Source organism: Pteronotus mesoamericanus, unplaced genomic scaffold, assembly GCF_021234165.1.
Source record: "Pteronotus mesoamericanus isolate MK-2021 breed Mesoamerican mustached bat unplaced genomic scaffold, CSHL_Meso_final scaffold_128, whole genome shotgun sequence".
Taxonomy (NCBI): domain Eukaryota; kingdom Metazoa; phylum Chordata; class Mammalia; order Chiroptera; family Mormoopidae; genus Pteronotus; species Pteronotus mesoamericanus.
In genome coordinates, this window is record NW_026555305.1 from 2,239,866 (window position 1) to 2,303,360 (window position 63,495).

General features: G+C 56.3%; 3 protein-coding genes and 1 pseudogene across 3 annotated transcripts in view; all 4 read left to right on the forward strand.

Moving 5' to 3' along the window:
- Window positions 1-4,722: 4,722 nt before the first annotated feature.
- On the forward strand, window positions 4,723-8,736 carry LOC129082450 (patr class I histocompatibility antigen, A-126 alpha chain-like; annotated as a pseudogene).
- Window positions 8,737-16,135: 7,399 nt separating this feature from the next.
- On the forward strand, window positions 16,136-18,837 carry LOC129082593 (patr class I histocompatibility antigen, A-126 alpha chain-like). The gene is made up of 7 exons (XM_054588305.1): window positions 16,136-16,199; window positions 16,413-16,712; window positions 16,987-17,262; window positions 17,787-18,062; window positions 18,158-18,265; window positions 18,694-18,726; window positions 18,836-18,837. Coding segments are annotated over exons 1-7 (1,059 nt in total).
- Window positions 18,838-26,350: 7,513 nt separating this feature from the next.
- On the forward strand, window positions 26,351-29,940 carry LOC129082597 (class I histocompatibility antigen, Gogo-C*0202 alpha chain-like). The gene is made up of 8 exons (XM_054588307.1): window positions 26,351-26,429; window positions 26,681-26,965; window positions 27,208-27,471; window positions 28,026-28,301; window positions 28,400-28,507; window positions 28,937-28,969; window positions 29,078-29,125; window positions 29,286-29,940. The coding sequence occupies exons 1-8, from the start codon at window positions 26,366-26,368 to the stop codon at window positions 29,288-29,290; spliced, it is 1,083 nt and encodes a 360-aa protein (XP_054444282.1). The 5' UTR covers window positions 26,351-26,365; the 3' UTR covers window positions 29,291-29,940.
- Window positions 29,941-62,600: 32,660 nt separating this feature from the next.
- LOC129082596 (patr class I histocompatibility antigen, A-126 alpha chain-like) overlaps window positions 62,601-63,495 on the forward strand; it is a 2,085-nt gene continuing 1,190 nt past the window's right edge. The window contains exons 1-3 of the mRNA XM_054588306.1: window positions 62,601-62,682; window positions 62,871-63,155; window positions 63,312-63,495. The exon at window positions 63,312-63,495 is cut by the window's right edge and continues 92 nt beyond it. Coding sequence (XP_054444281.1) covers window positions 62,619-62,682; window positions 62,871-63,155; window positions 63,312-63,495 — 533 coding nt within the window. The 5' untranslated portion in view covers window positions 62,601-62,618. The remainder of the gene's footprint in view (window positions 62,683-62,870; window positions 63,156-63,311) is intronic.

Here is a 63,495-nt window from a genome sequence, read left to right on the forward strand (position 1 = left end):
ATGTTTTTGCTGGTGGAAAGCCTTATGTTCAATTCATTTTTTTACATTTATTTATTCACTTTTTTTTAGAGAGGGGAAGGGAGGGAAAAACAGAGGGAAGAAACATCTATGTGAGAGAAAAGCAACAACCAGTTGTCTCTTACATGCACCCAACCGGGGACCTGGCCCGCAACCCAGGCCTGTGCCCTGACCGGGAATCGAACAGGTGACTCTTGGTTTGCTGGGCACGGACCAACCCACTGAGCCACGCCCATCAGGGGGCCTTCAGTTAAGAAGAAACACAATATCATCCTGTCTGGGTGGCTCTGTTGGAGCGTCCTCTCATACATTAAAAGGTTGCGAGTTCAGTTCCCGGTCCAGGCACAAACCTACGTTGAGGGATGAAAACCTGTTCAGGGCACATCCAGGAGGCAACTATCGGTGTTTTGCTGTGACATCAATGTTACTCTCTCTCGTCCTTCCTCTCTCTAAAGCAAGGAAAGCACGTCCTAGGGGGAGGGTTAAAAAATAGGCTTGGCAGAACTTAACTGTAGATGAGACGAAGCAGATGATCAAATCAGCAATGTGGGAGATGCAAAAGCAGAAAACACACAGTCGGAACACCAAAAAAGGAAGGAAGGAAGGAAGGGAGGGAGAAAAGGAAAGAAGAATGAAAGGAAGGAAGGAAAGAAGGAAGGAAGAGAGGGAGGGAGGGAGGGAAGGAGGAAGGAAGGAAGGAAGGAAGGAAGAAATGAAGGAAAGAAAGAAGGGAGAGAAGAGAAGAGAAGAAAAAAGAAAAGAGAAAAGAAAGAACCCGAGACAACGAGGGTCGTGTAAGCAGCCTCTGGACAAGGTCACGCTCGCCCGCAGTGGCCGAAGAGGGGACAGAGCAAGGAAGGGAAGCCCCATTTGAAGAAATGATGACTTAAAACTTTCCTAATGTAGCAAAGGAAACAGACGTACAAGTCCAGAGTCCCAAGCAAGAGGAACCCCAAGAAGCCCACACCAAGGCAGAACATAATTAAAATGACAAAAGTGAAAGACAGAGACAAAAACTGAAAGCACCAAGATGAAACCAGTTTGTCCCCTGTTGTCACGGCTTCCCGTGTTTCAGGAGGAGCTACTCCGCCCACCTGGTCAATACACCCACCCACACGCCCTTCTGTTAGCCCTCGCGAGCTGCCGTCTCTGCCCCCGCGGCAGGGTCTGTGAAAGAGCCGCGGGTCCTTCAAAGGCAACCTTACCATCTAATCGGCTGGCAGACACCCAGTCGTGCTGAGTGACAGCTCTGCCCGAGGCCTGGGACGCGGCCGCGGAGGCCGAGCCCCGTGCGGAGCCCCCCACCCCCCGCCCCGCGGCGCCCGTGCTCTAGGCTCCCGCCGGCAGCGGGCGGCCGCCCCTCTCGCCCGGGGAAGGAGCCGCCGGCCTTCCGGACGCCGCTGTCCCGCCGGCGCCAAGCAGGCGCTGAGGCCGCCACCTTTCGCTTTGGCGCCCTGTGGCCTCGTCGGGGAGCTCGGCGCCCCTTGGCGCAGGGAACTCCCTTCTAAAACCACGGGCGCGTGCACGGCGGGCCTGGACTGTCCCTGCGACGGCCCTGGGGGGTCTCGTTGGGAAGCAGCGAGGCTGCGTCGCTGCGAGCCTCCGCCCGGGGGGACGGTCGCCCTGCAGACAGAGTCGCGCCCTGCGGGTCCGTGTGCGGCCGCCGCCGCCGGGCCCCGCCGCTGTCCCGCGCGCAGAGGAAACCCCGCCCGCGCCCTCGGGCCGCGCTTCTCCTGCGGGGGGCCCGCTGCGTCCCCGGGAAGCAGCCGCCTCCGCCAATGCCCCCACGCCCGGCGGGCGCTCCCACGGGAAGGGACGGGCGTGTCTGGCCGTGCTGGCCGGCAGCTCCGGGAGGTGTGTGCGGGCCTGTCGGCCGCGGCCGGAGGCCCGGGGCTCACGCCTCCTGTCCCGCGGCTCCCGCGGGCTCCCAGCCTCTGGCTGCTCTGCTGCCGGCAACCGACGCCCTCCTCCAGGGTCGGAGCCCACCAGCCCCCTGACCCTTGAGAGCCGCTCGAAGGCTCGCGCTGAGGCAAACGCTGGCGCAGGGCGGCCTCCACCTTTCTTCCCCACACTCGGGGTTTCATGTAAGTTTTGTCGTCTTGTGCTCGTGTCCTGATGTCACGTCCATTGTCCCCGTGGTCTGGTCCAGCGTCTCCACGGCGCGTCCCCTGCACAGGCACCACCTGAGGCTGCGGCATCCTTCACACCCCGCAGCCGCCACAAATGTCCCCCGGAGACCAGAGCCGCCCCCACCGTCCTGATGCTGGCGGTCCCCTGTGTCACCTGCTACCTGCTGAATTGCATTTTTGCATTTTAAGTCACTGCGTGAGAGGGCCCCCTTCTGTGGAGGACGCAGAGAGCCGCGCGTTCCCCTGCTCCCTGCCCCTCACTGCGGAGGCCTGGGGACCCTGGGGCTCCAGGGGTCATGGGCTGTTGGAAGTGGCTGTTGACAATCGAATATGTGGATGTGACTGTTTATAATATTCCTCATTATACTGTTGACTCAGTGGCTGCACTGAGTGCCGATGTTGTGCATAAAATCTACACTGAATTTTATTTTTATATTAAAATAGAACTGACACACAGCCTTGTGGAAGTTGAAGGTGTCCAGCGTGTTTACTTGGTGCGTTTACAGTCACCCATGTGCCGCCTGACCACGGTGACCCCTCTGGGAAACGTCGGGTGTGGGTTCTGTCGCTGTGCGAACAGCACAGAGGCGCTCACGCCTGGGCGGTCCCGCTGCCGCTCCCTTGGGCCGCGGGGCGCAGCCTGGGCTTCTCCGCTACCAGCCTGCAGGGGGCGCTGTTGGACAGACAACACGGGATTAAATCAGCACAGGAGAAAATGACGCCATCCAGACACCTGCACTACAGGAGGGGTGTGAGGACTTATCAAAGCAAAGTTTTTTTCAGTCCTGGCCTGAGACTGGGTTTATTGCTTAAACCAGACGGGGCCTGGCGTGGCGAGGGGGGGTGGGGTGGGGAGAGGTCAAAAAGCTGCATTCCACAGGCGCCCTGACCCGCGCTCAAACCCACGGCCTCTGTGAACCCGGCGGCGCTCCCACCGTCCGCCCGCTGAGCCACGGCCGGGGCGGCCGCCAAGTCTTTCGTGAGGGGCCTGTTCGATTTTTTATCAATTTTTATAAGTTATTTGTTTTCTTACTGTAGAGTTTGAGGAACCTTAAGCATTGTCTAAAACAAGGGATTTGCAAACGTTTTCTCCCAGTCTGTGGCCTGAACTCTTGAACTGGAATGCAAAAAAAAAAAAAAAAAAAAAAAAAAAAGGAAAGGAAAAGGAAAAAAGAAAGCAATTCGAAAAATAAGGATAGTCTACGGAGCCTCTGGGACAACCTGGTGCATACCAATATTTGTATAATGGGCGTGCCCAAAGGAGAAGGGAGAACAAAAGAAACGGAAACTCTATTTTAAAAAACATTGAAGGAAAATTCCCCTCCCCTGCTGAAGGGAGTAGGCTTACAAGTCCAGAGTCCCATACAAGTGAATGGAAAGAGGCCACACCAGGACACATCATAATGAAAATGCCAAAGGTTAAAGGCAAAGAGAATTAGCAAAGCACCAAGTCATACACAGGGAGGTCCCATAAGACTGTCAGCTGATGTCTCGAAATAACATGAGCTTCTCCCTCAGGAAAAGGGAGCTGGCAGCGGACAGCCGACAGCCCTTGTTGTCTGGATAGAGCGGGAGCTCTCAGCAGAAAACCAGGATCTTGGAAAACTTGGGTCTCACCACGGAAGGCCGACAGCTTCCCAGAGCTGACAGACGTTTCCCGTGGGGCCTGCAGGGACAGTGACAAATGTGATTCTTTGATGGTGTGTAATTAATGCATCAACGCTCGGTGAGCTCTCACTTAGCGCAGCAAGACACTGCTTTCAAACAATCCTGCATCGGTGCAAGCGCCACTGAAGCAACGTAACGGAGGAGGAAATACTCCGTGGCATTGTTTCAGGTCTCACTTCGCAAAGAACTTGTCAGGAACTACCACTTGTGTAGCTGTAGTGTCTGATCAAAGATGCATAGAGACACTTATCTGTAAGGTTTTAAAAATGCCCCTCCAACATATTTGTGTGAGCCTGTATTTTTTTTTAATAAACAACAACCAAAAAGTAAAAAATAGGTTACACAGAGAAGCAAATACGAAAACCCAGCGGTCTTCCAACGATGCGGACAAGAACTGAGATAACATTTTGGAAAAATGTAAAATGTAAGCAGGTCCACTCTTCACGCTACCTTTATTTGGGCAATAGATGTTTTTCATAAAAACATTATTTCTGTTAACATGTCGTAGGTTATTAATATTGTTCTGAAGGAATTGATACGTTTTCTGTTTGTATTCCCTGTGTGGTAAATATTGATACCTGTAACTCACACACACAAAATCGGGGAGTCTTCCCTGTTCTGTGAGACCGTGTAGATGTTCTCAAACCAAAATGTTTTCAGAGTCGCTGCAAAAAGCAGACCACGGGCGGGGACCCAAGTGAGTCCGCGGGACACGAGCATCCGCGCAGGTACGAGACTCGGGGCAGAGTCCCGCGTCCCGAGGTCAGTGAACCCGGGACGCCGCCGCCGTTCTCCCTCCCGTGGGGTGTCAGACTCCGGAGCAGCCAATCAGCGTCGCCGCGCTCTCGGCTATAAACTCCTCCGCGGCCCCAGGACGTATTCTTCGCGGGCGCTCAGGGTCTGGGTCATGGGCCCCCGAGCCCTGCTCCTGCTGCTCTCGGGGGCCCTGGCCCTGACCGCGGCCTGGGCCGGTGAGTGCGCGGTCGGGAGGGAACGGCCCCCGCGGGGCAGGCGCCAGGGGACGGGGCGGGGGCGCAGGACCCGCGGACCGCGCGTTCCCACACCGCACAGCCCCGGCTCGCGCCTCGGCCCCGCCCCCTTCCCCGCCCCTTCCTCTCAACCCCGCCCCCTCCCCTTCCCCGGGCCCCCGGCCCCTGCCGGCCCCACCGCGGACCCAGGACGCGCGTCCTCCCCTCCCCAGGACCCCACACCCTGAGATATTCCAGCGTCGCCATGTGTGGGCCGGGCCCCTTGACGTACCGGTACATCCGCGTCGGCTACGTGGACGACACGGAGATCGAGCGGTTCGACAGCGGCTCTGCAGGTCTGAGGCTGAAGAGGATGGTACCGGAGTTGGAGAAGCGGTTCCTGAGCTGGCAGATGGTGGAGCAGGAGCATGGACCGCATTCGGACGACTACCTGCGGGAAATCAAGCAACACGAACAGACGAGCAGAGAGAACCTGAACAGGCTGCGCGCCCACTACACCCACGGCGAGGACGGTGAGGCGCGCGCGCCGGTCCGGGCGCTACAGCCATCCCCACGGACGGGCCGGGGTGGCCTGGGGCCTCCAGGCCCCACCGTCCCCTAGAGGCTGCTGGGCCTGCGCGACCCTCATTGTGAGAGAACCCCCGCGAACACAGGGACCCGCTTCATTTTCCTGTTTGGTTTAATCACCTCCAGTCAGGTCCGAATGGGTGGGTCGGGGCCACAGCTGTTCTCTACTCTGCGCTAAGTGACTGGAGCCAACCCGGGGTCGGGGTCAGGGTCTCACACCTTCCAGGAAATGACGGGCTGCGTCCTGGGGTCCGACGGGCGGTTCCTCCGCGGGTTCAGTCAGTTCGCCTACGACGGCACCGACTACGTCACCCTGAACGAGGACCTGCGCTCCTGGACCGCGGCAGACGCGGCGGCCCAGGTCACCTGGTGCGAGTTGGTTGGGGTCCCTGATGCTGACGAGATGGAGGGTCTTCCTGGAGGACACGTGTGTGCAGCGGCTCCTCCTGCTCCTGGAAAACAGGAAGGAGACGCTGCTCCGAGCCGGTACCGGGCGCGGGCGTCCCCGGGGAGGGGTCTGCGGGCTGGGGCGGCTCCTACAGGGAGAGGAGGGAGGTGGTCGGTGTCGGAATCCGCCTCCGGCTCCGGGGAGGGAAGGGCCCCCAGGTTTCCTCTTTCTGTGACTCCCCCGTGGGCCCAGCTTTCTCTAACGACAATAAGGGACCCGGCCTCTTCCTGGAACAGCCACAGCGGCTCCCTCACCCCCTGCAGCCACCTGGTGCCCAGGGCGCGCTCCCTGGTTCCCGGGCTGAGCCCGTCTCTGGAGGCCTGACTGCGGCTTTTCAGAGTCATCGGCCTCCGCCTGAGTCTGTGTCTCCCCGTAGAGACCTGGACACTCGTACCCTTGATTCTCACCCTGATTCTAGAACCTTCAAAGAAGTAGAAGATTATCCCAGTGCCTCTGTCCAGGCTGGTGTCTGGCTGGTGATCCCTTCCCCACCCCCGCTGTCCCCTCCATTCTGAGGGTGGTCACATGAGCGCTGATGGTGTCCCAGTGATGGATACAATGTTCCCAAATTTTCTCACATTTCCCTCAGATCCCCCAAAGACACAAGTGACCCGCCACCCCACCTCTGACCATGAGGTGACCCTGAGGTGCTGGGCCCGGGGCTTCTACCCCGCGGACATCACCCTGACCTGGCAGCGCGATGGGGAGGACCTGCCCCAGGACATGACGTTTGTGGAGACCAGGCCTGCGGGGGACGGGACCTTCCAGACGTGGGCGGCCGTGGCCGTGCCCCCTGGACAGGAGCAGAGCTACATGTGCTGCGTGGGGCACGCGGGGCTGCCGGAGCCCCTGACCCTGCGATGGGGTGAGGGGGGGGCGTGGGCACAGAGCCTCTCCTCAGGGCGTCCCTGAGCGGGGTCAGGACTCGGGCCTGAGGGTGGCCTCTCACCTCCCCTCGCAGACCCCCCTCCTGGGACCACCGTCCCCATCGTGGGCATCGCTGCTGCTGCCCTGGGTCTCCTTGTTGCTGCGGTCGCTGTGGCTGTGACGTGGAGGAGGAAGCGCTCAGGTGGGCAGGGGTGGGGCCGAGGTCCCTGTCCCCCTGGGGGTCAGGCCCAGGTGGCCGTGTGCTCCGCCTCGTGAGTGGGCATCGTTCCCACACGGGTGCTGCCCATCGGGGGCCTGTATGCCAACACTGACTCTTTAGTGGAAAATGAAGGACAAATTCATCACCTGAAGATTCTAGTGATGGGGACGGATTCTCAGCTGTCACTGGTCAGAAGGGAAAGTCCCCGCTGCGGACAGACATCCTGTCGGGCGGTTGGTCCAGTCCTTGCACATGTACTTTCCCTATATTTCCTGAACTTAACCTGGCTGTTCAGTCACAGTTCTAGAACCTTCCATGTGCTTCAGGAGAATGGGGCTCCTTTAGGGTCGCCACATTAAAGAGCCAACACTGACCCTTCAGTGAGGCCCGTGGGAAAGTGAAGAACAAATTTCTCAGCAGATGACTCTAGCGATGGGGACGGATTCCCAGCTGGGATTCCCAGAGGTCAGAGGGGAAGGTCCCTGCGGAGGACAGACGTCCAGATGCGTGGTAGACTTGTCCAGTCCCTGCACATGTGCTTTTCTCGTATTTCCTGATCTTACCCTGAGTGTTCAGTCACAGTTCTGGAAACTTCCCTGCGATTCAGGACTATGGGGCTCCTTTAGGGTCACGGGACCCAGCCCCCCCCCCGACCCCTCACAGAGCGTTTGCTTCCCACAGGCAGAGGCAGGGAGAGCCGCGCTCAGGCTGCCTGTCAGTCTGGGTGTTGGGAGGGGACGTCTGGGACCCTGGGGAGCGTGTGGGCTGGAGTCTAGGAGGGGGCTCCCCACCCCGTGACTCCGCTGCTGTGTCCTTCCCCAGGCGGCGACAGTGCCCAGGGCTCTGAGGTCCCTCTCACAGCTGCTGACGGTGAGACCCTGAGGGCAGGACGCGGGGGCACTGGGCCCGAGGGGCACCGCTGGGTTTGGGGATCCTCAGAGTGGGACGTGCTGAGCGTGCGGTGTCTGTGGGGAATGTGACACTTCTGAGATGGACCTGAACTGTTCATGACAACGTTCTTTCGCAGCGTGACCCAGGTGCTTTCCTACAGGACTTGGTGCTGAAATAGTTGTTCAAACCCCCTTTGGCACTTCAAGGAACCTGCAACTGCACTTTCTGCACTACCATCAGAACTTTCTGCATTATTTTATAAATTACGTGTGTGTGTGTGTGTGTGTGTTTGTATTTATGTGTGTAATATATGTGAATAAATAGAAGTATTTAACCTGGATTATAAAGTCAGCAACGTGTCTGTCCTTCCAGTAGGTGTTACTTCGATCTACATCTTATGTCACCCCATCTATTAGGCTGTTCTATTCAAAGAAACTTCAAGTTCACAAAATAAAATCAGGTGTGGAGAAACCCTGGTGGGACACAGCGCGTGTCATGGACAAGGGCACCTCACGGCTCCCCAGTGACGTCCCCTGGGACCGCCTGGGCTGCGAGCACAATTCAGGGTTTCTTCACGCACATCCGAATGTCACCTTTTGGAGCCTCTGGCTGTGGCTGTGTTTCTCCCCCGATTCTAACCAGGTGCCTCTTTGTGCCCCAGGAGTCCCCCGGGCATCCAAGTCGCCCTCCTGCAGCCCTCAGGGGTGTCCCTGTGGGGCTCAGAGCGCCGACCCCTCTGAGGGTGGGGACACCTGCCTACAGCAGGAGCTGCTCCGGCGCCCACTGTCCTCAACCCCCCGCAGACCCTGTCCTCAGTCTGCGGGTGCCGAGCCCTGGAAGGTCCTGGCCAAGGCGCCGATGTCCTTAGCGGCTTCCCCTGAGGGGTCCTCCCCAGGAGAGAGCCCTCGGGCCACAGGGCCAGCCTGGCTGCTGGGCTGAGCCCAGAATCGGGAGGACAAGGGACCAGCAAGGCGGGAGGGAAGGAGCGGGAAGCCTCCCTGCGTTCCCGGCTGCAGCCGCTGGGGGCGCTGCCGGGCTCTGGGCGGTGGGAACAGCGGGAAGGGACTGGGTGCTGAACGCGTGCGGAGGATGCGTTTCACAGCGTTTCCTAACGATTAAACCTGGGGTGTGGGAAGGAGTCAAGGAGGGCACCCCACATGGTACTGTGGCAGCAGAAAGACGGGGGTTCTCTCAGCAGAGATGCGGGAGACGCTGTCAGGAGCCTGTGCGGGGGAGGGGTGGCCATTGCAAGCGTCCACTGAAGAGAAGGTCACGGTGGGATGTGTGTCAGAAACAGCAATGACGTGTCAGGTTGGCGATTCGACAAATGCGTCTGGGGACCTTTAACAGCAATGCCTGGGCTGGAGACACAGATTGGGAGGTGATGCTACGAAAGTGACATTTAAAGCCATGAGTGCGGATGCGGCCACCAAGGGAGCCAGGGCTGTGGAAGAGGAAAGAACTAGGGCTGGACACTACACCACCTCTCCTGACAGTGGGGACGCTCATGTCGGTGACTCACCAGGTTGGTGACAGCCAGGTCTCCCCATTATATGTTAACGGTTTGGTCTTTGTCATTCATTAGTAATTTAAGAGGCGACGTTCTGAGGTTGCCCTACTGTGCGCTTCACCACGTCTGCACTAACCCTCCTCAGCCCCTCTGACACCTTCCTCCCAAGACAATGAAAATATGGTGTTAGTCCTATACCCCCTCAGCTCTTATTAGTGGGATGTGAAGTGCAGCCCAAGGAGTCTAGTCAATAAGATGGTGACTATGTGTGGTGTCAGATGGGCCCTAGAATTATCGGGGACATTACTTAATAGCTATATCCATGTTTAATCACTGCGCTTGACAGCTGAGACTAACATAATATTTTATTTATCAACTATAAATAAACTATAGTATATGTAATTGAACGATAGGAAAATATTCTGCCATGGCTGATGTGGCTCAGTGGATTGAGTGCCGCCCTGTGAGGCAAGGGGTGACCGGTTCGAATCCCACAGGGCACAGGCCTGGGTTGCAGGCCAGGGGCCCAGTAGGGGGCACACGAGAGGCACCCACACATTGATTTCCATCTCTTTCTCCCTTCCTCGCCCTCTCTCTAAAAACAAATAAATAAAATATTTTTTGAAAAGAAGGATAATAGAAAAATATTTAAAGTTCAAGAAAAGCAGTATTTCGAACTCCATGTCCAACGTTCTGACAGCACTTTTATGGAGAACTTTGAATATTTGGTGACAAGCCCGCAAGTCATTCTGGTCTCAAGTCAATATGATTCCACACAATTCAGTGATGAGACATGGCCCAGCTTGGGCAACAGACTTAAATCTACACTTAATTGTTTTTCTCCCTCGGGGAAGGAAAGGCAGTTCCTAATTCGCCACAGGAGGGTGGAAAGTCCGTGCCGTTTTCTCCACCGTGGAGCACAGTCAGCGGAAGGTTCAGAGGTGGCTCTCAGGGCAACGGAATGAAAGTCTCCGAACGCTCGCTCTCTGCAACTACCCGCCGTGAGTGATTTCTGGAGCAAAGAATGGAGCCCAAATTTTCTCATTTAAACATTAAACGTTTTATATGTGGGATATTGGGGGCTCGTTTTATTTCAGCAAAAGCCACAGAACAGACCTGAGGCCGAGAGCGGCGAGAGCCGTGGGACTGGAACCCGCAGGAAGAGCAGCCCGGGTCGCACGGGATGGCAGGTGAGGGACCTGGGGACAGGGCTCCGACCAGAGCAGGAGCTGAAGGGAAGGGCCCGGCGGGAGGCTCGGGGACCGGGGCTCCGGGTGCCGAGGGTCCTGCACCCCGTGCCCACGTGACCCTAAGCTCGGGTCGTCCCCAGGGAACAGGGTCGCTTTCCCTGCCTCCTGCCCGCTGCTCGCGAGGCCGTCTCAGTGATGGCCGTGTCTGCCCCGGTCTCCAGCCGTGCCTGAGGGGCCGTCTTGTGGTCCAACTCTGATGTCGCATCCGCTGTCCCCATGGCCTGGTCCAGTGTCCGCACGACGCGTCCCCTGCACAGACACCTCCAGGGGCTGCGGCACCTCACACCCCGCAGCCGCCACCATGCCCTGCAGAGACCAGGGCCGCCCACTCCGTCCTGATGCTGGCGGTCCCCTGTGGCACGTTCTATGTGCTAAACTCCAGTTTTGCTTTTCATGTCACTGTGCGAGAGGGCCCCTCTGTGGAGGACGCAGCCCTCCCCCCGTTGGCCGCGCGTTCCCCTGCTCCCTGCCCCTCACTGCGGAGGCTTGGGGACCCCGGGGGTCCTGGCGTCATGGGCTGTTGCAAGTGGATCTTGACAATCTAAGATGTGCACATCAGTGTTTATAATATTCTTAATTACACTGTTTACTAATACTTCACTGAATGTCAATGATGCACATAAAACCCACAATGAACTCTGCTTTTAAATTAAAATTTAAAACTTACACACAACCTGGTGGAAGTTGAAGGTGTCCAGCATGTTCACTTGATACAGTTACAGTCACCCATGTACCGCCTGACGACGGTGACCCCTCTGAGAAACGTGTGTGTGTGGGTTCTGTCGCTGTGCGAACAGCACAGAGGCGCTCACGCCTGGGGGGTCCCGCCTGCTGCTCGCCTGGGCCACAGGGCGCAGCCTGGGCTTCTGGGCTACGAGCCCGCAGGGCGTGTTATTGTACAGATAACACGGGATTAAATCAACATGGGAGGTAATGACACCATCCAGAGACCTTGTAAACAAGAGATTTATGAGGCTGCTGCAACTGAACAAGCCAACCTTTTTTTTTTTTAATCCTCACCCAAGGCCATGTTTATTGATGAGAGAGAAACAGGGAGAGATATGGAAAAGTTGCCTCCTGTAGGCACCTCCAGAGACCAAACCCACAACGTTTTGGCGAGAGACACAACGCTCCCGCCGACCCACCCCACTAAGCAATGTGGCCAGAGCTGGCATCAGTTCTTTGGTGAGGTGTATGTTTAGAATTTTGATCAATTCAATTTTTATTGAGTTATTTGTTTTCTTATTGTTGAGTTGAGGGTTCCTCTGTATATTTTTTAAAAAGTGATTTGCAAGTATTTTCTCCCAGTCTGTGGCCTGACCTCTCTTTACATCATAACAGTGACATTAATGCATAAACATATTTTCTTGGGAACAGTAATCAGAAGTGACTCACTGTTACAGTTTCCTGGTACATGAGTTAGGTGACTGCCGGAGTAGGGAACACATGACTTATTTAACGTTGTGTATTCTTTTTAAAAATTTGTTAAAGATTTTATTTATTTATTTTTATACAGGAGGGAGAAAAGGAGGGAGAGAAACATGAATGTGTGGTCGCCTCTCATGAGCCTCCCCAAAAGGGACCTGGCCCACAACCCAGCTATGTGTCCCGGGTGGGAATCAAACCGGCGGCCTTTTAGGTCACCGGCCAGCACTCAATCCACTGAACTACACCCGCCAGGGACAATTTTGTACATTCTTCAGTGCCTTTTGAATTTTCTTGTATGTGCCTGAAAAACATTTTAAAAGAACAGGTTACATTTAAATCCCTACACTTATAAAACTTCTGACAGACGATGCTAACATCACGATTTCAGATTCAGATTCTGATTCTGTGTCTAGGACCAACCATCTGCCTAAGAAATTCCATCATGAAAAGCTTGCCTAGATTGTGTGGACAAATCCTCCCACTGAAAATAGCTAAAAAATGCCATGTATAATACAAAAACCCAACTTTTTAAAAGCAACAAAGAGGTGATGAGACACTAATGACCACACCCCTAGAGAAGGGAAGCCCGGCCTGCCCCCCACAGAGTGCGGCGCCCTGAGTGAGGACAGAGGGGGCACCTCCCGGTCCGGAGCCCAGGCCCGGAGCCTGGCCCGCTGGCCCTGCGCTGAGCTCCTGACTCCTTCCCCACTCGCCTCTCTGTGGTACGTAAACAACGCTGTTTAAGTTAATCATGTGCACAGAGATGACATGCAGTTTATATGATGACTGTATATTCACTGTAACAATTATGAAAATGTTAAAAGTTATCAATGACGAAGTATTGCTGAACTACAGGGGTTCATTCACCTGTGCACACTAAAGCCCAATCAAATGCGAACAGGAGTCCGCAGTGAAGAAAGGAAAGGTTTAGACTTGGCCGGTGTGGCGCAGTTGTTTCGAGCATCATATCAATACCAGGAGGTTGTAGGTTCGGTTCCCGGTCAGAGCACAAACCTACATTGTGCATATGATCTTCAGTCGGGGTGCCGACAGAAGGAAATCAATCACTCCTTCTCTCTAACAGCAATGTTTCTCTCAGAAAACAATGAAAAAGAAAACACCCTCAGGTGGAAATGTGACAAGCCTGGAAGAGGCACCAAAGGCATTGTAGACGTTCCTCCAGCGGCTTCGTCCGCTGCCGCATCAGCCAGACTGTTTCCTCTGCCACTTCAGCGCCCTCTTTACGATGCCCCGCACAGTGCGCCCTTGCCCCCAGGAAAGACACCTGAACAGCCTCGAACAACCTGGAAATCCCTGCTGCCTGCCGACTCTCCTTTTTACTGGAGGTTCCCATCCTCCCTCCTTCCCACGGAGCCGCGTGCCCGCACCTCGGGAACGCGCGCCTGCAGTCGGCGCACACACTCACTCCTCCCGCGACAACCCCAGCGTCCGAGTCCGTGCAGTCAGCGCCGCCCGGCGGCGAGGCCTTGGCCTCCACGAGTCCTTCCAGAGTCCCCCCTGCCCACCCAGCCTTTCCGTTCCCTTTGTCCGCAGAGCCTCCTCCTTCTGCGCGGAGTCAGGCTGCCCCTTCCACGGCCGGTCCTGTGAGTCAGTTCTGCGGGAATAAACTCCGGCAGTGACCTCAGCTCAGTTGCGCATCCTTAGCGCGGCCGAGCCAGGCTCTGGGGGAAGAGAGGCAGGCTGTACCTTAGCGACAGCTTGAGGGGGGACGTTGGGAGGGTCCGGAACGGCCAGGTCCCTGCCCCTCCTTCGGGCCGTGAGCCACCCACGTCCTTTCCCTCCGGCAGGCGCAGCCCGTGGCGGGGTCCACCCCTGCAGACCGGCTGTCCCGAGGAAGGCTCTGCACCGCCTGGGTCGCCAGGACCGACGCCAGACGCCAGAGGGCAAGGGAGTCCGGGGTTAGTGCTGCGTGTCACCGCTCAGCCGGGAAGAAGGGACAGGGATTGATTATCATTGTGCTTTTGTTACTAGGAGAGGCCAGCAGTCTGAGAAGGCCGTGGGTTAAAACCTTAACACCTCCCTTACCTGGAGCTTTCAGAAGGAAGCTTGTTGGGGGGAGACAGGGAATTTGGAGGGGGGAAATTCCTGCGGGGGGGGGGACGTGCTTTTTCTCTTGAGACTCGGGGAGGCGGAGCCGAAAGGGGAGTCTCAGCTCCTTCCCCGGCTCGGCCCCTGGGCCGCTGCTGTCGCTCCCTGGGCCGCACAATGCCCCCTCTCTCCCCTGAGGCCTGTGTCCACGGCCAGGGAGCAGAAGGGTAAACCCTTAGCCCTCAGTGTCCTTGGCAGGGGGCGTAGCGCCTGTGGGTCACCAGCTGCCTGGGCACTGCTGAAGCTGTTTGGTCCTCTCTAACTTTCTTCTCTCAGTCTCCGCCTTCCTCTCGCCCAGGCATTTCCCCAGCTTCTTACCACCCTGTCCCACCTCGGCTCCTGACAGGTTGACAGGTCCCTCCCGGCCAAGCACTGAGTCTCATTTCAGGAGGTGCTGACCTCAGGAGGGGCTTCTACAGAGAGGCCTCCCGCGCGGACCGCAGCGCCCCGGTAAACGGGGGCGCCGGACGAGGCCCCGGGGAAACAGCAGGAGCACAGAGGGTGAGGGGCCCGCCCAGCAAGTCCCGCCCACTCTGTCTGCGGGGCTGCCGGTGGATAAGACTCCAAACGCCGGGCTGTAGTGCAGTGAACGTAGCCGGGACGGTCCGGACGGTCCCCTCCTCCGCAGTGGGAACGTCCGGGGCCAGGGGGTGCGGGCGGGGGGCGGCGGGGGCGGGGCGGCAGGTGCGCGGGGGCTTCCCCGTGGCTGGCACCGCATCCGCGGTTCTCAGTAATTCCGAGTCAAAGGGTGGATGAAAAATGAAACACTAGTTTGAAAGAAAACTAGAAAAATTCAGATCCAATTCAGGTTGTAGGCGAAAATAAACCTTTAACTGGAGTCCAAGATCCACCGTTGAACCTTACGATTTCCATTGAAACACAATTTTCCTCCCTAAAATTTGATTTTGAAAAGTTTTTTTTTGGGGGGGGGGTTTGTTTGTTTGTTTTACCAAAGAGGCTGCATTAAGTCCAGGTGTACGGGGCCTGGTGATTTGCATAAACAACAAGAACAGGAATTGCTCCTGTGGGCTTTGTTACACCTGCCTGCCCAAAGGGCACAAGGAAATTGTCTGTTACCCTGTAGTTTGGGTCTCAGGGCACAGAGCCAAGCCACCAGTTGCCTTTAGAGAAAAGGTTAATCAGATAAAAAGCCATTTCGGTTTCGCTCTTTCAGCTGCTGACTGTAACGCTCACAGTTCTCCCTGTGTGTCCTGGGTGGCGCTGACTCTCCCTGCAGCTGCCTCCCGGTGGCCTCCGGGGCCCTCGGGGCCCAGTTCTCCCGGGCACTACGCGGACGCGCTGCGTCTCCTGGAGTCAGGCAGGGCCCTACCCTCAGCTCCTGCAACTACAGTTTTTACTCGCATTCACTACTGAGCTCACGAACTATTCCCTAACAGGAAAATTTCCTCAACCCTTGAGTTCCCCCCAAAATAGTTACTATCTCCTATTGATTGGAGCATGTAGATCCATCCACCCTTTTGCTTTTATAAAACCACCATACAAGAAGCACCCTTGCATATGCGTGTTTGAGAGCATGTGTGATTGTCTTCTTAGGGTAGATTCCTAAAGGAGGAATTTCTGTGTGAAAACGTGGGCAATACATGTTTTTCATAAAAACGTTATTTCTGTTAACATGCCATAGGTTATTAATATTATTCTAAGTGAATTGATGCATTTTCTGTTTGTATTCTTTGTGTGGTACATATTGATACCTGTAACCCACACACACAAAATCGGGGAGTCTTCCCTGTTCTGTGAGACCGTGTAGATGTTCTCAAATCAAAATGTTTTCAGAGTCGCTGCAAAAAGCAGACCACGGGCGGGGACCCAAGTGAGTCCGCGGGACACGAGCATCCGCGCAGGTACGAGACTCGGGGCAGAGTCCCGCGTCCCGAGGTCAGTGAACCCGGGACGCCGCCGCCGTTCTCCCTCCCGTTGGGTGTCAGACTCCGGAGCAGCCAATCAGCGTCGCCGCGCTCTCGGCTATAAACTCCTCCGCGGCCCCAGGACGTATTCTTCGCGGGCGCTCAGGGTCTGGGTCATGGGCCCCCGAGCCCTGCTCCTGCTACTCTCGGGGGCCCTGGCCCTGACCGCGGCCTGGGCCGGTGAGTGCGGGGTCGGGAGGGAACGGCCCCCGCGGGGCAGGCGCCAGGGGACGGGGGAAGGGTGCCGGACCCCGGGACGGCGGGTCCCCTGCGCCCCCCGCCCAGACCGCACACCCCGATTCCAGCCTCGGCCCCGCCCCACTTTCCCTCCCCCGGGCCCCGGCCCCCGCCGCCCCCACCGCGGACCCAGGACGCGCGTCCTCCCCTCCCCAGGCCCCCACACCCTCCGGTATCTCACCGCCGCCGTGTCCGGGCCGGGCCGCTGGACGTACCGGTACATCGCGGTCGGCTACGTGGACGACACGGAGGTCGCGCGGTACGACAGCGACGCCCGCAACCCGAAGCTGACGCTGCCGGGGGCGGGGTACGAGAAGCTGGTGATGGAGCAGGACCCGGTGGGACAGGACCATCCGCAGGCCTGGGACGACTTCCTGCGGGGCATCAAGCGACAGGAGCAAAGGAGCAGAGCGACCCTGAACAACATGCGCGCCCACTACAGCCAGGGCGACGACGGTGAGCCGCGGTCGCCGGGTCCGGGAACGACCCCCCCCCCCACGGACGGGACGAGGTCCCCGGAGAGGCTGCTGGACCCGCCCGGCCCCCAACAAGGGCGGCGCTAGCGAGGACCTAAGTCCTTAGGGCACTGAGCGTGACACTCGTGCATGAAGCCTAAGCCCGGTCGCAGTCCCTGTTCCCTCTAGTCACCGCGGGTCCGGAGCGCAAAGGTCGCCGCAGGGGAGAACCCACTGGGGCGCAGTAACGAGGAACGACGCCGGGGCGGGGTCAGGGTCTCACACCTTCCAGGAAATGACCGGCTGCGTCGTGGGGTCGGACGGGCGCTTCCTCTGGGGGTTCAGTCAGTTCGCCTACGACGGCACCGACTACATCGCCCTGAACGAGGACCTGCGCTCCTGGACCGCGGCCGACGCGGCGGCGCAAGTCACGTGGCAGGAGTTGGTGCAGGTCCCTGATGCGGCCAACAGGAGGGTCTTCCTGAAGGACACTTGTGTGCAGCGCCTCCGCCTGCTCCTGGAGAAGGGGAGGGAGACGCTGCTCCGAGCAGGTACCGGGGCGCGGGCCTCCCCGGGGAGGGGTCTGCGGGCTGGGGCGGCTCCTTCAGGGAGAGGAGGGAGGTGGTCAGTGTCGGAATCCGCCTCCTGCTCCGGAGACGGAAGGGCCCCCAGGTTTCCTTCTTCTGCGACTCCCCGCGGGCCCAGCTGTCTCTGAAGGACAAAAAGAAACCCGGCCTCTCCCTGAACAGCGGCTCCCTCACACCCTGCAGCCACCTGGTGCCCAGGACACGCTCCCTGGTTCCCAGGCTGAGACCGTCTCTCGAGGCCTGACTGCGGCTTTTTTGAGTCATTCGGTCTCCACCTGAGTTTGTGCCTCCCGTCAGAGACCTGGAGATTCCTCCTCTATGTTCTCCCCCTGATTCAGGAATTTTCTAAGAAATGAGATTATCCCAGATGGTTCTGCCCAGGCTGGTGTCTGGGGTGCTTCCCTTCCCCCCCCCTGGTCCACTCTGGAGTGACCACCTGACCCAGTGACCACGCAAAATTCCATGAATGCTCTCACCCCTCCCCTCAGACCATCCAGAGACACAGGTGACCCGCCACCCCACCTCTGACCGTGAGGTGACCCTGAGGTGCTGGGCCCGGGGCTTCTACCCCGCGGACATCACCCTGACCTGGCAGCGTGACGGGGAGGACCTGCCCCAGGACACGGAGACTGTGGAGACCAGGCCTGCGGGGGACGGGACCTTCCAGACGTGGGCGGCCGTGGCCGTGCCCCCGGGACAGGAGCAGAGCTACACGTGCCGCGTGGAGCACGCGGGGCTGCCCGAGCCCCTGACCCTGCGATGGGGTGAGGGGGGGCGTGGGCACAGAGCCTCTCCTCAGGGCGTCCCTGAGCGGGGTCAGGACTCGGGCCTGAGGGTGGCCTCTCGCCTCCCCTCGCAGACCCCCCTCCTGGGACCACCGTCCCCATCGTGGGCATCGCTGCTGTTGCCCTGGGTCTCCTTGTTGCTGCGGTCGCTGTGGCTGTGACGTGGAGGAGGACGCGCTCAGGTGGGCAGCGGTGGGGCCGAGGTCCCTGTCCCCCTGGGGGTCAGGCCCAGGTGGCCGTGTGCTCCGCCTCGTGAGTGGGCATCCTACCCACTCGGGTGCTGCCCGTCGGGGGCCTGTTGGCCAACACTCACCCTTCAGTGAGGCCCGTGGGAAAATGAGGGACAAATTTCTCACCTGATGACTCTAGCGATGGGGACGGATTCCCAGCTGTCACAGGTCAGAGGGGAAGGTCCCTGCTGAGGAGTAATGTCCAGGCAGGTGGTTTGTCCAGTCCCAGCACATGTACTGTTCCTGTATTTCCTGATCCTACCCTGGGTGTTCAGTCACAGTTCTGGAACCTTCTCTGGGCTTCAGGAGTGTGGGGCTCCTTTAGGGTCACGGGACCCAGCCTCCCCCCCGACTCCTCACAGAGCGTTTGCTTCCCACAGGCAAAGGCAGGGAGAGCCGCGCTCAGGCTGCCTGTAAGTCTGGGTGTTGGGAGGGGGACATCTGGGACCCTGGGAAGCATGTGGGCTGGAGTCTAGGAGGGGGCTCCCCACCCCATGACTCCTCTGCTGTGTCCTTCCCCAGGAGGCAACAGTGCCCAGGGCTGTGATGTTTCTCTCACAGCTGCTGACGGTGAGACCCTGGAGGCAGGACGCGGGGGCACTGGGCCCGAGGGGCACCGCTGGGTTTGGGGGATCCTCAGAGTGGGACATGCTGAGCCTGCGGTGGCTGTGGGGAATGTGACACTTCTGAGACGGACCTGAATTTTTCGTAACTTTCTTTTCCAGCGTAACAGATCCGCCTTGTAGGGGACTTGGTCCTAAAACGGTCATTGCAGCTTCCCTTTGGGACTTTAAGGGTCCCCGGCTGCTGTGTCTGCACCGGCACCTGAACCTGCTTGTGTTCTTTCTGTGTCAGTGAGGACCTGGTCATCAGGCCACCCTCCCCCAGGGACCTGCGTCCTCTCCCCTGGGGACGGTCCTAGCACAGGTGGGGTGAGGCTGTCCCCATCCTGGTCATTCCTCATGGGGTCGTCTTTGTTGCTCCTTTGTCCTGCCTCTTCAGGCGAATCTTGTCACAGTGGGACCTGGGATCCCAGGGTCCTTCATCCTGGTGACTCAGCTGGTTGGTGACGGCCAGGTCTCCCCTTCACACACTCACCATTTGGTGTCTGTCGATTATTAGTAAGTTACAGGGAGACGTTCTGAGGTTGCCCTACTGTGCGCTTCATCACGTCTGCACGAACCCTCCTCAGCCCCTCTGACACCTCCCACCCAAGTCAGTGGAAATACAATGGCTGTCGCACATCATCTGTTAGCGGGTGTACAACACAGACAGGGGAAACCGTCGCTATTCTTGCCCTGACCACATAGGGCGCCAGGGGTATTGAGAAGGGTCTTTAATAAGTTATGTGAATGTCTCTCCCAGAGGTTTACAGCTCAGACTGTTATATTATTGAATGTTAAGTGAATGTGAAAAATTAAACAATTAAACACAAGGACACAGAGACCAGTGTGGTAACTGCCTGGGGGAGGGGCGGGGAGGGGGAGGGGCATCGGGGATAAATGTGATGGAAAAATGGAGAAAGAAAAGAAAAAAATTATTTCAAGTTCCAGAACGTGATAACTTGGAGTTCATGCCCTCATTCTGAGCAGTTTGGGGAGACATTTGAGTATTTTGTGACAAGCCCACAGCCACGATGGTCTCAGACAGATTTGGACGCACACAATTCGGTGATGAGGCAGGGCCCAGGCCGGGGAAAGGACTTGAATCCACAGTGCAAATTTTTTCTCCGGGGAAGGAAAGGCGGTTCATAATTCGTCACATGAGGGTGGCAGGTCCCTGCCGCCTTCTCTCCCGTGGGGTGACATCAAGCAGGCGATTTAGAAAGTGGCTCTCAGTTCCGCAGAATTAAACCTCGGCAGGCGCGCTCTCTGCAGTGGCCCCGCCTGAGCGATTTCTGGAACAAAAAAGGGACCTAGAGTTTTCTGACCTCCACGTAAAAGGATTTTTCAAAGTTCCGTCCCAGGTGACACGGAATGACAGCGTGAGGGACGTGGGGACAAGGTCCAGGCGGAGCAGGAGCTGCAGGAACGGGCCCGGCGGGAAACCCCGCGGATGGAGCTCCTGAGGCCGGTGTCCCTGCCCCCCAGTGACAACGTGACTGTAAGCTCAGCTCCACCCAGGGAGCAGGGGGCACTTTCTCTGCCCTCTGCTCCTGAGGGCCTCAGTGACGGCCATCGATGTCCCCATCACCAGACATGCCTGAGGGTCCTCTGCAGGGACAAGCTTGCTCGACATCAGACAGGCCCCGGGCCCCCCAGGGGCCGATGTCACCGACCTGAGACAGGACAGGAGAAAGGCCTCTCTGTGGGGAGGTCGGGACCACGCCCTCTGTCCCTGGACCTGGGGTCAGGAGCCACCCTGCCTGACGCGTCCCTGCACGGAGCTGGGCAGCAGGACCCGCCAGGGGAGGGTCCCCCCGCGTCCCCTCTCAGGGCAGGGCCAGAGCGGTCAGCCCAGGAGGGCCCCGGCGCTGCGGGCGGGCAGCGCCCTGGAGTCGGTGCTGAGCCCGCCTGGCCCCAGCTGCCCCTCAGGCCCGGGCGCGCCAGGGGGAGGTGGGGATGCGTTAGGGGTGCTTCAGGGGGCCGGGCTCATGAGGGTCCCTGCAGGTCCCTGTGGCCTGCAGTTCGGTCCGTGAGAGAAGGGGGTCGGTCCGTTGGAACCCGAGCGCAGCCTTGTGCGGCCCCCGCCGCGGAGCCCGGCCGCCCGGCCGCACCTGCGAGTGTCGGAGGCCTCAGGGACTCCGGGGTGGGAGGGAGGACGGGAGTGCGTTTGATGCGCGCAGTTTGGGTTCTGACTCAAATCCAGACCCTGGAATAAGACCCAAGGACAGTCACACACGCGCTACAAACAGAAGGACACAGAGGAGTGTGTGCCCGTCCGCGACGCCCCCCTCCGCCCCCGCTTTTCCTGTTTCCGATCCCCCTGCGGAGGCGCCGTCCTCTCGGGCATTTCGGCCGGGACACCGTCCCGCTCCGGCGTGGTCCCTGTGCCTGTGAGAGTTGCTCACGTTTCCGGGTCTCGTTGAACGGGGACGGCCCTCCGACCTCTCCTCACCCGAGGCAGCAGGGGAAGGGAGAGAATCCGGGCGGAGATGAAGCCCCGATATGTTCCAATCTGCCGGAAGGCGTGCACGTTGGGAAACTACCCCGCAGGTGTCTGTCTAACATGTTCCATGACGCGTGAGAACGACCCTTCCGCAGAAATTCCGCAGGGCGCTCGCGTGGGAGACGCGCGGACGGACTGCGTCGCGGGCCGCGCTGGGTCTGCAGGTTCGAGCCCGGAAACCCAGGGCCGAGGCCGCAGCCGCCGCGGCGGAGGCCGACCACGGGGCGCGAGGGAGCCCGTCGCCCCGCTGATGCCCCTCTCTCTCTTACTCTCCCCCTGTCGCTGTCGCTCTCGCTCTCCCCGCTCCCTGTCTCCTTCCCTCCGTCTCTCCCGCAAATCAATCAATCAATTGCTTTTAAAGTAGAAATTATAGCCCACACGGGGCGGTGGCAGGAGCTGGGGCCCTGGCAGGTGCTCGGGGCAGGAGGGGAGCCTTTGTGCGCTGCGATTCTCACAGAAGAGGCTCCACAGAGACGTCTTGTCCCTTCCCGAACATAAAGTGACAGCAAAAGGCATAGCCCACGACACGGGAAGGCCCGGACCCCAACGCGACGGGGCGGGAGCCCTGACCCGGACTCACGGCCCCAGCACCGCGAGCCGCACGCGGCTTCGCCTCCCAGCCGCCGCTCGGTGGGATTCTGTTACAGCGGCCCGAAGGGACGAGGACAGGCCCACACTGGAAGGGGCCTGAGGGCCACGTCCGGGGTCCTCGGAGGCCGCCCGGAGGGAAGGCTGAGCGGCCGCAGGGAAACCGAAGTCCTTCCGCGGCGGCCGCCCCGACGCTGCGCCTCCGTCCGGGGCGCCTCCCGCGTCCGCGGCGCTGGGCACAGGGCGGCCTCCGCAGCGGGGCGGTTCTGTCCTTCCAAAGCGGGGACACCGTTCGCCCCCGGGCTACAAATCCTGTCACCTTCCTTCCCCTATGACAGAGGCCATTAAAATAATCATAAAGGATATTTACAGCCTGGGCCAGGAGGCTCGGGTGGAGGGAGTCGACCCACAACCCAGAGGTTGGGTGTTGGATCCCAGGGCAGGGCACACACCTAAGTTGGGGTTCGAGCCCCGGTGGGGCGCGGGCCGGAGGCAACGGGTCAATGTTTCTCACATCAATTTTATTTCTCTCTCTTTACTCTCTCTCTCCCTGCCCCTCTCTTGAAACCAATAAAACATGTCCTCAGGTGAGGATTATATGTATAATATATATAAATATATATAGATGAAAGGAAGCACTACAAAATATGAGACAGATATTGTTAATATATAGTTTATTGATTAAGCTACCACAGTTGTCCCATTTGCTTTTCTCCCCTTTATTCCCCTCCCCTCTGCACCGACCCTCCCCCGGCACGCCCCCCCCCCCTTAATTCATCTCCATGGGTCATACATATAATTTCTTTGGTCTCTCCATTTCCTATGCCATTCTTAACCTTCCCTCTGCCTATTTTGTACCTATTACGTAGGCATCTTATTCCCTGTACCTTTTCCCCCATTCTACCCCCTCCCCCTCCCCTCTGGTCTCCATTTCTGTGAGTCTGTTCCTGTTCTAGCTGTTCCTGTTCACATAATAAGGGCTTGGTGATGGTGCACTCCTTTAACTTCACCTTATCTGGGAAGCACTTTATCTGCCCTTCCGTTCTCAATGATAGCTTTGCTGGGGAGAGTAGTCTTGGTTGTAGGTCCTTGCCTTTCATGACTTCGAATACTTCTTTCCAGCCCCTTCTTGCCTGCAAGGTTTCTTTTGAGAAATCAGCTGACAGTCTTATGGGAACTCCTTTGTAGGGAACTGTCTCCTTTTCTCTTGCTGCTTTGAAGATTCTCTCCTTAACTTTAATCTTGGGTAATGCAATTATGATGTGCCTTGGTGTGTGTTTCCTTGGGTCCAGCTTCTTTGGGACTCTGAGCTTCCTAGACTTCCTGGAAGTCTATTTCCTTGGCCAGATCAGGGACGTTCTCCTTCATTATTTTTTCAAATAAGTTTTCAATGTCTTGCTCTTCCTCTTCTCCTTCTGGCACCCCTATGATTCGGAAGTTGGATTGTTTAGAGTTGCCCCAGATGTTCCTAAACCTCTCCTCATTTTTTTGAATTCTTGTTTCTTCATTCTGTCCTGGCTGAATGTGTATCTCTTCCTTTTGCTCCCAATTGTTGATTTGAGTCCCGGTTTCCTTCCTTTCACTGTTGGTTCCCTGTATATTTTTCTTTATTTCACTTGGAATAGCCTTCATTTTTCCCTCCATTTTGCGACCATACTCAACCATTTCTGTGAACATCCTGATTTCCAGTGTTTTGAACTCTGCATCCGAAAGCTTGGCTACCTGTTCATCACTTAGTTCTATTTTTGGAGCTTTCATCTGTTCTTCCATTGGGGCCATATTTCTTTCTCTCAGTGTGCCTGCTACATTGGGAGGGGCGGAGCCATAGATGTTCGCCAGGATGGGGCCACCCAGGTCGCTGTGTTGTGACGCTGTGTGTTGGGGAGGGATCCGAAAGGGAACAATGCCTCTTGCTCGGCTCAGGGCGGGCTTTCAGTCACTTCCCCAGCTACCGCCAGCAAATTGGGCCCCTCTGGTGCTGATTCCAGGGTGGGAGGGTTTGTGTAACTTATAGGACCCCGTGGGTCTCTCCAACAGACTCTCCTGAGGCTGGGCATTTCCCCTGCCACTGCAACCCCCCGGGTTTTTAGCTCCAGAGCTTTTGAGGCTTTCTTTCCCAGCACCGGAACCCTGGGTTGTGGTCCATCTTGCTCCCCAGCTGTTCCTCCCAGTTTATCCGCACGCCAATGTGGGACCGCCTGGTCCTCCAGCCACCGCCTTGCCGTGCATCCCCTCTGCCCCAGCTGCCTGTCTCCGCCCCTCCTGCCGGTCCAGGTGAATGTTTCTCCTTTAAGGCCTTGGTCGCTGGACTTCTATATGGTTCAATTTTCTGGCAGTTGTGGTTATTTTTTGTTTTTAAAGCTGTCATTGTCCTTCTTTTGGTTGTGAGAGGAGGCAAAGTGCATCTACCTACGCCTCCATCTTGGCCGGAAGTCTGATCGGAAAGGCTGCCATTTAGAATCAGGTCAGGTAAAGAGCTTCCCAGGAGAGAAAACTGAAGGAGTTCATCACCGCCAAACCTGTATCACAAGAAACGTTAAATGGTCTTCTTTAAGAAGAAAATATATTAAAAGGTGAATAATAAAATGACAATAAATACACGTCTAAAACAAATTACTTAAAATGCAAATGAAATAACTGTTGTAGTCAAAAGACACTCAGTGGATGAAGAGGCAAGAGAACAAGACCCTTACAGACCCTGCCTACCAGAGACTCCATTCGGATCGACACAGAAACACAGACTGAAAGGAAAGGGAAGGAAAAAGATAATTCATAAAAATGGAAACCAAAAAAAAAAAACAACAACAACAACCTGGGGTAGCAAAACTTATGCCAGACAAAGTAGACTTTAAAACAAATGCTATATAACAAGAGACATGGAGGACCCAGCCATTGCACTGCTGGGTATTTACCTGAAGAAACCCAAACACTACACCAAAAAGACAGACTTCCGAGTGTTCATTGCAGCAATATTCACAAAAGCCAAGATATGAAAGCAGCCTGAGTGTCTCTAAGGGGACTAGCTGCATATATCCGATGGAATATGTCTCAGTCATTCGAAAAGGATGCAATCTTGCCATTGGCAGCAACATGAATGGAGGGTATTGCGCTGAGTGAAATAAGTGAGCAGAGAAAAACAAATGCCAGGTGATTTTACTTATATGTGGCATCTAAAACCTAAGTAATCAAGTAGAACAGAAACACAATAATAGATTCAAGGAACAGACTGAGGGTTGCCAGATGGGAGGGGGTTGAGGCGGCTGGATGGGAAAGGTGAAGGGACTGAGAAGGACGCACTGGCCGTTACGGAGAAGTCACGGGGATGTAAAGTGCAGCGCAGAGAATGCAGTCAGTGATGCCGTAATAGCTGCATAGGGGGTCAGGTGTGCACTAGATTTATCAGGGTGATCACTTTGTAAGTTAGAGAAATGTCCAATCACAGAGTCGGACACCTGAAACTCATGTGGTTCATCAACTGTAACTGAAAGAACAAAAACAATTTTAAAAGAAGACAAATATATCTTCAATTCATTATACAAATGGATTAATTTCTTAACTGTCCTTAATGAAATTGGAAAATTAAAGAAATTAAATATCGCCCATGATGACCAGGAAAGTGCGCCGACACCCTTCGGCGACCTTCCCCAGTGTCACGGGCGCAGGAAAATGGCTCGTGTGGGCTGAGCCAGCCTGTTCTTTAAGGAACAGCATGTCCACTTAAGAGAGTGAGTGACACAGGAACTGTAATGACTGAGGCTTGGTTCACTGACAGACACTTGCCCAAAAATGAACGTGAGCTTCTCCCCCAAGGAAAGCCAAGTGGCAGTTGACAACTGACAGTGCTCGTTGTCTCGACAGAACAGAAGCTCTCAGGAGAAAAGCAGGATTTTGGCAAACTTGTGTCTCACCACGGCAGGCACACAGCTTCCCAGTGCGGACCACAGTTTCTGGTGGGATCTGCCGTAAGATTAACAAACGTGATTTGATGATGTGCATCGACACTGGAAGATCACCATGATTTAATAAAAACAATGCATTACTTTCGAATAATCGTGCATCAGTACAAGAGCCACTCAAGCGATGTAGCAGGCCTGGTTCTCAGGGCCTCAGCCTGAAGACAGAGGCTGGGACGCGAACGCTCCGGGTTACAGGTCCCTTTTGCACGGAGCTTTTTTTTTCACCCTCTCGCAGCCAGCAGCCTGTCTTACATCCTGGATACTGATGACGCCGCCCCAGGTCTCGCTCCCATTGGGTTTCAGAAGTCCAGAGCAGCCAATCAGCGTCACCGCGCTCTCGGGGACCACTTCCTCACCGCCTACCGGAAAGCATTCTCTCCAGATCCTCAGAGTTTGAGTCATGGGGCCCCGAGCCCTGCTCCTGCTGCTCTCGGGGGCCCTGGCCCTGACCGCGACCTGGGCCGGTGAGTGCGCGGTCGGGAGGGAACGGCCTCTGCGGGGCGGGAGCCAGGGGATCCGGCGGGGGCGTATGAACGGGGCACGGCGACTGCGGTGCCCGGGCTCCCACCGCACACCCAGCCCGCCGCGCCCCGCCTCGACCCCGCACCTCGCCTTCCCACCCCCTCTTCCTCTCCCGGACCCTTTCCCGTCGCCCGGGCCCCTGCCCCTACCGGCCCGACCGCGGACCCAGGACGCGCGCCCTCCCCGCCCGCAGGACCCCACACCCTGAGATATTTCAGCACCGCCGTCTCCGTTCCGGGCCGCGGGAAGCCCCGGTACATCGTCGTCGGCTACATGGACGACACGGAGATCGTGCGGTTCGACAGCGACGCTACGAGTCCGAGGCCGAAACCGTGGGTGCCGTGGACGGAGCAGCCGTGGGTGGAACAGGAAAAGCCGTACTACTGGTACCATCGGTCACGACTCTGTGCGCACAACGCACAAATTAATGAAATGAACCTGAAGAAGCTGCGCGCCTACTTCAACCAGAGCGAGGAGGGTGAGCCACGCGCGCCGGGGTCCCGGCACGGCCCCGGTCCCCACGGAAGGCCCGGGGTCACCCCGTGTCTCCGGGCCCTGGCGTCACCCCGATGCTAAGGGACTCGCCCTGCCCCAACACGGGAGGGGCCCGCGGGGATGTTTGATACAGTTTAATTTTCAATGGAGGTGTATTCATCGTGGGTCAAACTGGGCAGGTGAGGGCAGGGTAAGTGCGCGGGGCTGACCTCGGGGCTGGGTCAGTGTCGCACACCTTCCAGGCAATGAGTGGCTGCACCATGGGGCCAGACGGGCGCTTCCTCCGCGGATTCACACAGTTCGCCTACGACGGCACCGACTTCATCGCCCTGAACGAGGACCTGCGCTCCTGGACCACAGCCCAGGACACCTGGCGCAACTTGGTGCAGGTCCCTGATGCAGACGTCAGGAGGTTCTTCCTGGAGGACACGTGCGTGCGCCGGCTCCACCTGTTCCTCGAGAAGGGGAAGAAGGTGCTCTTACCAGCAGGTACCGGGCGCGGGCCTCCCCGGGGAGGGGTCTGCGGGCTGGGGCGGCTCCTGCAGGGAGAGGAGGGAACTGGTCAGTGTCGGAATCCGCCTCCTGCTCAGGAGAGGGAAGGGCCCCAGGTTTCCTCCTTCTGTGACTCCCCGCGGGCCCAGCTTTCTCTAAGGACAATAAGGGACCCGGCCTCTCCCTGAAACAGCCACAGCGGCTCCCTCACACCCTGCCCCCACCGGGTGCCCAGGACGGGCTCCCTCGTTCCCGGGCTGAGACCGTCTCCGGAGGCCTGACTGCGGCTTTTCGGAGTCATCAGCCTCCACCTGAGTGTTGTCTCCCCCACTTAGAGGACTGGAGACTCCTACTCTAGGTTCTCGCTTTGATTCTAGAGCTTTCCAAGGTAATAAAAGTGTCCCTGATGCCTCTGTCCAGGCTGGTGTCTGGATAGTTCACTCCCTTCCCCCACCACCCTCTCTCTTCTCCATTCTCAGGGTGTCACATGAGCGCAGCTGGAGTGTCCCATGACCATGCAAGTCCCTGAATTTCATCACCCCTCCTCACAGTTCCTCCAAAGACACACGTGACCCGCCACCGCATCTCTGACCGTGAGGTGACCCTGAGGTGCTGGGCCCGGGGCTTCTACCCCGCGGACATCACCCTGACCTGGCAGCGTGACGGGGAGGACCTGCCCCAGGACACGGAGACTGTGGAGACCAGGCCTGCGGGGGACGGGACCTTCCAGACGTGGGCGGCCGTGGCCGTGCCCCCTGGACAGGAGCAGAGCTACATGTGCCGCGTGGGGCACGCGGGGCTGCCCGAGCCCCTGACCCTGCGATGGGGTGAGGGGGGTGCGTGGGCACAGAGCCTCTCCTCAGGGCGTCCCTGAGCGGGGTCAGGACTCGGGCCTGAGGGTGGCCTCTCGCCTCCCCCCTCGCAGAGCCCCCTCCTCGGACCACCGTCCCCATCGTGGGCATCGCTGCTGCTGCCCTGGGTCTCCTTGTTGCTGCGGTCGCTGTGGCTGTGACGTGGAGGAGGACGCGCTCAGGTGGGCAGGGGTGGGGCCGAGGTCCCTGTCCCCCTGGGGGTCAGGCCCAGGTGGCCGTGTGCTCCGCCTCGTGAGTGGGCATCGTACCCACGCGGGTGCTGCCCATCGGGGGCCTGTTTGCCAACACTGACCCTTCAGTGAGGCCCGTGGGAAAGTGAAGGACAAATTTCTCACCTGATGACTCTAGCGATGGGGACGGATTCCCAGCTGTCACAGGTCAGAAGGGAAGGTCCCTGCTGAGGACAGACGTCCAGACAGGGACAGGTGGTCCAGTTACCACACAATAAATTTCCCTGTGTTTCCTGATCCTACCCTGGGTGTTCAGTCACAGTTCTGGAAACTTCCCTGTCCTTCAGGAGTGTGGGCTCCTTTAGGGTCACGGGACCCAGCCTCCCCCCCGACTCCTCACAGAGCATTTTCCTCCCACAGGCAGAGGCAGGGAGAAGAAACCCCAGGCTGCCTGTAAGTCTGGGTATCGGGAGGGGACGTCTGGGACCCTGGGGAGCGTGTGGGCTGGAGTCTAGGAGGGGGCTCCCCACCCCGTGACTCTGCTGCTGTGTCCTTCCCCAGGCGGTGACAGTGCCCAGGGCTCTGATGTGTCTCTCACAGCTGCTGACGGTGAGACCCTGAGGGCAGTACGCGGGGGCGCTGGGCCCGAGGGGCACCGCTGGGTTTTGGGGAGTCTCAGAGTGGGACGTGCTGAGCGTGCGGTGGCTGTGGGGGAATGTGACACTTCTGAGACGGAGCTGAATGTGTTCATGACAACGTTCTTTCCCAGCGTGACACAGCTGCCTTGTAGGGGACTTGGTGCAAAAACAGTCACTGCAGCCTCCCCCGGGCCTTTAAGGATCCCCGACGGCTGTGTCTGCACCGGCACCTGAACGTGTCTGCGTCCTTATCAGCCTCATGTGAGAAGCTGGTCCCCAGGCCGCCCTCCCCACAGGGACTTGTGTCCTCTCCCCTGGGGACCGTCCTGTCCCCGCAGAGTTGGGGTGAAGTATTCCCCATATGGGACATTCCTCGTCAGGGTCGTCTCTGTGGCCCCGCTGTCCTTGCCGCTTCAGGGGAACCTCGTCCCTCCAGGACGTGCGATCCCAGAGACTGGAGCGTCTCCCGGGCCGGCCCGTGGCTCCACGACGGTGCGGAGGCCTCACGGGGCTGCCACCGGCTGGCTCGGGCCTGGGTCTGGCCCACGGCCCCGCTGTTTTATTTAATATTTCTTTCTTTTGTAGATATTGTACCTATTTTTGTGTTCTTAATTAAACTATTGGAGTGGGTTTCTTTAAATGTATCAGGGTGTGTCTTCATTAAATGTATCGGGGTGGCATTGATTTATAAGATCACACAGGTGGCAGGCGGGCATTTGCATGATACAGGGTCTGTCTGTCGCACTGTGTGCCCGCCGCCCGCCTTCCAAAGACAAACTAACTTCCGAGGCCGAGTAGGAGCCCCTCCTCCCCCACGCCCGTCCCTCTGGGAGCCACCGTTCTGTTGCCTGTGTCCTGAGCCCCGGTTTTATGTCCCACATGCGCGTGAAATCACGTGCTTCTCGTTTCTGTCTGACTTATTTCACGCAGCATCATATTCCCAAGGCCCACCCGCGCTGTCACAAATGCCACTATTGCGTCTTTCCTTCTGGCCGAGTGGCGTGGGTGCCTGAGTTTTCCCCTCCTTCTCCTCTGGGTGTCCCCCACCTGACAGCAACAGGAGCCATTCTGCCTGTCACTGTCCCCACAAGGCCCGGGGTGGCCCCCGCTCACAGGAATCTCTGGTATCGACAGGAGGAGTCTCAGGCTCCCCCGGCTCCTGCCTCGCGGGGTGGACTGTCCCTCCCCCCTTCCCAGCCCGCAGAGCCGCCGGGCCCTGGAATTAGCAGAGAGCAGGCCCCTGCCGGCCCCGCTCAGACCCGCTCCCGCGGGAACCCTGCTCCGCTCGGCCCGTCTCCCCGCCCTTGGCTCCCGTGCGGGCCCCGGAGCGAACGCGGGGACCCACGGAGGGGCGGCCGCGGTGGGTCTCGGGGACAGCCCCGTGGGGGTGGGCGCATCGGTGGCCGCGTGAGGGCCCCTGTGCTGTCCGGCCCGGGACCGCTGGGGGCTGACGCCACATCCAGGAAGACACCGTCACTAAATAGGGAGGGGTCCGCAGGACGAAGGACTTCATCCGTGTGCACTGAGTACGGGGCGGATGACACACCATCTTTCCACCTGGAACTCAGTCGTGCCCTGGGGATATTTGGGTTCGGACCCAACCCACCCCAATAAAGCAAACACTGTAATAAAGTGAGTCACAAACTTTTCGGTTTCCCTGTGAGCACAAAAGGCTTACGCTGCACAGTAGTCTCTCTAGTCTCCCAAGGTCTTGTGTCTTAAGAGCGATGCACATACCTTCATTGAAACAGACTTCACTGGTAAGAATCGCTAACTCTCATGGAGCTTTTAGCGAATTGTTCGTTTTGCCAGTGGAAAACCGTAACTTCAACTTTAAAAAAAGCCGCGGCCCTGGCCGGGGGCTGTGCCGGTTGGAAGGCCGCCCTGCGCACGGGAAGGCCGCAGGCGGGGGACGGTTCCGGGCAGGTGCCTGGGCGGCGGGGCCCGTTTCTCACGGGGGCGACGGCGGGAGGCAAGTACTTGGTGTTTCTTTCACCGTAATGTTGCTCTCCCCCTTTCTTTCTCTCTAAAAAGAGTAGGAACAGCCCTGGGCGGTGTGGCTCAGTGGATTAAGCTCCGGCCTAAGACCCAAAGGGTCGCCAGTTCGATTCCCAGTCAGGGCACAAGCCTGCGTTGAGGGCCAGGTCCCCAGGGCGGGGCACGTGGGAAGCAGCCACACGTTGAGGTTTCTCTCCCTCTCCTTTTCCCTCCCTTCCCCTGTCTAAAAATCAATTTTAAAAATCTTTTAGAAAACAGTAAGAACATATCCTCGGTTAAAGATTTTACAAAAAAACCACATCTGTGAGGCGCTATAAAATCCAGCAGGGCTGTGCGTTGGGGAGCTGAGAACAGGCCAAACGGCTGTCCCTGCAGAGCACACATTGCGTTGCAAAGGGACACACTGTATTCTGCGAGCACAGCCACTAAGGATACTTTCCGTGAGAAGGCGGGAGGTGCTGGGGAGATGGGGGCACGGGGGTGCGCTGGGAGGGGAGGGGCCTGTTAGAAATGGGGGGGCAGCCGGGGCCTCACAGGAAGGTGACCTCAGGGGAAAGAGGAGAGGACTCGAGCTATTGACCAGGAGGACGTCTGGGCAGGTCCCTTCCAGGCAGGGACCCTCCCGCGCGGACGCCTGGGGAGGAGCCTGTGTGCGCGGCTTGGGAACAGCGGGGAGGCCGCGTGGCTGCAGCAGGGTCCTTGGAGGTCAGATGCCGGCCGCGCCCCGCAGGCCCGAGGGGCTGGGAGGGTTGTGACTTAGAGAGGGACAGTGAAGAGCAAGGAGAGACACGGGGTGACTTTGCTTTTACTTAATTTTCTTTTAGTTACAGAAAGGTTTGTTTTAAAATGAGTACTATGTACATATATCAGAAGCCATTTAGATGAACAGCTCCAAGGGATATTGTTTTGGTGGGTGTTGTTCTATCTCCACCTTCACCCCATTTGTTCAGTGGTTCTAAGTCACTTGAAGTTCATAAAGTTCCCATGAGGAGTGAAGCCAACCCGGGTGGGACAGAACGTGTGCCACGTGACAAGGGGACCCCATGCCTCCCCGTTAATATTCCCTGTGACCACCTGTCCTTCGTGCACAATTCAGGTTTCTTCCCGCACATCCGAATGTGACCTTTTGGAGCCTCAGGCTGTGGCTGGGTTTGCCCCCTGATTCTAACCAGGTGCTGCTTGGTGGCCCAGGAGTCCCCCGAGCGTCCAGGCCCCCCTCCTGCAGCCCTCAGGGGTGTCCCTGTGGGGCTCAGAGCGCCGACCCCTCTGAGGGTGGGGACACCTGCCTACAGCAGGAGCTGCTCCGGCGCCCACTGTCCTCAACCCCCCGCAGACCCTGTCCTCAGTCTGCGGGTGCCGAGCCCTGGAAGGTCCTGTTCAAGGCGCCGATGTCCTTTAGCCATGTCCCCTGAGCGGTCCTCCCCAGGAGAGAGCCCTCGGGCCGCAGGGCCAGCCTGGCTGCTGGGCTGAGCCCAGAATCAGGAGACAAGGGACCCGCGAGGCGGGAGGAAAGGTGTGAGAAGCCTCCCTGCGTTCCCGGCTGCAGCCGCTGGGGGCGCTGCCGGGCTGTGGGCGGTGGGAACAGCGGGAAGGGACTGGAAGCTGAAAGCCTGTGGATGATGCATTTCACAGCGTTTCCTAACGATTAAACCTGGAGTGTGGGAAGGAGTCCAGGAGGGCACCCCACATGGTACTGTGGCAGCAGAAAGACGGGGTTCTCTCAGCAGAGATGGGGAAGACGCTGGCAGGGGCCTGTGGGGGGGAGGGGTGGGCATTGCAAGCGTCTAACTGAGGAGAAGGTCAAGGTGGGTTGTCTGTCAGAAGCAGCAGTGACGTGTCAGGTTGGACAGATGAGTCCGGGGACCTTTAGCAGAAATGTCTGGGCTGGAGACACAGATTGGGAAGTGATGCTACGAAAACGTATAAAACCATGAGCGCGGATGTGGTCCCCAAGGGAGCCGGGGCTGTGGAAGAGGAAAGAACTAGGACTGGTCAGTACACCACCTGTCCCGACAGTGGGGACGATCATCCTGGTGACTCAGCTGGTTGGTGACGGCCAGGTCTCCCCATCACACACCATTTGGTGTTTGTCAATCATTAGTAATTTACGGGGAGACGTTCTGAGGTTGCCCTACTGTGCGCTTCATCACGTCTGCACTACCCCTCCTCAGCCCCTCTGACACCTCCCACCCAAGTCAACGAAAACATGATGGTTGTTCTGTATCAGCCCTGAGCATTTATCAGCAGGGTGCGATTTACAACTTAGAGAATATAATCAATAATATTGTCATGACTATGTATTGTGTGAGATAGGAACCAGGTTTATTGGGAAGATTAGGTTATATAATTGTCTAATCACAGGATTGTATAGCTAAAACTAATATAATATGTCAACTGTAATTAAAAATAAAAAAAATGAGCCCTGCCTGGTGTAGCTCAGTGGATTGCTTGCCAGACTGTGAACCAAAGAGTCGCTGGTTCAATTCCCAGCCAGGGCACATGCCTGGGTTGTAGGCCAGGTCCCCTGTTGGGGGCCTGTGAGAGGCAACCAGACATTGATGTTTCTCTCCCTGTCTATCTACCTCCCTTACCCTCTGTCGGGAAATGGATAAATAAAATCTTTAAATAAATAAAATTAGAAGCTCAGGTTCGTGGACAGAGATAACAGTGTGGTAATGGGGGGGGGGGCGCTCCGTGGTACAGGGTGGCCGGGTACAGGGGGCATACGTGCTGATGGAAAAAATAAACAAATAAAAGAAAAAGAAAGCAATTATTGTAAATTTTTAAAAAGGGGTAACTGGGATGTCATGCCCAAAACTCTGCCAGCAGTTTTGGGGAGAAAATTGCATCTTGAGTCACACGCCCACAAGCGATCCGAGCGTCACCCAGGCTCCGACCCACACACACAATTCCGTGAGGGGGTAGGACCTGGGTTGGGGGCGGACTTAAATCCACATTTCAATGTGGCTTTTTTATCTAGGGCAAGAAGTGTAGTTTATATATTGTCACTGGGAGTGAAAGTGAAGTGCCATTTTCTCTACCGTGCGGTAAACTCAAGCGGAAGATCTAGAAAGTGGCTCTCAGTTCAACAGAAGGAAAATCTCCAGATGCTCGCTCTCTGCAATCATCCCCCTGAGTGATTCCTGGAGCGAATAATGGAGCCGACATTTCTCCTTTACCCAGAAAGGGATTTCTGGGGGGATGTGGAGGGCTCACTCCATGAAAAGCCACAGAAGGGACCTGAGGGGGGAGCAGCGAGAGCTGTGGGTGGGAACCCACAGCGAGACCAGCCCGGGTCACATGATATGACAGTGTGGCTGCTGTTGGCCTCTGAGGGTGCACGCTGCCACGCAGGCCTCCCCTGAGCTTGTCAGCTTAATAAGCGGCCCGTTGCTTTTCAAACATCCCAGTCGGTCGTAAATCAGTCACAGGAAGCACTGCTGACCGCCCTTTGCTTGGAGGGCTAGGCCCCGCGGCGCTGGGAGGCCTCAGTCCTCGGAGGCAGCGGCAGCAGCAGCGTCTGTCTTGCTGAGCTGGGCCGAGCGGGGACCGCGGCAGGACCCTAACCCCAGATGGCCTTCGGGGCCAATTGTGGTTACTCGGAACAGGCAGGTGCAGGGGAGGCATCAAACCCAAACCGTCCCTGTTGAAAACATTCTGGGTCATGTCTAACTTTGGAGCTGCCATGGCCCGGGTTTCCCTGCGTGCCGTAACTTTTGTTTTTCTGCATCGAGTGTCGCATTCACACTCAGGGGCAGGAGCAACAGCAGGGAACCCGGACCTCCGAGGAGGGACAGAGAGCATCTGACAGTCAACACAGACGTGTCTGAGGGGAACGCGCGTCCCAGCCAAACGCGGACCCTCCGCCTGCGGCATCGTAAGCTGTTTTCAGGCTGATGGTAGTTTTCGTCCTTTGTATCTTGTGTTATGTTTGGCCACGTAAGTTTCGATATAATACTCTTTCATTGTCCAGAAGCTCTTGCTTTTTCTTCCGGCCACTGAGTTCCCATAGAAATGACCTCATGGAGAGGATGAAGTTCAGCTTCCCAAGATGTTGGACTTTCAGTATCGATATTGCCATAGGTATTATTGCCCTCAGACAAAGTTATTTTGTGTATAATTTCACTATTGCACCAATTCCAGTGGTATTTAACATAAACTTGGGTTTGTTAAAATAAAAATGATTTAGTTTAACAGAATTTTTCTCTACTCCAACAGGCCCGGATTGGGTGAGTGCAGAATCCCATACGGACAGGGGCGTGACCATTCACGTTTCCATTTTCAAATTAGACAGCGAGAGGGTCCCCACTGTTTGTATTTCACGCCGGGCCCGTCTCCTTTCCGTTGGAAGCGTCCCGTGACGCTGCGGACGCCCCTGTGACAGCCAGTGGCACTGCTGAGGGTCCGAGCTCAGGACTCACCCACCTGCGTGCGCTGTTAACACTCAGCCTTGTAGCCTGCATTTCCCATTGAAAATTTTCCTAAACCCAAGACTCCCACAAACATCTGGCCTGGGCTTCTGTCCCCGTTCTGGTGGCCACGGTGTCACAGCGGCTTCAGCCTCCATCTGCACCGGCACAGACGCTGGGCCCTGCGCAGTCGGGTCCAGGGGGTCCCCGCTGCTGGGCTCGTGCGCGCGTTCCCGTCGTCTGCCGAGCCTGTTCCGTCCACGAGCTGCGGCCTCATCTCCGTTCCGGGCTGCTTCCCGCCCCCTTCCCGCTTCCTGGGACAGCGTTCCCTCTGGGTGACCGTTTCAGATACAGTCTGTTTCTAATGAACCATGTTCTTCGTTAACTGCAAGTCCAGCTTGTCCCAGAACACAAGGGCCAGCCCCTAATCCCTCAAGAGTGCCCCTTCCATTTCTATTGGAGGTGAGTATAGTTGGACCCCCAGGGACGGTGTGGCCATTGGGTGGCTATGGCCAGGGAGCAGTTAGGGTGACTGAACGGACCCAGAGATGTTCACTTTCCCATCCACACGTGAGTGGGGTGAGGTCACCCCCGATGGGCTGGGGTCTGAGTGTCCATAGAGCTTCCCACAAACATCCGGGACACAAAGAGGATGGGGTATTACAGACATATCTGCCCACCAAACATTGTTACTAAACAGTATTTTTGTTAAACATTGTAATTAAACAACAATTTTTATTAAAATAATTGTTTTTAAACAACATTTTTAGAAGTGGGGATCCATGGATACTTTTCTTGTTTCACAGACATCCGGCCCCAAGACCATGGCTGGTGAGTCTCTTTTCTTCCCCTCATATCTGTCTGTTGAAACGGGAAAAGATAACCTTTACTGATTTACTAAATGGCAGGAACAATTCTGGGGTCTGGTGAACTTGTGTGTTCAGTGTCGCCTGCCCAGCTGCAGCATCAGAACTATGACTGCCTTTCGCCCCCGTGTGGCGGCTTTACAATGCCCTCAAATTTTGAGAGTCGCCAGTTGTTTGGGTCCTGCATGGCACTAATCATTCTGCAACCAGTGTCCTTTCCTTAATGGGCTGCCCTGAGCAAGTAAAGACACCTCCCCGCTTCCGTGTCCTTCCAGAGTCCTGAGCTCCAGCAGGGCCACAGCGACTCTCCGTGTGAACATTGGCTCCTTGGTCGTTGTCCAGTTGACAAGCCCGCACCTGAGCAGTGCGCACAGCTGGCTGCGCTGATCTTCCTTCCAGCAGCGAGAGCTTTCGGTTGTGTCCGCCGTGGAAGTCAGTGCACCTCCAGCTCGGGAACGTCCCTGTTCATCTTTCAGAAGGGGCCCCTCTGCAGCTCAAATTAAAGCCGCGTTATCAAGAGGAGTTTCCTGTAAATCATTCATGGGAGCCAGCAAGCGGTCAGTGAGCCAAAGTGTCTTCACCCTGCCAAGAGGGTGGCAGGCGCGGGTTCCGGGGAGCCACCGAGGGAAAGTGATATGCGGCGCAGAGAGCAGGCTGCTTCATAAGGAGCCAATCGACGGACAGAAAAGTCCTGCGTTTGATGACAGGTCAGTAAACAGTCAACGGAATGAGGACAACGTTATTAAACGGGCGCCCTTAACGACCTCTTCCCGTGTTCACGCAGCCCGGCGACAGCAGGCGGCCCGCGCCCGAGGAGGCTGAGTCCCCGAGCAGGAAGAGGGCTCAGGGCGAAGCCCAGGTCCCAAGGACTGGATTCTCCTGACGCTCCTCAGCTCTCACTCCCATTGGGTGTCGGAACTCTAGAGCAGCCAATCAGCATCGCTGTGGATCCTGGTAACCGAAAAGGACTCTCCGCAGACGCTCAGTGACTGGGTGATGATGGAGCTCCGATTCCTCGTCCGCGAGACCCCGCGGCGACCGCAGGGTTAACGGCGGGAGGCTCTTCAGGAAGAAGCCACGCCCCGCTCTCTGTTTCTGGGGACACAGTCCGGGGGCGGCAGGGTCTCCTCTCCTCCCCCTGCCCGTTGCTTCCCGGGGGCGGAGCGAAGCTTTACGGTGCAAATGGGCCTGTGCACTGCGCCCGGGCGTGAAAGGAGAGTCTGGGTTGGGCATTTAATTCTGATGATAATTTGAAGTTGCTCAGCTTGTGCTCAGCCGTCCTGGCCTGAGCCGGAGCCTGCACCCCGGGCATCTCTGAGGCACGTGGCGCTGCCCCAAGGGTCGCCTTTTTCTTGCCAGGTGTCTGCTGATGGTCGCCTGGTTCACATCGGCCGCGTCCTGCGATCTCCACGTGCTGCCGCGTCAACGGCAGGGGGCGCTGCTCTCCGTGCAACAGCGGCCGGCGGCGTGGGGTCCTCTCCGCCTGAGCTCCGGCAGCGCGGCACTGACTGCGCTCTGTCCTGGGGGCCCTGAAATGGGGCTCCTTCCCCTTCCTGGGAGCCCTGCGGCGGCAGCTGCTCTATCCCAGGCCACGGCAGCCCGTCCCCGTCGGTCGCGTCCTGTTGTTGGGAATCTGCTCTGGCACCTTGCGATTCCTGCCTGGTGTGTTCTCTTCCTCCCTCTGAGTGCTGTGGGGTCTGCGGCCCGGGCCGAGGACCTACCACTTGCCTTCTTAGCCCTGCGGGGCCCGCGGCACACACATGTCCCCGTGGGTCCTCATAATCTCCTGGGTCCTCTGGGGGACAATTTTTAGTTTAAGGGCAGCATCGAAAGTAACCTCGACATTGTCAGTGACTAACTTCCCGGCGTACTTCCCCGCGCTGAATTCCTGTCTTTGTGCCTGTGGGCACCTGCCTGGGACAACGTCCTCAGAGGCAGCGCGGCACCGCTCTGCCATCGGCTCTGAGAACGAGCGGTTGTTCCAAGTCCCTGGGACACTGAGGACGACCTGCTCCCTGTTACGATCCCCGCAAGTATGAGCTCAGGAATTAGAGTTTGATCACACACTCTTTATTATTTGGCCAAGTTTTACCTGCGCAGGGGCCACCTTTCCCTCGAAAGGAAAAAGGCGCGCCGCTGTCAGGGTACACGGGTTTTTATAAGCAGAGCAAGCAAGCAGGATACAAGGGCGGGAAGTGGCAGTTAGCCATAGGCTACTTTAGGCAGCTTCTTTTCTACTGATTGGGTTCAAGGCTGTTACTGGGCCCGCCTACTCTGTGGTCAGGCTGTTTATCTGAGGCAAGGCTCAACCGTTGTCCTATCTTGTTACTAAGGGGGGCTCCAATTCTTCCCTTCATCTTGGGGTATTGTTTGTTCTAGTTTGGGTCAACTTGTTCCCCTTAGTCTGCTCACATCGTGTTGTTCTTGTCCGATCTGCAAGTGGCAGCACCCTGAGGTTGTTTAGTCTTTCAGCTTAGTTCCTAGTTCCTGTTTCTTGTTTCGGCCTAGACTTGACCTAGTTTTAGAGTTTGGCCCCTTCACTCCCCTCCGTGGTTTGTGCAGGGAGCGCTTACGAGCTGGAACCTCAGTTTCATGCCTGGGGTCTTCCACTGGCTGGACTGCGTTTTGCCTTCTTTTCAAAGCAAGGCCTTTAAGTCTCTCTCCCAGCTCACACTTCATACTGTTCTAGTGGCCACGAGACATGATTTCTTTACACGATACGATTCAATCTGCCAGTTTAGCCAGCAGCACCCACAGATGGTTTCCACCAAGGCTGCTCCCTTTCTTTAAGCCTGGAACGAGCCTGTCTCGCCCAGCAACTCTGGGCTCTGCTGCTGCACGGCTTCCAGCCGGCAGGGAGGTTTGCAGGACACACCTGCCGCTGCATCGCTTCCTGTTTTTATTTTTCAAAGCTTCAGAGCTAAAGGAGGTAGAATTTTCAACTCTGAATATGACCTAGAATCCGATCTGCCTTTGAATTAGAGCACCCGACTCAGCTGGCTGTGGGGATGAAAGGGTTAAAAAGCTGCAAACTGTGCAGCTGGGCAGGTCCTGGGTCAAAGAAGGTCAGGGCCCAGACTGGCCAAGGAGGTCGGGGACAAAAGAACAGAAAATGAAAGAGGAGGTCGACTTTGCCAAATGTCACAAGGGTGTGTTTCGCGATTTAGCCTTTCCTGTAAGCCAGAAGTCTCTTCCCGCTCGGGTGGTCTGGTCCGTCCTTAGGAATTGAAGGTGCCAGCACTGAGTCGCCGGCGGTACAGGTGACACCGGCAGGGAGAAATAGCAGGGAGCCAACACGGGGAACAGTGCTGTTCACTCCAAATGCACACTATCCCATTGGCTGGGCCAAACAGTCCATTTGGTTTTTCCCCTGCGATGGTTCTGGTAGGACTTAGCTGTCTTCAACCTTATTTGAATGTTCTGCCAAGCTGGTGCTCCTGAAACCTCCTGTGCCTTGCCTGTGGTTTTGTCAGGGGCGGGTGGTTAAAGAGTCCCCCCACGTCAGGTTTCGGTTCACTGCATAGCGAGCAAAACAACCCTCCACCACAGCGTTTTGTCTCATTAGCTCACTGTTTTCGTTTCACTCTTTTAAAACCCCAGTGTTCACGGACAGACCTGCTTCCCCTTTGCTGCCGCATGGAAAGGTTGCAGATGAGTGAACGCCTTGGTGGGCACTCAGGGCTTATGAGAGATCTGCTCCCACGGAAGAGAAGGGGCCCAGCTAAGGTGGCGGAGGGGTGAAAGGCACAGGTTCAGGGCAAAGCAGGGCAGCAAAGGACAGGGCGGCTGAAGGCCGCGATGGCAAGTGCCCAGGAGGCCAGAGGCCCGGTGGCCTAAGGCCAGGAGGCCAGAGAGCCAGAGATGAGTCCTCTGTTCTGAGGACTTGTCAGTTGCCAGGACGGGAGTAAAGGGTTAACTATTGGATGATGGGTCCTGTGGCGCCAGCTTTCCCACATGCGCCCCCCCAGGCGCAGGGGTGGGGGGTCTGCGCCTGAGTCCGTGTCTTGCCCCAGAGCCCATGTGTCCGTCCGGTTGTAACACAGACATGGGGCAGGAGGCAGCGAACGAAGGCTGGGGCGGTCACGCAGAGTCATGCACGGGTCTCTCCGGGAGCACTGGGGGCCCCTCAGGAACAGACAGTGGCCAGAGGCGGGCAAGTAACCAAGCTGCTCCACGGGCTGCTCCCTGGGGCGCCGCGGGCCCTCCCCCGCATTTCAGGCCTCGGGAGGGAAGCACAGTTTGAAGGCTTCCTTTCCCACAGACTGGAAACAATGGTAGAACGTCACGGGCTGCCCGTCCGGTGCTAACACAGTGTCTGGTGGTGTTGGGACGCCTGGCGCTCTCCTGGGACCAGGCTCCGGACGGCTGAGCCGGTGACTGAGACGCGTCTCCCCATCCCCCGCAACCTTGGTTCCTGTCACCCTTCCTAAGGGCTGGGCAGGACTCAGAGATAGGAGGTGATGTGCTGAAAACGACATTTAAAACCGTGAGTGCGGATGTGGCCCCCAAGGGCCCAGGGCTGTGGAAGAGGAAAGAACTAGGACTGGTCACTACACCTCCCTGTCCTGACAGTGGGGACGATCATCCTGTGACTCCCCAGGTTGGTGACAGCCAGGTCTCCCCATCACACACCCACCATTTGGTCTTTGTCATTCATTAGTAATTTACAGGGAGAAGACCCGATGTCCCACTGTGCGCTTCATCACGCCTGCGCTACCGCTCCTCAGCCCCTCTGACGCCTCCCGCCCAAGTCAGCGGAAACAGGATGGTTGTTCTGTATCAGCGCTCACCAGTTATCAGTAGGATGTAAAGCACAGCAGAGGGAATACTGTCAATAACACGGTCGTGAGTACGTAGGGTTCCGATGAGTTCTCGATTTATCGGGGAGATTACTCAATAAGATATATATATCTTATTGATATATGTATATATCATATATATAACGCGTCATCACTGCTTTACACCTGAAACTAATATATGTCCGCTGTAACTTAAAAATAGAAAAATATTTAAAGAAAAGCGATCACTTAGACTTCATGCCCAACAACCCGAGAGCGGTAGTTCAGTGCCGCCCTGCGCGCGGCGACTGGGGCGCCCCCTGGCGGGGGAGCGCCGCAGAGAGCGCAGCGCTCCCTGAACCTGAGGTGGGAGCGGGGCTCTGAAACCCGCAGAGCCCGTCCCGGGGTTATCACGGAGGAGGGGGAATAAACACAAAGCGTCGCGAACACTTCTCTGTTTGTCGGGAGAGCAGACGGGGCACTTCCCTCTCACTGGATAAGGCCGTGGCACATCCCTTGGGTGGGAAAGGCCCCGTCACCCTTTGTTCCAAGGCTTTTTTTCAAAAAATTGTCACTGGGCTACCAACAGGAATGTATACATACACACGTTACACTAGCATGTTAAGTTTCACAGAGAACAGATACCTTTAAGAAAACAAGTGACAGGAATTAACTGATGTACATGAGTCTGAGAGACCAGTCTAAACAAAAGAGAATGAAGACAAGGGCAAGCGCCTTAATGATAAAGGGCAAGGGGTGTAAACAATGGGCAGGTCCTTCGCAGCATAAGCTGACCAGAGATCTGAGGGAGGGGCAGAGTGCACTCTAAACAATTTACTTTTAGGCCTGATTACCCCAGCAACTGCCAGGTCTGATCTACTGCAGTTAGTCTCCTGCCCTGTTACCCACACAGGGGAGGGAACCATCCAGAGAAGGAGACAGCTTCTCGGCTGCAGTGAGGACCCTGGCTGTGCACAAGCCAAGCCGAGAGGTGCAGTGGCCCTTCTGCCCCTTCTCGGTTTCCCTCAATATCTTATCTGCTGCCCTTATTGGCCGAGGCCTGTCTTAGGTTGCCCCTCCCCCGAGGGCTTTTACGCGTCCTTGGCAGGGAGTATCCCAAGGCAAAGCAGAGGGGCAGGTGCTGCGCCGAGCCCAGGGGAACAGGCCGAGTCACCTCAGGAGCCTGTTTCTCAAGGCCCCCTGATTATTTCCAGCCTTGGGGCCCTCCAGCCTGTTGGCAGGGTGACAGCTCCTGAAACCAGGCCGGGTGTTTCCCAACAGTTCGAGGAAGGAACCTGGGTATTTTGTGATAAGCTCACAAACCACCCTGGTCTGTTAGATCTGAATACACACACTTCAGTGATGCGATAGGGCCCCAGGTTGGGGAAAGGACCTAAATCCACATTTCAGTGTAATTTTTCTGAGGAAGGAAAGGCAGTTCATCATTTGTCACATGAGGGTGGAAGGTCCATGCCATTTTCTCTACCATGGGGCAGTCGGTGGGAGGTTTAGAAAGTGGCTCTCAGTTCAACAGAACGAAAGTCTCCGATGCTCGCGGTAGGTTCCGTGGAGGCGGCCTGGCTCCCTCAGCCAGACGCGTGGGTACCCGGAGGGAGCAGCTGCTCACAACCCTGTAGGAGCCTGGTCCCGCAGCGTTCCCACAGCCTCGCGCGCGGGTCTCACGGCCTTGCGCCCCGGGCGATAACCTGCCCCGGAGCCTGGAGCTGGCTCGCCTGCGCAGTTCATGGTAGTTACTTCACCATCTGGCCGGTTGTCTGCTTTGCTTGGGGCCAGTGTTTAAGGGGTAGGAGCTTTGTATGGGATGGGGATCGGGGCGCCGACTTGGACGTGGGCTTGTGGCCTGTGCGATTTCCCCGGACCCGGGCCTGTGCCTGTGCCACTCTCCCCGAATAAAGGCGCGTCACGCATCCCCGCGGCTCCACGCATCTTCTTCGGTCTCCCCGAGCCCCAGGCGGACCTGCCCGGCCTAGAGAGGCTGCTACACACTCGCTCTCCCCAGTTATTCCCCTGAGTGGTTCCTAGAAAAGTAATAGGATCCAAAGATTTTTCTTTAAAACATTCAAGGATTTCTGTGTGGGGTATTGGGGGCTCGTTTTGTTTCAGAAAACGCCCCACAGAACAGACCTGAGGCCGAGAGCGGCGAGAGCCGTGGGACTGGAACCCGCAGGAAGAGCAGCCTGGGTCGCACGGGATGGCAGGTGAGGGACCTGGGGACAGGGCTCCGACCAGAGCAGGAGCTGAAGGGAAGGGCCCGGCGGCAAATACCATAATGGGAGCTCCTCGCACAGAAGTCCCTGCACCCAGTGACGACGTGACGCTAAGCTCAGCTCCACCCAGAGAACAGGCAACCCTTTCTCTGCCTCCTGCCTGGTGCTCCTGCGGGGCGACTCAGCTGTGGCCATCTCTGCCCCCAGTCTCCTGACACGCCTGACGGCGCCATCCTGTGGTCCATCTCTGACATCACGTCCATGGTCCTCATGGCCTGGTCCAGCGTCCCCTGCACAGGCACCACCTGAGGCTGCAGCACATTCACACCCCGCAGGCACCACCCACATCCTCCGGAGACCGGAGTCACCCACACTGTCCTGATGCTCACAGTCACCTCTGTCACTTTCTATGTGTTTGGTTCCATTTCGTCTCTTACACAGCATCCTTTTAAGGTTCTCATCTGTGGTTGAAGCAGGCGGCTCAGGGTTTGGTTTCCTGTTTCCTCATGTCAGTCCCTCCCTGCTGGTCCCCAGGCTCCCTCGGTCTCCTGGGTCTGCTCCAGACGTGTCAGAATCACAGTGGACATGGTAAGTATTTAGAGGACAGCTTCAAAAATAAAGAGAATTATGCTATTTGGGAGTTATGTCTTCAGTACCATGTATTACACAAAATCCATAGCGAACTTAGAGGCTCAATTTGAAATTGGTGCTTCATTGGAAGATCAAGCCATAATGTTATGAGCTTGATCATGATCCACAAAGTGATAGAAGAAATATGTTTCCCCATTGACCAGCACAGCCGTTGAAAGGAATCGCCTTCCTTTTAGGAACATGGAAGATCCTCTACAAACGCCGCCTCCGTGTGAATGTGGGTAACACCCCACTTACTCAGCTGGCGCATGATCCAGCATGGGTCAAGGTGGTGGTTATTCCTGACAGTGTTATTTCCTAGATGAACAGAAAAACCGTGGGAAATGAAGGACTATTTTACCCATTATTTTGTATTTTTCCCCTCCTATTTCTACAATGTGCTGCCACGCTACAGACAAATCAAGGAGTTCTAATGTGTTGCTTTTCCTTACACGCGCAGACTGGTTTTTACACGGTTGACCTGTGAATCTGTGGACTGGATGGGTAAAATCCTATTAAAAAGGGTTAAAGCCATTGGTATAGATTTGTCACTTGGGCCTGTAGTTTTGCACTGAAATTCAGACACACAGGATGTATGATTCAACTCAGGTTTTTTGCGGGGGGGGGGTTGTTTTTTTCTAAACAAGTACAACTTTCAGTTCGCTCTCCTCTCCGTTTCTGAAAATAACCAAGTACGTGTGGACAGGAACCTAACACTTCAGTGTCACATCTCTACAAAGCCTCCCTCAAGCGCACGGAAGCTCTGCCAGGAGTTGCGGGGCCGCTGGGTCCCCCTGGTGTGCGCGGTCCCCCCGGTGCTGTGGGACTCATTTCGTCCAGAAGGCTATTTGCCAGGAAAGAAGCGGCTGGATCTGTTTGTCCCCTGTTGTCATGGCTTCCTCTGTTTCAGGATGAACTATTCCACTGACCCGACCGATACACCCGCCCACACGCCCTTCCATTGCTGTTCGTGATGCTGCCTTCTCCGGCCCCGCTGCAGGGTCTGTGAGATGCCCAAGTCCTTCAAAGGATTTTTTTTAACGCTGTTTTTAAAAAGATTTTATTTATTTATTTTTAGGCAGAGGGTAAGGGAGGGACAAAGAGAGGGACAGAAATATGAATGTGTGGTTGTCTCTCGCGCCCCCACCCCCCAGGGGCCCTGGCCCGCAACCCGGGCCTGTGTCCTGACTGGGAATTGAACCAGCGACTCTTTGGTTTCCTGACTGGGAATTGAACCAGCGACTCTTTGGTTTGCAGGCCAGTGCTCAATCCACTGAGCCACACCAGCCAGGGCATTCTTTTATACTGTTTTTAGACCGGCTTTATCACCTTGTTGGCTCCCTTGGCTGACAGGCTCACAGGTCCCTCTCCAGCTCGCCCGCAGGTCTCCGCTCATACGGCTCAGCAGGAGGGCAGCGGGGATCTTGCAGGTCACCTATGGAATTACTCATTTCTGTGATGATAGTTTTAATTTCCAAGAGACTTTTCCTGTTCTGTGATTGTGAATAATTGTTCTCTTTCAGATGCCACTGTCTTCTGTGTCTTTTGGACAATATGGAGGCCAGTGGAAGGGGACCCGAAGGTCCCCTGTAGGTCCTGTACATGTGTACACCAGGTCCCTTCCCCTCAGGATCACATTTCTGAAGGTCCGTGACACCAGGTCCCTTCCCCTCAGGATCACATTTCTGAAGGTCCGTGACACCAGGACCCTTCCCCTCAGGATCACATTTCTCTCTGTCATCTCTGCCAGCGGCCCATCGCCCCCAGGACAGTGCCAGGGTCACAGAGCCGGGGGCCTGCTCTTGCTCTGCGTTCTGTCTCCAGACCCTAACTAACCCTGACACAGGGGGACCTCTGAGCTTGTTAATTCATTCGCATGAGTGGCGAGCAAGTGACAAGTGATGAAGCATTTTTTCTTGCGGGTGGCGGCGTGACCCATACAAGTTCTACAAAGTGCAAGCAGTGGTGGGCAAGCGCCCAGTGGTGAAACATTGTTTCTCCTGGAAATGCAAGGAGACCAGATTGGACGCGTTCTTACGCCAACGAGTGCCGAGGCACCTCCGTGCGGCGGAGGCCTTGACATCCGTGCAGGACGGCGAGCCCGGCTGCGTGGGGACAGCTCCGCTCCGCCGCCGCGGCGTCCTCCCGAGCTGAGGCCCGCAGCCTCGCATCACGGGGAGTTCTGGCAAAATGCAGAAGTCCACCTGCAGGGAGCGCGGAGTCACAGTGGGACAGTAAGAAGCTAGGAACATTCCTGGTCAAGTGGATGGGGACACGGAGACAAGAAAATCAAAGACGGCCAAACAGTCTGAGCCACTTACACCAGCTGGGGACTCGCAAGACCTGATCTTCCCCAAACGAGGACGCTGGAGAGCAAGTGGATTGGACCTCCCTCCCTGACCAGAGAACACACAGCGTAAATCATCCTGCCGGGGAAAATGAACAAAGACCCAGTTAATGCCATTTGTGCCAGATGCACCCAAGGACAGATGAAGTCAGGAGAACACATAGAAAAAAACCCCAGTAGAGCCAGACACACCAAAGATTAAAGTAAAACGGTGGAGCTGACCAAGGAATAACCTCCAGCCCCCTCAGTGCTCATTTTGCTGCATTGGCGTATTAAAAACACCGGGGGGAAGCTGACGGCTATTCTGCTGACACCCTCCCCTAAGATTCTTGCCCACAGAAGAGAGATCTGGCTGATAAAAGAGACAGAGACCTGGGTGGGTTCACTCTAGGGCCCACCCACGGCCCCAGTTGGGAGGTGAAATTGGTTCCCTCCTTCTGAGCCCTAAGGTGCCCGTGAGATCATCAGCCAGGGGAGCAGTGGGCAGGGGCAGCTTGTCTCAGGCTCATTCCCCCCGATCCTGACTCCAAGGTCCCCTTTTTCTCTGACTCCCCAGTGACCTAAGAGCAGCTCGGCCTTGGCTCACTTCTGTCTCTGGGAGTTTCACTTCCCCATTGACAGCAAAATACTCTCAAGTTCCCTCTTCTACTCTAGTCCTGCCTTAGTGTCACTGTTCCCAGCTGTAATAAACATACTTTGAAAGCCTTGAACTTGGGTTATGAAATCTTACCAGAAGAAGGGAAGCACCCACACCCCACAGGCAGGAGGAGAAACTGCTCAGGCCTGGGACCTTCTTGAGACCAAGCTGTCAGGGGACCCAGTAAAAGGAAGTCATCAAGGCTCTGACAGTAAACATCCTGCGTTCCCCGCAGCTCCACACCCCACCCCCAGGTCTCTGAGCCTCCTTTCCTGTCCCCCACACGGAACTCACACCGAGTGCCCAATGGGTTCGCTCGGAAGGTCACCGCTGACTCTGTGTGTGGACCCCCTGGGGTTACTGCCTGAGACACGTGAGGCGGCTCCTCTGTGCGTAGTCACCATCACTCTATTGATTAGAGCATTTAGAGACATTCCATGTTTTTCCTTTTATAAAATAAGCTCTTATATATTTTATACACATGTACTTGTACACGAGCACACTGCTGCTGCGTTCCCCAGGGTCATGGGCCCAGGAAAGTGGCCCGCGTGGGCCGAGCCAGCCTCTCCTTTATGGAGCAGCGTGTCCACTTAAGAGAGTGACACAGGAACTGTGGTGACTGAGGGTGGGTGGCCTGGCGAACACTGTCTCAGAAATGAACGTGCGCCTCTCCCTCAAGGAAGGCCGCCGGGCAGCGGGCACCTGACAGCACTTGTCTGGGTAGAAGGGAAGCTCTCGGGGGAAAACCAGGATTTTGGAAAACTTGGGTCTCACCACGGAAGGCAGACATCTTCCCCGAGCTGACAGACGTTTCCCATGGGATCTGCAGTAACGTCAACAAATGTGATTTTTGATGATGTGTAACTAAATGCATCAACACTGGGAGATCTGTATCATCTACTGAAGCAAGGTATGACTTTCAAATAATCCTGCATCAGTACAAGAGCCACTCAGGCAACATTAACAGAAGAGGAAATACTCAGTGTTATAGTTTTGGGTTCCATTTCGCAAAGAGCTTTTCAGTAAGTGCAACCTGGGTAACTTTACTGTCCGATCAAAGATGAATATCCACACTTGTCGGAAAGCGTTATTAAAAATGCTCCTCTTACATATGTGTGTGAGGGTGTATAGTTCTTCACATACTGCAACCAAACTAACAGATGAAACACAGAAGTAAATATGAAAACCCAGCCAACTTCTCATTTTGCACACAAGGACTGAGACGTGCAAAATGTAAAATGTGAGCATATCAATTCTTCTCACTATGTTCTTTATTTGTGGAATAGTTACTTTTCATAAAAAGCATTATTTCTGTCAACATGTTATGGGTTATAAATAGTATTCTAAATGAATTAATAACTTTTTCAAACTGTCGTATTCCTTGTCTGGGAAATATTGATAGATATAACCCACACAAACAAAATTATTTTGGGAGTCGTCCCCATTTCGTAAGACCATGAAGATATTCTGAAACCAAACTGTTGGAGAGTCGCTGAGTAAAACGGCCCGGGAACCGGGACGAAGGGAGACGGCGGGACAGACAGTTTTCCGCGCAGGAGCGGGGCTCGGGGCAGAGGGCTCGGGCCCCGGTGGCGGCTCTTGGGGTCCCGGCCCCAGGACGCAGTCAGGGGCCGGCCCCGCTGTTGCATCCTCGACCTCACGTGCTTCCCCAGTTCTCACTCCCATTGGCCGGCCGCGCTCTAGAGCAGCCAATCAGCGTCAGCTTGGTCCCTCTGTCTCTCGCTCTCGGAGGCGGCAGCAGCTCACCCACCTCCGATGGCCGCGGTGGGGACATGAGAGCCCGAACGCTGCTCCTGCTGCTCTCGGGGGCCCTGGTCCGGACCGCGTCCTGGGCCGGTGAGGGCGCGTCGGGAGGGGACGGCCGCGGCCGGGCGGGGGCGACGGGGCACAGCCGGGGGGGCGGGGGCGGGGGCCGGACCCGGGAACGGCGCCTTTCCAGCGCCCCCAGCCCAGACCCCCGCCGCCTCCTCTACATCACCGCCCCCCTTCCCGTCCCACGTGGCTTCGCCTGCCAGCCCCTGCTCGGTGGGATTCTGTTACAGCGGCCCGAAGGGACCAGGACAGGCCGACACTGGAAGGGACCTGAGGGCCACGGTCCGGGGGTCCTCGGAGGCCGCCCGGAGGGAAGGCTGAGCGGCCGCAGGGAAACCAAAGTCCTTCCGCGGCGGCCGCCCCGACGCTGCGCCTCCGTCCGGGGCGCCTCCCGCGTCCGCGGCGCTGGGCACAGGGCGGCGTCCGCAGCGGGGCCTTTGGTTCTCCCAAGGGGGGGACACCGTTAGGCTCCTGGGTACACACGCTATCACCTCCCCTGCCCTTCCTGACAGACGTCATTAAAATAATCATAAAGGATATTTACGGCCCCGGCCGGTGCCTGGGTTGTTCGGAGCGTTCTTCTACAAGGAAAAGGGTCCCAGGTCAGGGCACGTCCTTGGGTTGGGGGTTCGATCCCCGGTGGGGTGCGAATGAGCGGCAATCCATCAATGTATCTCTCTGACGACAATATTGTCTCCTTCTCTGTCTCCCTTCCTTCTCTCTAAACTCAATAAAAAACGTCCTCAGATGAAGATTATATATTTTAAAAAAATAAAAATATATTTGTACCAAATACAAGACAACCGTTTTCGAAATTGAGAATCTTGTTTATTCCCCCATTTGCAAGGACCAGTCATCATTCTCCACAAGTTAGAATTACAGTTTTTATCTTCTCCCCCGCCAGTCTAAGGAAAAAAGAGGATTACATGGAGCGTCCCACATTCGTGGTCACCAGACGGGGTGGGATGGGGTCGGGGGCGGAGTGAAGGAGGAGGAGGGACGGTGGGTAGAAACAGCCTCGGGGATCTAACGCGCGGCACAGAGAACAAAGTCAGTAATGTCGCCATCCCAGTGCCTGGTGCCCGGTGGTAGGTAGACCCCCCGGGGGGATCTGTTTGTAGGTTATGTATGTATCAAGTCGCTGTTCTACACCTACAACTCATATGTTATTTCATGACAATTGTAAACAAGAAAAGAAAGAAAATCTAAGCTCCTTTAAAATTAAAAAAAAAAAAACAAACACATCAGCCCTGGCTGGGGTGGCTCAGTGGATACAGCACTGGCCTGCGAACCAAAGGGTCGCCGGTTTGATTCCCAGTCAGGGCACAGGCCTGGGTTGTGGGCCAGGTCCCCAGTTGGAGGTGTGCATGTAGCAACCACACATTGATGTTTCCTTGCCTCCCTTTCTCCCTCTCTTCCCTTCTCTAAAAATAAAATAAATAAAATCTTCTTTTAAAAAAAGACTCTAAAAATTTTTTTAAACGCCTCAGCCCCTGGCTGGGTAGCTCAGTTGGTTAGACTGTCATCCGCATACGCCAAGGCTGTGGGTTTGATCCCAGGTCAGGGCACATACAAGAATCAACCAAGGAACGCATCCACACAGGGAACAACAAACCTCTCTCTCTCTCTCTCTCTCTCCCTCCCTCCCTCCTTCTCCCTTTCTGTCTCTCTGAATTCAATTAGTAAAAACTTTTAAAACAGAATCAGCTGCTGTATGCATAAATGGAACAAAAAAGTGATGTTTTTCTCTCCTTTTGTCTCTCTCTCTAAAAAACAATTTATAAAAACAAATGCTTTGTGAGACACAAAAAAACCACAGAAAGGGAATTTCTGATTATGCAATTAATTTTTCACTTGACATCAAATCTTGCGTATGACTATAACACAATTTAAAATTCTTATTTTTATAATAACTCTTAAAATTATATGTGCATAAGATTTTAATCATCCCAAACATTTTCAGGCAAATTAGTCACCCATGTTCAAAAGGGTTAGGTTTTACTATTGAGAGAGAAAATTTGTAGTCATTTTTGATATTCGTGTCCCAAGAGAGGACCTTGGATCCGCATAAAAGGAATTCAGGCTTTTGTCCTGGTTTTCCTCAGAGGCTCAGACGTCTTCAGACCTTACACGTGTCGATGGTGGGAATCGCCCTGCCTGGTCTCTGGGACTGTAGCCTCACCTCCAGGCGAGAGGGCCCCAAGGCTGGAGCTGAGCAAGGAGGCCTTGGGCAAACAGGCCACTGAGGAGACAAAACCTGTCCCCTGGCCGGGGCGCAGCCCCCGCCTCCCTCACATCACGCTGCGTGGCCCTGTAGTGGTTGGTAGTCAGCGACCGGTAAGATTCCTCAAGGGGAGGGACGACCTGAGGCAGACACAGCCCGTAGGTGCAGCAGGACAAAAACCTGCGCAACAAGAAGAAAGGGCAAAAAGGCCCGCACACCTCGGCTCAGGTTGGACGTGGCTGGCGTCCTCATTCTATCCGAGAGAAGTCTCCTTTTCTCTTGGCGGCGCTTCCCTGACTGCTTGGCTCAGCAGGAGGAGGAGCTGAAAGTAAAGATACTTTGAATAGCAGATACTTTGGCCTCGGCCGGGGAAGGATACACCTCCCCACGCAGGACCCGCAGACAGCCGCGGGCACCCCCGCCCAGCGGAGTGAAGCGCCTCTGCCGCCGGATTCTGCTCGGAGCTCGAGGGGGAGGCTTGGAGGGCGGCGAGGGAGAGAGAGGAGGGTGATTGTGAGGAGGAGAGAGATGATGATTTTCCAGACCCTGGAGACTCTCGCGCGCGGGGACTGGTGCGCCAGCTCTCCGTGCTGTCCTTGAAGGACAAAGGCCTCCCTGAGGCTGCTGTCAGTTCAATCCCTGCAGGGCTCCGCGCCATCCTACAGGGTCGAGGGAAAAGGTTAGGTCTGAGGTTCCTGTACCCAGGGAACATCTGCCTTGCAACGGGCATTGCGGAGAGCTTGTGAGGAAGGTGAAGATGCAGCAGGTTTTGCTTTTTACCCGGCAATTGAGAGGCCAGATCCAAATAGTCCAGGTCAGGCGCAGAGAGGTCCCGACGCCCGTCTTTTCAGACTCTTAAAGAGCCAAACACTGCGTGCAGCCTGCATGGACCACCCTCTCCATTCGCCTTCCAACTGTTCTGCTCTTGATCTCAACGATGTTTTGTGTTTTTTCATTAGTCTGCAGACAGGTCCGAAGGGAACACCAGCTCATTCGCCCAGGACTGCATGGTCCTCATTTCGGAAAGAAAAAAGGGGGAGACGTGGGGGGCGGTGCCGGCTGACGTCAAAGGCCAGGTTAAGCGCTGGGCAAAGCCACGCTCGTCCGCTTGTATCTGCAAAGCAGACCAAGCTGGCAACGGGCGCCAGCCTGAGCCCCGGGGGTTGAGAAGGGAGCAGACGCCCCCAAGCTCCGCTGAAGACGACCACAGCCTTTGCAGAAGGAAGCTTTATCACGTCGATGGCCCGGGAACGGAGCAGTCCGGGCCCACAGCGTTCCCCTCAGTCTGCAAAACTCCCTTGAGCTTCATCTAACCCACCCCTATAAAACAAACGCAGAGACCGTGGTTGTTGTCATTGTCTCTCCATCAGAGGACAAAGCCCCACCTGACCCCCGCTTCTCCTTAAACTTCCTCAGGTGGCGTCTTTGTGTTGTGTGGTCCTTTCTCCTGTCTCCCGTCACCCCCACTCAGGGACCGCCACTCCGCGCGGGGCGCGGCAGGCAACCAACACCCTTCGGTGGAAAACCCAGCAGAAAAACCTAATTTCCTCTTTTCCTTCCCTTCATGGAAGGATTCCTAACCCAGGACGGTCACATCAGTGCCCCTCCACTCCCGACTGGGGGCTGTTTGGGGGGAAACGAACCCACTCGGAGGCCGCGGGGTCTTCCCAGAGGGCGGGCGCCCGGCCTCACCACCGGCTCAAAACAAAGGAAGGCGAGAGGCACCAGGAAACACTCCTCCTGGGGCACCTGCCGGAGAAGCCGCAGAAGGAGGCCAGCCAGCGACACCCTCAAATGTGAAAACCTTCTAGAAGGAGCTGTAGAATAAACTCACTGATGCTTATGAAAATAAAAGATAAACTAAAACACCGGGCAGATACATGTGTGTGTTTCGTTTTGCCTTAAGCAGAGAAACGGCATGGAATGTGCCAGACTCTCTATCATTTTTATTTTAACTCTTAATTTTCACCCGAGTACATACGTTTCTGTTTTAAATTCATTTTGGAAAGAGAGGAAGGCAGAGGGAGAGGCATTGCAATCCGTTGCCCCAGCCTAGGCATGTGCCCTGCCCGGCTTCGAACCTGCAGCCCGTGGGGGTATGCGGACACTCCAATCACCTGAGCCAACCGGCAGGCCTATTATTTTATATCAAAAGTCCTGGCTGAGTCAAGATGTCCTAGCGCATGAAGGGACATAAATAGTTACCGAACCGATCAGTCCTGGAGTCAGGCGCGCCCTGCACCTCTGGCGCGGGTTGGCAGAGTAGGTCAGAGGGCGCCAGCGGTCTCCGAACAGGTCGAGGGCGCCCCCTGGTGGTCACCGGGGAGCTGGCGCGAAGCACGTTTTACCACTAACTACCCCGGTTACCTAACGCTGTTGGGAGTGTGGGTGGTTGCCACTCAGAAAGCCAATCTCATCCAGCCATTTTTTGTTCGGACCATGCGGGCTAAGTAAGTAGGGAAGTATTTAACGGAAGCTCAACCTCACGCTTCCTGTGCACGTGAGCTCCCGGCGCGCTTCTCCGAGCCTACGCGGCACGCGGCCACCTCCCGGGGCCCCCCACCCCCCGCCCCGCCGGCTTCGGCTGCGCCGCGTCCAAGGCACCGCCCCCTGCAGAGCAAGGACGGGCTCTCGTTTCCTCATTTTGGCAGGTTAGCGTTGCTCTTTCTCCATCCCACGGAACTCCCCGCAGACTTCCTTCCCCAATTCCCCAACTAGATGCAAATTGAGGGCCCGAGTTACCACGGATCCGGCCGCACCATTGTCAACTGGCTCCTTAGCAACCGCTTGGGAAAGAAGCAATGCAAACCAAGGCCACCGTTTTGGAAACGGGGAACCTTGGCTTTTTCTCGCCTGTGAGGGCCAATGATCCTTTCCCAAAGCAACCACCTGACCACGAATTAGAATCACAGCTTTTCTGTCTTCGCCACCAGCCTGAGAAAAAACCACAGAGTCTGTCCGGTGTCACAAACTCACGGTCACCGGATGGGAGGGAAATTGGGGGCTGGGTGACAACGCTGAGGGAGTGAGAGGTAGGAACTGGCTGTTGCAGAACAGTCACGAGGGTGTAAAGTTACAGCCCCGGAAACACAGTCACTAATACCGCAAGAACGGTCTATGGTGCCAGGTGGGAACGGGAAATGCCAGGGGACACTTTCTAGGTTAGATAACTGTCTCCTCACGGCTATGTATCGGAAATTACTATAGCATTGTCTGTCCAATGTAAAAACCTAAATTCTTTTTTAAGTAATGCTTTGTGAAAATGCAAACTACAAAAACGGGAATTGCTGATCGTGAAATTTATTTTCTTGATTTCAAATCTCTGTAAAAATATAACACACTTTAAAATTGTTTTTAAAATAACTTTCCTTCTTTTACATTGTTGCAAATCTCTTCAGTGTCTTTTATTGATCGTGCTGTTGCAGTTGCCCCTCCCCCGTGCCCCCCCCCCGCCGTGCCCGCCCCCACCCGCATCGCCCCCTAGTCCCTGCCCAGGGGTCATACACACAAGTTCTTTGGCTTCTCCATAGAACAACATCCTTAAAATTATATGTGCCCAGCAAAAGAGGGTTTCGTTTTCGTTTTGTTTTTTTGTTTTGTTTTGTTTTGGTTTTTTTGAGAGAGAGAGGGGAAGGGATGGAGAAAGGGACAGAAACATCATTCACGTGCCTCTCCCTGGGACAGGAACCCAACCGGCCACGTTTGCCTTTCAGGACGACACCAAACCATCTGAGCCACACCAGTCAGGGCACGAAAGAGGGTCGAAGGGCCAGCTGGAGGCTCCAAACACCGTGTAACCCCACTTACATGTGGAATCTAATGAACAAAACAGACGGAGACGTGGACACAGGGAGCAGACTGAGCTGTCGGAGCAGCGGGGTCGGGACTGGCTGGAAGGAGGGGAGGGGACCGGCCGAAGGGCAGAGGGGCATGGCCACAGGCAGGGACAAGAGTGTGGGGACGGCGGAGGGAAGGGGGGCCAGGGCAGGGGGAGGTGCGCAAAGGGGGGGGCAATGGGGGCCGCGGTAGTGATGTCAACCATAAAAAGAGTTTAAAAACTTAAAAAAGAGGTCCTGTGACACCTGGTGCTTCTCAGGCGCTGCTCCTACCGTCAACGCGCCCGTGACTCCTCACGTTCTTAGGCACATGAGTCACCAGCATTCAAGAGGATCCGATTGTACTACTAGAGAAAATTCTGTCATTTTTGATATTCTCTTCCCAAGAGAGGACCGACCATCATACCCAGGATCTAATGTAAATCTAAGTTTATAAATAATTTTCATGCACAACTATGCCCTTTGTTCCTGGTAACCTCTCTGTGGGGTGAGAAAACCTTATTAGCTCAGGGAAAACCTGGTTGGATGAGGTGGGACAGGAAGTGACTGAGGTGGGAGGGGCCTGCCTGGTACAGGGGCTGTGGTCGCCCTGGCTCCACAGCGGAGCCGCCAGGGGAGGCGGCCGGAGGCCAGAAGAGGACCAAGTGCACCGTTTCCGTTCCAGTATCTACAAAAGGTTCCGCAGGTGCTGCGTGAGGCCAGCTCAGTGCCAGGCATGGCGTGGGCACCTGGGGACATGGGGCCTTTGATGGGAACACTGGGCACAAGTTAGATGTTCAACACCAGGTGACAGAAATAACGCGGTCATCATTATCCCGAGTCAGACCCGAGACTGGCGGACCCTGCGAGGTGAGATGTGCAGCATCAGCCACTGACCCACTGACCTATTCCGCCCCTCAGGCTCTGCGGGGGGTCTCAGCCACACCCAGGTGGGGCGGTTGGAGGATTCCTGGGTCCCACCCAGCACGGTGCCCTGGGCATATCAGGTGACCCGCAGATGTCATCGCAACCTAGTTTTCTCTAAAAACATTTTTTGAATTTATTGAAATGAGAGAGAGAGAAACATTGATTTGTTGCTCCACTCACTTATGTATGCATTGGTTGCTTCTTGAATGAACCCTGGCCGGGGATTGAGCCTGCCACCTCGGGGTATCAGGACGATGCTCTAACCAACTGATGCTCTAACCAGCCAGGGCTAATCTCCTGTTCTAGTAGCCACAGGAACAAAGTAAAATCAAACAAACCTCATTCATGGCAAAAGGTCATCATTTCAACAAGTGATCAATTTGGGAAGATCTGCAGGAGGCGGCTAATATTCTCCTTTCCTGTGATGTCTTCAAATTCAAGGGCACACCTTCTGTTCCACACAGTTCAGTGTGGCCAAGCCCCACCCCGGCGGCTCAGTAGCCACCCCAGATAAGACACTCACGTAGCCCAGGCCAGCGGGCTCCGTCTGTTGGACGAACGTCCCGTGCTACTAAAGGGTGAGGGTTCGAGAGGTGACCCATGTCTCTCATTCCCTCTCTCCCTCCGCCCTTCCTCTCTGTCTTTAAAACCAATGAAAACCTGTCCTTAGCTGAGGATTGAAACAGAAAACTACACTCACCCTCACAACACCTACCTTACAGCCGCAGGAGGAGTCGTGCCTTCATTCCAACGGCATTTTCAACATCAGACGTTCAGGGCCACGAGTCACTGTTAATTGTTTGCATCTTCATTACCTGGGAGCGGTGACTGCAGGTCCCTAGTCATACAAAGAGGGCGGAGTCCCAGGACCGAGGAGTCCACGTCACCCACGACGGTCTAGCCGCTGCCCCTCCCCCACACAGCGGCCATGGCCCAGCACTTTAGAGACGCAGCCGTTGCCCGTCTGCCTGACCCGCCTGGACGACCCCTGAACCTGAGGTGGGGGCTCCCTACGGCCGCCACTGTGACAGCTCCCTGCCGAGGGGCCCGGGGACGCGGGGCTGGGCGCCCCACCTGCTCCGAGGTTTCTCAGGGGAGCGACCTCAGGCCCAACAGCCAGCGTGGCAGGCTGGTGTCAGAGGTCAGGGCAGGCTGGTGTCAGAGGTCAGGGCAGGCTGGTGTCAGAGGTCGGGGCGCTGCAGCCCCCACCGAGAGCCGTCCTGTGGGTGAGCCCAAGGACTCGGAGGGTCCCAGGTGAGGCCTGGGGTGACCGGTCCCCAGCCCCGCAGGAAAGAGCAACTTGCCAAAGCCCTCCAGTCAAGCTGGGCCTCACCTGGCTTCTGGCACCTGAAATGTTCGTCCTTTCCCAATTTTCCAGCCTGAAAGTCTCCATTAAAACCTCCTGTTGTTTCCTTTCTCTTTTAAAGATTTTATTTATTTATTTTCACAGTGACGGAAAGGGAGGGAGAGTGTCAGCGACAGAAACATGGATGCAGGAGAAAAACGCCCACCGATCGCCTCTGCTAAGTGCCTCGACCAGGAACTGAACCGGCAACCGGACCTGTGCCCTGACCCGGAACCGACCCGGCGGCCTTGCCCCTGGCAGAACGTCGCTCAACTGAGCCACCCGGGTCAGAGCCACCTGTAGGTTTCCAGGAAATTCCGTGCCCAGCCGTGCCCTGCGCCTGCGCCGACCGTACTCCCAGCAGCCACGCAGGCAGCTGCGGCACGTGGAGCAGGAGCCGGACTCGGGCAGAAACCCGCTGGGGGGCGCGCGGGGCGCCGCGGAGCCCGTGTCACTAACCTCCGTCTTTCCTGAGTCTTGTTGTCTTCAATGTGCTTGTAAACAATGTTCACTTACACTATCTTTTACATTTACTTTTGACTTTCACTTCCCATACAATATTATATTAGTTTAAAATCACAGCATAGTAATGAGACACCCGTAGACCTTATGCAGAGATTCCCCTGACAAGCCTGGGGCGCACCTGGCACCACGCTCGTCACCACAGTGTCGCTGACTGTGCTCCCCGTGCTGCTCGTCACACCTGGGACTGTCCTGTCGCTGCCGGTCTGCGCTTCTCAACCCCTTCGCCCGTTTTACCCCGGCCCCCGAACCCCCTCCCATCACACAAACTTCAGTGATTTTTTTAATGTTTTAAAGCACAGTTTACATTCAACATTATTTTGTATTGCACGTCAACTGTAACTGAAAAAATAAAAAGTATTTTAAAAATTAAAAAAAGAGCCCTAGCGGGTGACTCACGTGTTTGGAGTGGCGCCCTGGGCACCAAAGGCTGCAGGTTCGATCCCCGCCAGGGGGGCGCGCGAGAGGCAACCTTTCTGTGTTTCTCCCGCCATCTCCCTTCTTCTCGCTCTAAAAATCATTAAAAAGATATCCTCAGGTGAGGATTAAAAGGATAAAATTTAAACTTCAAAAAATGAGGCAGCAAACAACAACACAGGGAGCCCTGGGTCTTTGTTCGGGAAGGTTTATTTCTGAGGCTGCGCCGGCCCATCCGCAGCGGCCGCGTCCCGCGTTCCTGCCCCTCCCGGCGCTGCCCCCGCCGCGCTCTGGTCCGGGCTCCTGGGAAGGAGCCAGCGCGCCCTCCGTCGGGACCGCTCGCCAAGAAACAAAAAGGAATGAATGAGTGAGTGAATGAACGAAGGAAAGAAGGAATGAATTTTAAATAAATAAAGGCGAGACAGTGATCGAAATCATTGATCTCAATATTATTCTGTAATAAGTAAAATATTTTCCATCATTTCTAATAGCTATTTGACGTCTATGTGTTGACAGGATCTGTGATAATTTGTGTGACAATTTTGAAAACAAATAGCGTCATGGTCTCTGTTTTCATCTGCAGTCCATAAAGGGACGGCAGATCCATTGCTCTAATAACCAAATAGCTTCATGTAAAGAGAACGCCATTATGAACAAGGCCGAGTTCCAAGGATAACTGCTCGTCCTGTCTAGGAAGTCTGACCTGACCTTGTCTTGTGGCTCAGAGGACTGAGCGCTCGCCCGGGAGCCAAAGCGTCGCTGGTTTCATTCCCTGTCAGGGGACTTGCCTGGGCTGCGGCCAAGCCCCAGTAGAGGGTGTGCGAGAGGAGACCACACATGGATGTTTCTCTCCCTCTCTTTCTCCCACCCTTCCCCTCTCTCTAAAAATAAGTGAAGCCTTTAAAAGTGAGCTAGATTTTGGGTGTCCATAGGGCTTCCCACAAAGTGTCCAGGACACAAAGAGAGTGGCGTAGTCACAGACATATCTGACCACCAAGGAAGAACAATCATTTTTTAAATGGGGACTCACTGATTTTTTTTTTTTCTTGTACCACAGACATTCAGCCACGAGCACGTGGCTGGTGAGTCTGAGGACAAGACTCACTGTGACAGACAGGGCAGGTCGCTTCACACCTTTCCCCACCACATTTGGGTGTTTTCTTAGCCCTCCATCACCCGTGGCTGCAGCTCCGCATACTCACCTAGGGGGATCCACAGACGCCTCTACCAGGGGAATCCTCAGGGACCTGTTCTTGGAGGCATTTCCCCAAGACGGGTCCTTGACCATAGATATACCATGGACATGCAGCAAAGCGCATGTTGACAGTAGGAGAAGCCCGATGTGTGGCCAAGGAAGCATTAACTTCATTATCATAATTAATAAAGAATATCACTGTCCAGTAGATGCAAAAGATCAGCAGGTACCCATATTTTATTTTTCATGTCTATTTAGGAAGGGGTCTGAGGAGACAGGTCCCGTTTCCATGGGAAGCCATGAGGAGGAAAGAACAATATAAAAGTCACCTTCTGCGCATTCCGTCCGCAGCAGCCTCAGTGTGGGAGCCCGCAGGCCCTGCCGCTTCCTGGGACGGCCGTCTGCCCTCGTGGGCGGTGGCTCCTCCTCCCTGAAAAGGCCTTCCTCTCTGCTGTAGAGGGAGGTGACTGTCACAGACGGGGCAGCTGTCCCTGCACAGTCAGGCGCCTTTTATCAGTGAGAAATGTGGTGCCGTGAGTTACCTCCTTTGACATTGGCTGCAGGTGGGTTAGTCAGTCGCACCTGGAGAGGTCCCTGCAACGAGGCTGGAGACAGTCCTTCCTTGATGCCTCTTCCAAGAGACCAAACCTTGGGGCTGTGAGCCATGACCTTAAATCTGCATCTCCAGGGAGTGAGCGTGACATGTATCACTTACTAATGTATCAGTTTCTTTATACTGGTTAATGAGCCCCCGACAGTGATGTCCAATGTCCCCTTTCAGCAGGACGGGTTCCCAGGCCCCTTCGCCCACATGCCCGGGGTGGCCAGGGCCTGTTCCCGGAGGAGAGAGTCCGTGGTGCCCACAGGGAGCGGCGCTCGGGCTGCGCTGCAGGCACAGCGCTTGTCCAGGGCAGAGGAAAAGCCCCTGACATTTTGCCCAGTTGGCTTTCATTGTCCCCTTGGTGCGTCTCCGTGTCCAGAGGACGGGGGTGAGGGGCACCATGAAATGCTGCCGAGGAGGCCAAGTGTGACAGACAGATTTTATGATCGACCCGTGAAATGAGTCCCTCAGTCACTGACTCAGCGGGAGTTCCCCGTTGGGGAATATCCTCTCTAACAAGAATTGCCCCCATGAAGGCTGTCGCCCTCCTGCAAGGCAAAGCCTCAGCCGAGGGAGGAAACATGCACATCATCACTGTGTGTGTTTGTGTCCCTGCCATGCCAGGTGGCATATAGATGAAATCCAATTGTCATACCTCACATGGACCCACCGGGAGCGGGAAATGTCCTTGGGACCCACGGAGTAGTTTCCTGGGCTGTATTGTGGACAGAGAGGACATGCGCTGTGCACCCCAGAGGTTATAGCAGGAGAAGGTTCCCAGTGACAGTGTTCACTCCATGAAGGCATCTTCTCAGGACCCCAGTGTGGCGGCTCACGTCCATGTGGAAGTGCAGGGAGCTGGGCCCCCGCAGGTAGGACAGGTGTCCGATTGGGTCCGAGCCACATCTGTCTGTCTGGGTCAAGATTCCCGCTCTTTGTTGCCACGTTCCCTTTAGTCCTCCATCCCTGTCTGTTGCAACTGTAAACGATAACCCTTTATTGACTTAACAGAAGGCAAGTAGCATTCTTGCTAATGGGTGTTCGTTGCTGCCTGCCCAGCTGCAGCGCAGGCACAACGACCTCCCTTGGATTCCCCGGTGGCAGCTTGGGAACGCCCTGCAATGTTGATGATTGCGCATTGTTCTGAGCCCTGCTTGGCATCTAATCATTCTGCAACCACCTTTCCATTATTTTATGGGATACCCGGCGGAAGTTACAAAGTCTCATAACTGTCATATCATTGCCCAGTCATGAGCTACACCAAGTGCATAGCAAATATTTTAGCGCGGCGGGGGGTGGGGAGGCTAAGAGGCCCCAGGCACCCCCCATTCCTTCGCCCACCCCCCCACACGCTAGCTTGGGGATTGTGAAAAGCAGCAGCACCGGAATTGAGACGTATTTTGCATCTGTGAAACAGCCAACCAGCTGCACAGAAGAAAGGAGACTATTGGCAGATGTAGCCGGTTGTGGGAGGAGTGGGAACGGGGCGGGGGGCCGGGGAAGGGGAGGAAGATCAGGAGGAGAATTAAACCCACGCTGCACACACGTGGCGACCCAACCACGCGGCTTTACAAGCAGAGAGGGGCTCTCTTGCCCCGCGGCTCAGGAAGCAGGAAAGCAGGGTGCGGCGGCGAGGCGGGGCTCTCTCTTAGCGGTTAGAAAGGACGCAGAAGGGTCCCCCGCTCGCCCTGAGGATGGGGTTTTCGGTTAAGAAGGGGAGCCCAGCCGAGCGACCGGCTTGTTTTCTGTTCCTGAGAGACGGTGCCCCAACGGGCCCGATTTGACAAAGGGAGGCAGGTCGGGGTGTGCGGGTTCGTGGGTGTTTAAAGGTACTGTGGGATTTAACGGCACCATTGAGCCATTACTCTACCGGTATTAACTTTTGGATAAATTGTTCCTTTTCCAGACCAAACTCTGGCACCGAGAGCCCCAGTTCCTCCTGGCGGTGAGCGAAGTCCAACCACAGGAAAAAAGGCCGCGGGGGAGGCGCTCGTTTCTGTAACAATATCAGTGTAAGTAAGGGCCACTCGACCTTTGGCGAGACGACAGGCCGAGTTAGAGCAGGCAGCTCAGCTTGCGGGGCGGATTTCGTTTCCAGGGGGTTGCGGCTCCCAGTTCCGTCCTCCGCCGACGCGACTGCGGACCCAGCTCCCTCACGTCCCTGTTCAGCCTTCCCCTGAGACCCGTCTTTAAATCACATCAAATCAGCATCGTCAATCGGAGTTTCCTGGAAGTCATTCCTAGGAGCAAGGACGTGGTCAGTGAGCAAAACTCATCTGCTTCATCCTGGAAAGAGGGTGGCAGGTGCGGGGTCACGGGGCGCCACCGAGTGAAGGTGACATCAGGCGAGCCCGCCGTGGCGCAGGGAAGTGTGGAGTGGGGTGGGAAGCCAGGCAAGAGTCGGAGGAACGAGAAACCCCGGTAGTGAAAGGGGAGCCCGTAGGTGTCCCTCCTGCCCGTTCGCAGAGCCTGGCTGCCGCCGCCTCGGCGCACGGGACGCGGCGGACAGTTCCCCGAGCAGGAGGCGGCGGACAACAGAGTCCCGGGTCCCCGGGCCCGGATCCTCCTGACGCTCCGCCCACTCCCACTCCCATTGGGTGTCCGCGCTCGAGAGCAGCCAATCAGCGTCTCCGCGGGTAGATTTCACAATCACTGGGCAATCCTTTCCCTGCAGACGCTCCGTGTCTGGGTCATGGGACCCGGACCGCTGCTCGTGCTGCTCTCGGGGGCGCTGGCGGTGACCGAGACCTGGGCCGGTGAGTGCGCGGTCCGGAGGGAACGGCCTCTGCGGGGCAAGAGATTGGGGGTGGGGCGCGGGCGCAGGGCAGACGCGGACCCCAGACACCCGACTCCCTCTCTCGCCCCCGACCCCGCCCCCTTTTAGGTCTCCCTGCGCCTACCGGTGCACCTGGGGACCCAGGACCTGCGTCCTCCCCACCCCCAGCCCTTCACACCCTGAGATATTTCACCACCTGCGAGTCCCGAGCGGGGCGCAGGAAACCCCGGTACATCGTCGTCATCTACGTGGACGACACGGAAATCTTGGGGTTCGACAGTGACTCTCCGAACCCGAGGCTGGAGCCGCGGGTGCCGTGGCTGGAGCAGCCGTGGCTGGCGCAGGAGGGTTCAGACTTTTGGGAGGAGCAGACGCGGGAAATCAAGCACAAGGAGCGGACTTGCCGAGCGAACCTGAACAGGCTGCGCGCCCACTACAACCAGAGCGAGGACGGTGAGCCACGCGCGCCCGGGTCTGGTCATGACCCCCATTGCCACCCACTGGCCCTGGTCCTCCTGCGCTTCGGGGTGGAGCCCTACTCAGGGGCTTCTGACGGCGGGGGGGCAGCAAAGGGCTAGGGAGCCCGTGCTGACCGCGGGAGGGGGTCAGTGTCGCACACCTTCCAGGAAATGACGGGCTGCGTCGTGGGGTCCGACGGGCGCTTCCTCCGCGGATACACTCGGTTCGCCTACAACGGCACCGACTACATCGCCCTGAACGAGGACCCGAGCTCCTGGAGCAGGGCCGACTCGGCGACACAGGTCACCGGGCACCACTTCGTGCAGGTCCCTGA

What these genes read in the sequence shown, in the direction of transcription:
- LOC129082593 (XM_054588305.1), top strand. Translation starts at nt 16,136, where the DNA reads ATGGGCCCCCGAGCCCTGCTCCTGCTACTCTCGGGGGCCCTGGCCCTG. An exon ending in CCTGACCGCGGCCTGGGCCG is followed by an intron (nt 16,200 to 16,412) that starts GTGAGTGCGGGG and finishes TCCCCTCCCCAG; the next exon opens with GCCCCCACACCCTCCGGTAT. An exon ending in GCCCCTGACCCTGCGATGGG is followed by an intron (nt 18,063 to 18,157) that starts GTGAGGGGGGGC and finishes CTCCCCTCGCAG; the next exon opens with ACCCCCCTCCTGGGACCACC.
- LOC129082597 (XM_054588307.1), top strand. Translation starts at nt 26,366, where the DNA reads ATGGGGCCCCGAGCCCTGCTCCTGCTGCTCTCGGGGGCCCTGGCCCTG. An exon ending in CTTCAACCAGAGCGAGGAGG is followed by an intron (nt 26,966 to 27,207) that starts GTGAGCCACGCG and finishes GGGCTGGGTCAG; the next exon opens with TGTCGCACACCTTCCAGGCA. An exon ending in GAAGAAACCCCAGGCTGCCT is followed by an intron (nt 28,970 to 29,077) that starts GTAAGTCTGGGT and finishes GTCCTTCCCCAG; the next exon opens with GCGGTGACAGTGCCCAGGGC.